The sequence below is a fragment of the Tiliqua scincoides genome, chromosome 4 (genome assembly GCF_035046505.1).
Source record: "Tiliqua scincoides isolate rTilSci1 chromosome 4, rTilSci1.hap2, whole genome shotgun sequence".
Taxonomy (NCBI): Eukaryota; Metazoa; Chordata; class Lepidosauria; order Squamata; family Scincidae; genus Tiliqua; species Tiliqua scincoides.
The window spans coordinates 198,947,046-199,019,134 of NC_089824.1; the positions used below are offsets into that span (position 1 = coordinate 198,947,046).

A 72,089-nucleotide genomic window follows, 5' to 3' on the forward strand; every position below is an offset into this window, starting at 1 on the left:
GAATGATCAACTGAAAGGGGGAGGAGCTAAGCAGCCCCATATAAGGCCACTTCCAAGCCATTCAGTGTGGGAAGTTGGCGCTGAATTACAGAGATAAAATCATGGGCAGCCCAATCCTAACTTGCACTGGAACGGGGAGGCCGGCTTGCCTGCCCCATATCCAATGCAGGGTTGGGGCCGAATGTGGCTCAGCCTGGGGCAAAGGGAATGCAGTCCCCTTACCCCGGGTAATGCCACAGCAGCCCCAATAGGGCTACTCAGATCTATGCCACCTCAAGAACTGCTTCAAGCTTCCCAGGACCGGGGTTAGAATCCGGTACAAGTGCCAGATCCTGACTACACCCCTGCTTACCCGTGGCCCGCCCATGGGCCTGCCCATTGCCCACCCTCCCTGTCCAAAACACCTCCTTCCTTTCCTCCCTATGGCCCCCCCCCCCCAAGATCCCCGCACCAGCCTGACTCAGCTGGAGTGGGCTTGCCTTCCATTCATGTGCCAGCCTCTCTTCTCCAGTGTCATTGCAGAAGTGTCTTATGGCACTTTTGTCACACTCTTCAGCTAGTGCAAAGGACTTGTTCCACCCAAGGGCACCTTCTGGATTGCGCCCTTGGTGATATAACTGCTGAAAAGTGGTACGTAAATATTCTTGACAACAACAACTACATGAGAGAAAGATTGGCACAAATGTGTCCTTGGTAGATCAACCCAGTTTTGTTTGCAGAGCTGCGTTTTCTCTACTTGAACCCTGCCCTAAGTTCTGGAGGAGCACATTACCAAAAGGTAAACCAGGGGTTGAGTATCTGGGAGTTTCCCTATTCCCTCCAGGCCTTTTGGCAAGTCAGACCCTGGCAAGCTAGGGACAGGTGGTAATGGAAGAATGGCCGGATGGGTGAACATAGGGTGTCTTGGGGGCCCACGACAGGAAACGATGGAACCACACTTTCAAATAAAACAAATGTTACAGGAGGGCAATAGTTGGCTGTATTTGGGTGACACTGCTGTGGCTTTTCTGTCGTGGATTACCATTTAACTTTTACTGTTTTGGCTTCATGCTTGACTGTGGTTTTTATTGACTGTGAACCTCCTTTAATTTACCAGAAGCAAGAAAGGCAGGGTGTAGTTGTTTTAAATAAATAAATAACATTTGAAAAACAGTAGCTAAGGGGGCCAACGTGAAAGGTATAAGACCGGCCCTCAAGCACTGGTAAATAGAAAGTGAAGTAGAAATATACCTTGCAGTGTGTTTCCAAAGTGTACTTAAGGTGACAAACTGGGAGCCAATGAGCCTGGTACAACGGTGGAGTCACATGATTTGAAAAACCTTGGTCACAAGCCTTGCTGCCACAGTTTGCAGCTGATGAAGTTTCTAAACACTTTTCAAAGGCCGTTCCGTGTACAGCATGTTACAACGATCAAGTCTGGATTAACTTAATCATATCTAATAACTTTTTAAACAAACCTGCTTCCCACCCTATCATCATGTTTTTCAGAACAACCAGTTTTATTTTAATCCTTCTTTACAATAGTATAGAAGGTGGAAACTTTTCAGAAGCTGAAGAGTTATCAACTACTGTCAGAATTAGGAGACTCTAGGAGGGTCATTGCGTCGTCTGAGGACAGTGAACACAACATGTGTTGCTAAGGTTTTATAATTTATACCATATACTTTTCAACAAAAAGTAGATCACAAAGCGGTTTACACAGCAAAATAAATCAACACATGGCTCCCAACCCGAAAGGGTTCACAGTAAAAAAAAAGTGATGGAGGAGAGACAGCAGCAATAGCCACCTGCAAAAATGCCATGCTGGGGTGAAGATATTAAGACAAAGATGACTTAGAATGGGCCAAGCATCCAGCCACCTCGTGAACTCAGATGTTGACATTCTCCAGAGCCATGAATTAACTTTTGTGCTTCTTCAGACCTATTTTGCAACCTCAATATTAGGCCATTTTTGGCCTTTACATAATCGGAACTCCTCTTCAAAAGCCTTCTCTAGGTTTATTGGTGGTTTTTATCTTAATGTTTTTGTAGGAAGCTGATGAGTTTTTTTGGATTTGTTTGGATTCTTTTGCAAACCAGTGTGTTTTACTACCGAATGGTATCCTGGAGCATTTTGGATACAAAGTTTTTGAGAAATCCCCTTTCTTCCCTACTTGAGCTGACTCATCACTTCAACAAAAATTTGAGCGGACAAAACTTTCTCATATAGAAGCATCTCAGATGACTGCTTCAGTACAGGCACACCTATTATATGAGAAAACTAAAAGAAGAGACTGCCAGACACATATAAGTTTCAGATGCCCAAAGTATGTTGAGCAGCTTGGCACATAACTTCACCATGCATCCAATGATTGGGTCCTTCGATACACTTTTTTTTTTTAACATGTCAGTTTAGTTGTCTGAATGTACTCCAGCTGGGAAGGGTGAGGATCCTTTCTAGTTTGTTTAGTAGAGATCAGCTTGGGCTGCTATGACCATCTCAGTTAAATTCTGATCTATGTGACTATATGAACATCCTCCAAACAGAGAGAAGCGCATGTGTTTTCACGGTCCTTTGTTACCTCCTTCACCCAGCATTTATGAAGTGGAGCTCCAGCATATCCAGGAAATTGAACTGGAGCTTTAAGGATACAAACCATAAAAGTTCTGTTCTCCACGTCTTTGCAATTACCTGGCTAAAGCAAACAACATTCTTTGCTGAGCCAGGTGCAACGTGGGGCAGGTTCTTACACAAACCTACTCTCTGTTCGGCATCGCCAGCCAAAGCATTTCTGTAAAATGTTAGAACTGAGGAGTGGCTGCCTTCCAGAAGGAAAATATTATGTCATCGGTTACAGAAATCATTCAGTTGTTTCCACACCATTTAAATAGCTCAATCCCATCTCAGCACCTTGCACTTCAAACACGTCTTTTCATTTCTCTTGTGCTAAAGGTTCTGTTTACAGATTGTGTCACTAGAACAGGAAATGAAGTTTCAGTAGTAAGACTGACTTTTGGGAAGGGGGAACCCTGCAATCTCCCGGGGGATTTCCCTTAACTTCCTCTATGTTTGACCAATCCCTTTGCAAAATGGAAGATTATATGAAATTGTAATGCTCTTGTGTTCTTTTTCCTCAGTGGGGCTTTATGTAAACAGATAAAACAATAAGATTCATTTTCAGGGACTTACTGTGGTGATTGGAAGTCTTCACCTTAATGGGAAGTCTCTGTTCATATGTGACATGGAACTGGTTTTCCTTAACTCCGACAGCCATGCCATCACAACTTTTGCAACTTGCACATTGACTGGAAAGGCTCAAACTAGGATGTGTAGACAGCATCAATGTGGCTGACACCTGGAAAACATCAGCACCACATTGAATTTTGCCCACATCTACCTCATTGGTGAAGTCCATCCTTCAGACCACGGCCAAGGAGAGGTTCAGGACGCTGAGCTAGGATTTTCTGCCATCGAATTTGCTAATGGGAAAGCAGAATCTCAGTTCCCAGGAAAGCAGAATCTCAGTAAATCATTAAAATCATTTTTACTTACCTTCCTGTAAGCCACTTGATGGCCAATGTGTCTCCTCAGACCTAAGCCAGTTGATTCAGCATTGGGGCACGGAAAGGATATCCAGAAATTGTAAAATGACACCGGGGGAAAATAAGATATTCCATGGGTGATACTCATTGGCATCCTTCAGTCTCGGAAGACTATGGTATCGCGCTCTGAAAAGTGGTTCTGGAACAGAGTCTAGTGTGGCTGAAGACACCAATTCGAGAGTGACAATCCCTTCCACACTGGGAGCAAATGTAGTCTGTTCCTGGTGTGTCTCCCTGACTGTGGGCCTTCCTTCTTTGCCTCTTTGCCTCAGTCTGTTGGGCAAGTGTCTCTTCAAACTAGGAAAGGCCATGCTGCACAGCCTGCCTCCAAGCAGGCTACTCAGAGGCCAAGGTTTCCCACCTGTTGAGGTCCATTCCTTAGGCCTTCAGATCCCTCTTGCAGATGTCCTTGTATCGCAGCTGTGGTCTACCTGTAGGGTGCTTTCCCTGCACGAGTTCTCCATAGAGGAGATCCTTTGGGATCTGGCCATTGCCCATTCTCACGACATGACCAAGCCAACGCAGGCGTCTCTGTTTCAGCAGTGCATGCATGCTAGGGATTCCAGCACATTCCAGGACTGTGTTGTTTGGAACTTTGTCCTGCCAGGTGATACCGAGGATGCGTCGGAGGCAGTGCATGTGGAAAGTGTTCAGTTTCCTCTCCTGTTGTGAGCGCAGAGTCCGTGATTCACTGCAGTACAGAAGTGTACTCAAGACGCAAGCTCTGTAGACCTGGATCTTGGTATGTTCCGTCAGCTTCTTGTTGGACCAGACTCTCTTTGTGAGTCTAGAAAACATGGTAGCTGCTTTACCGATGCGTTTGTTTAGCTCGGTATCGAGAGAAAGAGTGTCGGAGATCTTTGAGCCAAGGTATACAAAGTCACGCACAACCTCCAGTTCATGTGCAGAGATCGTAATGCAGGGAGGTGAGTCCACATCCTGAACCATGAGCTGTGTTTTCTTCAGGCTGATTGTCAGTCCAAAGTCTTGGCAGGCCTTGCTAAAACGATCCATGAGCTGCTGGAGATCTTTGGCAGAGTGGGCGGTGACAGCTGCATCGTCAGCAAAGAGGAAGTCACGCAGACATTTCAGCTGGACTTTGCTCTCAGTCTGGAGAGGTTGAGGAGCTTTCCGTCTGATCTGGTCCGGAAATAGATGCCTTCTGTTGCAGTTCCAAAGGCATGCTTCAGCAGGACAGTGAAGAAAATTCCAAACAAGGTCGGCGCCAGAACACAGCCCTGCTTCACGCCGCTTCAGATGTCAAAGGGGTCTGATGTGGAGCCATCAAAGACTACAGTGCCCTTCATGTCCTCATGGAAAGACTTGATGATGCTGAGGAGCCTGGGTGACATCCAATCTTGGGGAGAATCTTGAAGAGGCCATCCTTGCTGACCAGGTCGAAAGCCTTCATGAGATCTATGAAGGCTGTAAAGAGTGGCTGTTGTCGTTCCCTGCATTTCTCCTGCAGCTGTCTAAGGGAGAATAACATATCATTGGTGAACCTGTTGGCTCAGAATCCACACTGCAATTTTGGATAGATGCTCTCTGCAAGTACCTGGAGCCTCTTTAGTGCAACTCGGGCAAACAGCTTTCCTACAATGCTGAGAGAGATGCCGCAGTAGTTATTGCAGTTGCCCCTGTCACCTTTGTTCTTGTACAGCGTGACGATGTTTGCATCCCTCATGTCCTGGGGTACTCCACCTTCTCTCCAGCAGAGACAGAGGATTTCATGCAGCTCAGTGGCGATGATCTCTTTGCAGTACTTTAGGACTTCAGCAGGATGCTGTCTTTCCCAGGTGCCTTGCCAGAGGCAAGGGAGTCCAGAGCCACGTTAAGTTCTTCTAGGGTTGGTTCACTGTCAAGCTCCTCCAACACAGGCAGGCACTCAGTGTCATTCAGCACTTCTTTGGTAACTACATTTTTCACTGGAATACAGCTCAGAGTAGTGCTGCACCCAGCGTTCCATCTGCTGCGCCCGGTGCTGGATGACTTCGCCTGTGGCAGACTTCAGAGGGGTAATTCTCTTCTGGGTTGGACCTAGGGCCTGCTTGATACCATTGTACATCCCCTTGATGTTGCCTGTGTCAGCTGCTATCTGTATCTGGAAACAGAGTTGGAGCCAGTAGTCATTAGCACATCTCGGAGGACCTGCAGGTTGTGCTCACCGGAACAGGCTTTGTATGCTGCTTGAACTCTCCTCTTTTCCTCAATGACTGGTGTCAACTCCTCAGAGTGGAATTCAAACCAGTCTACCATCTTGTTGGTCTTCTTGCCAAATATGGACAAGGCGGTATTGTAAACAGCATTCTTGAAATGTTCCCATCTGTTGGATGCATTTGCATCGGCCGGGTCAGGAATGGGTGATACTACTCCCCAAAATAGCTCAGTAAGCATTCTGATGGTTCTTGGCTTACTAGTGGTGGTGGGCAGTGGTGGCAGCAGCAGTAGACAATGATTCTAGGCAGGCTACATGGAAGAAAAGCGGACTGGGGAGTGATGCAGAGAAGGGAGGTCCTGAAGAATCAAGAGTTCACTTCGTTCTTTTATTTCTTCCTCAACATACCTGCCTCCAAAAACAACCTTGCACTTCTTTGTTGAAGAGTTGAATTTGAGTATGCCCTTAAAGACTACTTGATAGATTTATTTTTCCCTGCAAGCAGTGCATCTGTTTTTGGCCTTTGTTTTTGCTTCTCTGATTCCATTTTCCTCCTGCCTAGAAATGCATTCTCTCTGTAGTGCAACCGACCAACATACCAAAGAAAGAAAATGAGAAGTTGATATTTCCCTCAACACAATAACTCACTTTGAGTCTTGGAGACATTCCCAATTTTCAAGGAATTTCCTGGTCTTAGGAATCTGCTAAACTTAGGCCCTGCCTCATGTTGTCCATAAATAAGAACATAAGAACAGCCCCACTGGATCAGGCCATGGGTCCATCTAGTCCAGCTTCTTGTATCTCTCAGCAGCCCATCAAATGCCCCAGAGAGCACACCAGATAACAAGAGACCTCATCCTGGTGCCCTCCCTTGCATCTGGCATCTTGACATAGCCCATTTCTAAAATCAGGAGGTTGAACATGCACATCATGGCTTGTAACCCGTAATGGATTTTTCCTCCAGAAACTTGTCCAATCCCCTCTTAAAGGCATCCAGGCCTGATGCCATCACCACTTCCTGTGGCAAGGAGTTCCACAGACCAACCACACGCTGAGTAAAGAAATATTTTCTTTTGTCTGTTCTAACTCTCCCAACACTCAATTTTAGTGGATGTCCCCTGGTTCTGGTGTTATGTGAGAGTGTAAAGAGCATCTCTCTATCCACTATCTGTCCATCCCCTGCATAATTTTGTATGTCTCAATCATGTCCCTCCTCAGGCGCCTCTTTTCTAGGCTGAAGAGCCCCAAACGCCGTAGCCTTTCCTCATAAGGAAGGTGCCCCAGCCCAGTAATCATCTTAGTCACTTTCTTTTGTACCTTTTCCATTTCCACTATGTCCTTTTTGAGATGTGGCGGCCAGAAGTGGACACAATACTCCAGGTGTGGCCTTACCATCGATTTGTACAACAGCATTATATATTAGCCGTTTTGTTCTCAATAGCTTTTCTAATAATCCCAAGCATAGAATTGGCCTTCTTCACTGCCGCCGCACATTGGGTCGACACTTTCATCGACCTGTCCACCACCAAATATCTCTGTAACAGCACAAATCAGGCCACAGAGGAGAAAACATTTGGATTGAGATTGAACCTTCTGTGCTCAGTAGTGACAATATGTTTAGATGATCTAATGTGGCATTTTGTTGCACACTAAATGTGCAGCCCATATCTGCAATATACGTGGTGTCATCAGTTGGTCACATATCTAGGGCTCAAGTGACCTAGGATATCTAAACAGTGACAGCTTCCATCACTGGTTTGGTTTTGGTGGAGAGGTTACACAGTGACAAGAGGACCAGGACTGATGTTAGCTATAGGCTTATTGGGTGGCCATAGGTTTCCAGATTTTTCATTATGTAAAATGGGAAGACTAAGGTCCTATATCAAAGGGCTCTAGGACTTGAGTTTGCAGCTGAGCCTGAAACTGAGGAATGAAAGGTGGTAATTCACCTTGTATATTGCACCTGTTACCCTGCGCATGCCCGATCTCATCTGATCTCGGAAGCTAAGCAGGGTCAGGCCTTGTTAGTACTTGGATGGGAGACCGCTTGGGAATACCGGCTGCTGTAGGCTTATACCATAGTCTTTCGAGACTGAAGGTTGCCAACCAACCAACCATAATTCACCTTGAGTACCAATTCCCAGATGTGGCCAATACAGTGAACGACAGAGAAACCAGCCAAGCCAGCAAGGAATCTTTTTAGCAACAGTAGGTCAATGTAGTGCAGGTGGCATTCTCTGAGCTCTATAAACATTTCCTGACCCAGTAGATGATAGGAAAAGTGCTTTCATCTTCACAGCTTGACTGGAGCTGGGTCTCCCATCAGGTTGTTAGAACGAACATGCTAAAGGCTGCACATCGCACTGAAAATAGTATGTAAAGCAAGGAGAAGAAACAGAAGCATGTAGATTCCCTAACAAAAGCTTACAGCCTGAATCCTAGAGAGGGGAAAAAGAATACAGGTCAGTTGCTCATGTGACAACTTGGGAGGGGTTTCTTTTCAATCTGAGGTGGTGGTAGTGTCGGCGGCAGTTGTTTTGGTCACTTTGATTGAAAATATTGGAGCTAAAGCAGTTCTCCCAAAGATTCACTGCAGAGATGAAAATACGGCAATAATTTCTAAGCACTCTGGGAAGTTGTGGGCCGTTTAAAAAATTCCCTGTCAATGTAGTGACTGCTTAGCATTCCCTGCAAGTTCACAGAATTCCCCCTTTCTTTCCTGGGGACACCATAAGTGCTTTTAGTCTTTGAGAGATTGAGAGGAGCAGGAGAAGGGGGAGGATGAGAGAGAGAGAGGAAAAAAGAAAGAAAAACAGCACGAACACATGTGGCAGGCAGGGGAAATTGCTGCTTTAAAGAAGTGTTTGTCTCTGGTTTGTTTAGTTATCCTCTAGGTAATTTTGAAGCTGATGAGGCCATGGCTGCTTGGGCCGAGAACCAAACAATATCCCCACTGTTTCAGCCCCTCTTGCTCACTTCCAGGCTGCTGAACTGCAGGGAGGAGGCAGAGAAGGCCCTTTTATATAAAGAGCTGAGAACGTCCCCAGAAAGCATGGCAGAGGATGTGCTGTAATTAAGACGTTGCTTCGAAATGCCAGGTCAGCCAGCTGCCACTTAAAATAAATGCTCAGGCCCTGGTGTGAGTCTTTTGCCGTCAAAGGAAAAACTTTTATTTGGAACAGTCCCCATTCCTTGAGCTGGATTTTTTTTCTCCCTGTAGGTAGCCAAAATTTTTTTTGGAAGGGGGGCACTTGACACAAGTATTTTTTGATGGTGATATATGGGTTGAATGAATACGCTCCTTCAAAAGTGGAGAAAATGTTTGGGCTCTGAGGCTGGTATTGTGATGTGGTGGCACAATTGTTTAATTACCCAGGCCACCAGTTCTTGATTTAGTTGGGCAATGAGAAGTGGACTGGAGTAGTAAAAATCCTTCACTGAACAGTTGTGAACAGTTGCAAATCAGTTGCCTGACCGAAGCTGCCACCACATACCCACAGTAGGAAACCCTCAAGTTGCATTAATGTGCACCACATATCATCACCGAAAGGCTGCAACCCAGCACAGATTGAAGTGTAGTTAATCTCAATGGGCTTTCAGCACTGTGTGTTGGATTGTGGCCAACATGGACAAGGGAATTAGCAATGAGAAACAAGTCAGGGAGTGCAGGAGTCTGTAGCCTGGAGAGAATGAAATGATGACAATTATGTAATCCAAAAATGAGTATGGGAATAGATTGCATTATTCTGCATTGAAATTATCTTAAGTGTGGGCATCCTTCAGGAGCCTTTGGGAGTAAAGGCAACCAAACAATTTATTTCAGAGATCATCCTCCCTATTCAAACATCATCTTGATAGGAACCAATACTCAAACAGACAGGATATTCCTTCTAATACGTATATTATTTGGGGAACTACCTATCATTCTGGAGGTTGTCCATGACTTTGTGTACCTTGGCTCAACGATCTCCGACACTCATTCTCTCGATGCCGAGCTAAACAGGCGCATCGGTAAAGCAGCTACCACGTTTTCCAGACTCACAAAGAGAGTCTGGTCCAACAAGAAGCTGACGGAACATACCAAGATCCAGGTCTACAGAGCTTGCGTCCTGAGTACACTTCTGTACTGCAGCGAGTCATGGACTCTTCGCCCACAACAGGAGAGGAAACTGAGCGCTTTCCACATGCGCTGCCTCCGACGCATCCTCGGCATCACCTGGCAGGACAAAGTTCCAAACAACACAGTCCTGGAACGTGCTGGAATCCCTAGCATGTATTCACTGCTGAAACAGAGACGCCTACGTTGGCTTGGTCATGTCGTGAGAATGGATGATGGCCGAATCCCAAAGGATCTCCTCTATGGAGAACTCGTGCAAGGAAAGCGCCCTACAGGTAGACCACAGCTGCGATACAAGGACATCTGCAAGAGGGATCTGAAGGCCTTAGGGATGGACCTCAACAAGTGGGAAACCCTGGCCTCTGAGCGGCCCGCTTGGAGGCAGGCTGTGCAGCATGGCCTTTCCCAGTTTGAAGAGACACTTTGCCAACAGTCTGAGGCTAAGAGGCAAAGAAGGAAGGCCCATAGCCAGGGAGACAGACCAGGGACAGACTGCACTTGCTCCCGGTGTGGAAGGGATTGTCACTCCCGGATTGGCCTTTTCAGCCACACTAGACGCTGTGCCAGAACCACCTTTCAGAGCGCGATACCATAGTCTTTCGAGACTGAAGGTTGCCAATATATATGACCTATCATTCATACAGATTGTATCAATATCAAGCCTGTGGTCATGTATGATGTTGTGCAAAATTCCTAGCACTAACATGCAATGTTATCAATAATGTACTAGATATTTATAAGATGTGAGATTCACATTTTTCCTGTTTACTTTTCGGTTGAATTCCTTGCTCATGAAAAATGGGAGATGGACCGCGATGGCTAGACACAACCATTGTACAAGGAGAACGCACTATACAAACTGTCCCAGAAAGCCTTGCCAAGTGCCAAGGCACATCACTTCTGGTCTATGCCCCATACTGGCCCCCCTTTGCTTCCCCTACAGATTCACTGGCCATTTTGGATCCATAGGAAGTGTTAAATATGACATTAGGAAATGCTGTTTCTGGGTTATGCAAAAAATGAATGAAAGGCTATTGTGGATTTCTGCCAGAGTGGAACTGAAAGATATGGGAATATCTGTTGTTGTTTCATATTCTGGTACCTTATACATTTCAGACGCATAAATCAAGCGTTCTGTTCTTTCAGTATTTACGCATATTAAACTGCAAGGATATGCAGGTTTGGGATCCTCCCAACCCCCAGAGGATCATTAAATATGAGCATTCCATATATTTATGTGCATTCCATATATTTGTATAATAAAAGGTATTTAAATGCGCATTTTGCAAGCTGGATGGAAAGTATGTGAATATGCATAAAATATGTTTAAAAGCATATTATAATATTTATATTTTTCAGTACTGGAAAAAGATCTGGAGATTTTTTTGAAGAAAAAAAATGGAGATTTAAAGAAAGCTGTGCAACTCTGGGCAGAATGGAAACAGAAAGATCCATCTAATGCTAATCCTAATGCCCTTGCATTCATGCCCAAATGCAGTGATTGTCAACCTTTTTCATCTCATGGCACACTGACAAGGCACTAAAATTGTAAAGGCACACCATCAGGTTTTTGACAATTGGCAAGGCACACCCTGCTATCAGTGGGAGGCTCACATCTCCCATTGGCCCTACTAATAAATGACCTTCCCCCAAATTCCTGTAGCACATCTGTGAACCACTCGCGGCACACCAATGTGCCATGGTACAGTGGTTGAAAATGACTGCCCAAATGCATCCTGATTTGCTCCTAAAATTGTCTGCACTGCAGACAGCATTTTGTTGCTCACCATGCTGCCAGTCTACCCCCACCTCAGAATACAGCCTCTGTCTAAGGGTCAAACAACACATGGACATTTCTTGATTAGAACTTCCCATCTGGGTTGCAAAAGGTAGCAGGTATTTTAAATCAAGACTGTGGCATGAGATGATAGAATTCTAACCCTTTGCCCCAATATCAGGTTGGCAACCTTCAGTCTCGAAAGACTATGGTATAAGCCTACAGCACCCGGTATTCCCAGGCGGTCTCCCATCCAAGTACTAACCAGGCCTGACCCTGCTTAGCTTCTGAGATCAGGCATGTGCAGAGTAATATCAGGACCCTGATCCAAATGACCCCCTGGAAATGCTATTAGCTGGGGAGGAGAATGTTTACGGAACCTTTCTAGTTTCTGAATGTAAACACTGTACCAGAAAATGTTAAGGGATTGCGTAGCACAGGCACTACTGTAATGACCAAATAATCCACAATGGGGAACTCTCAGATAGCCTGCATTAACTAGGAACAGTTTCTGTTTTCTGGTAAATTGCTTCTCTTATTTTTCCCCCAGTTTTTTTTTTTTTTAATTTTAAGGGAGAGGCTAGTGTTGCCTTTTTCAGAACATTGTATTGTGCACATACAAGCACCTGCTTCCCTTCCATCCTCAGGTCATCAGAAAAGGCCCTTTTACTACTTAGGGAGGTGCAAGGAGTGGCAGTAAGAAATAGGGCCTTCTGAGTTGTGGCACCAACTCTATGGAACTCTCTCTTGATTTAAGAACTGCTCCCTCGAGGGGGGTGGGGCCAGAGGCGGCTGAATGGCTGTGTTTTTCTGAGCTCTTAAAAGCTCTTGGGAAAGCATGCTATTTCCTCCCAAAAAACCATGAGGAGATCCGAGAATCTGTGATCAGGAGAGATTCGATCCTACAGGTGGTGTACGGTCTCGGAGAAGAAGGGTCCAGCCAGGGGCTGCTTTTCTCCAAGGGAACCCAGCCATCAATGTCGGTGTTGGTGAGGATTCATCTTGAAACTAAGCTGAAGGCCCCAGGCAGGGAAAGATGTTGGAAGAACTAAGAAAGAAGACATAAGAAGGAAGAAAAAGGATGATAGGAAAAAGAGCAAAAGTTAAGGGCTCTCCCTCCCTGGAGTCAAGCTTGGGAAAACTAACACAAGAGGGACCGAAAGGGAAAGATTGGAAGCAGACAATACAAGACGATATAGAAAAATTAGTGGCGATGGGACAGCAGCACACCAGTCAATTTCTGCAGGTTCAAGCTAGTCTGGATGTTTTAACTAATCAACTAAATGATCTCAGTGTGCATCTGAAAGCTGTTAAAGGCCAAGCAGATGAGAATACACAAAAGATTAGAAAATTAGAAGAAAAGAAAACAAAAGATCAATCTAGAATACTGGAGATAGAACAGAACCAATATGATGGAGAGGCATCCTTAATGGAAATTCAGACAGAGAGTGCAGCTGTGAGAGTGGTGAGAATACAAAATGTACCAGAACAGAAAGGGGAAGATACACGACGTCTGATGGGTGATTTAATATCAGAGTAGATCGACATGCCAACAGAGAAGATACTCATGGATCTGGATTCAGTGAGAAGAGTGAGCACTTTTTATCTAAGAAAACATGAACTACCAAGAGCAATCCATGTGAAATCCATCAGAACTTTTTACAGAGATAAAATATTGAAGATCTCACAGGAAAAGGAATGGATGGTAGAGGGTAGCAAAGTGAACATTCTGAGACATGTCCCATGGAGAGTGAGAAAGAAGAGAAAAGAATATGAAGAGCTTGCAAAATTCTTAAGAGGAAAGCCAATACCACATAGATGACTTCTCCCGGAAGGTATGTTTTTTCAGTTCCACTCACAGAGAGATAATATAAATTCAACAATGAAAGCAGAAAATTTTTTGAGTACAGTGATGAAAGATGAGATGAGAAATGAAGAAACTGAGGAAGAGGAACTGAGAAGAAAAGAACTAGAAAGTGTAGAAATGGAGCTGGAAGAAAAGAAATCAGATGATTCAGAGATAACTGAGGAATCAGAAAAGGAAGAAACTAGAGGGGCAAGGAGGCATTCACTGATAGCAACAAGAAGAAGACAAAAAGAGAAGGTGAATAGTAAAAAGAAACATGATGGTTAAGGGAGGATGGAGTATTTACTTTAGCAGCATAAATGGCTTAAATTCACCTCAAAAACGAAAGAAAATCTTCCTTCAATTGTAAAAGTTAAATATGGATAGGTCATAATATTACATTAGAACAATGGGAATAGATCTGGAAATATAATATAAAATTTACTAGAACAACAAATTTTAAAGAAAATATATATAAAATGTTTTATAGATGGTACATGACACCAGTAAAACTGGTAAAAATGAATCAGAACATATCAAAAAATTGTTGGAAGTGTAAATGTGTAGAAGGGACGTTTTATCATATGTGGTGGACATGTAAAAAAATGCAGGTATATTGGAAAATGGTAAGGAATCCAATACAAGAGATTGTTGCATTTACGATATCACTGAAACTAGAGTTATTTTTGCTTAATATTACCTTAAATATTATAAAGAAAATGATGTGTATTTAGTTATTATGATATTAACTGCTGCAAGGATTTTATATGTTGGATACTGGAAAGATATTAAAATTCCAATGAAAGATGAATTAATAGAGAAAATAATGAATGTGGCGGAAATGGACAGGCTTACAGAGATTTTGGATCAATAGCGCAAACCGACACAGATAGAGCCATGGAGACCGTTTTGTGCTTGGTTGAAAATGAAGTTGTAGATGTATAACATAGGGCATTTAGATGAATATATTGTATACATGATGTATACTTGATGTACAGGATATGATATGATAGATAAATGATATTAAGAGGCTAAACTAGAAGAGGAACAAGATTAGAGGATACGTACTGATTGATTAGATATATTGATATATGATTGCTTGCACCCTCCAATGGTGTGTTTTTGTGTTTTTTTGTGTGTTTTTGTTGTGTGTGTTGTGCATTGAGTTTGTGTTTGTTTATATTTGTTGTTTGTTTTTATTTTGGAAAATAATAAAAAAATTTTTAAAAAAGAACTGCTCCCTCCTTGGAGATGTTCTGCCTTTTTAATGATGTCTTGTTTTTATAAGCTTAGAGTCCAATTCTGAGTTGCCCGGGCGCATGGCTGCAGCGGCACAAAAAATGGCTGCAGCTGCATCCTGCACACCCAAAGCTGCCACCAGTGGCACCTCGGGAGAAGGGGACTTTCGTCGCCATCCCCTGGGTAAAGGGAGTAGCCCTGCAATGGGGCTACTCAATTTACCGCCAACCAAAAGGTTGGCGGAGAGGTAAAAGCCTCCAGGTCAGGTGGTGAGCTTGACTTGGAGGCTTTGGATCCAGTGGAGCGAAGCTCCCAACCCACTCCTGCCTCCTTCCCTCCCCGTTTCCCCCCAACACACCCCCGCCTCTTCCCGCCTCCCTGTCATGCCTCCTCCCTGCCCTCCCCCCGCCTCCCCGGAATGCCTCCACCCTGCCTCCCTGCACGTCCCCGCTTTCCTCTCCGCTGCTCAGCAGTCTGTGCAACTGCCGAGCAGCAGAGGCCGGGCGCCCGCCCAGTGTTAGGGCTCGAAAAAGTACCGTAAGAGCTCAGGTTTGGGCTCTTAGTCCTTCTTTTATAAGGTGCTGTCTGCTGCTCTTATGGCTTTTTTTTTTTGTAACAGAGTTTTATTGTTTTTAAGATTATTTTAATTGTTTTACAGGTTTTCATTTATTTTGCAATTAGCTTTTAAATTGTAATTTTATGTTTTCTGTATTTTTTGCTTCTGTTTTTTGTAAGTTGCTTTGGGTCCCTTTGGGGAGAAAGGCAGGATAAACATATTGTAAATAAATAAGTAAATAAATACTGTTCCTCACATTGTCTCATCCACCAGAAATCCTTGCAGAGTATGTCCTCCTTTCACTCACTCTCTGCCCTATATAATAACGAACACTTTGCTAGTAAAATATATATGTGAAGATTGCTTCTGCTTAACCCTCCCCCTGACAATAACATTACTTTCTGGAATGCACATTGATGCCAGAGCTCAACAGCAGATACACGGCAGCATAAACTCATATGCTGATGAATGCACTTATACAATCATGCATAAATAAATACAAGACAGACAAATAAATGCAGGGGACAGGACTAAAAGGAATATACAGAGATAAAAGTTTGAAAATCATGCTGCTCCTGCATTCACTAAGACAGTTGTTCATTGTAATGCAAAAGCTACAATGGGTGAAAAGATCTTGCTCGACATGAGCCAATGGGAATTTTACAGTTACCATAATAGCTTTGGATCAAAAAAGCATATACATTTCTCATGGGAAATGCTCTGTCTTATTCTCTCCATTTCTGAAGGTTCCTATATATGACCAGATGTACAATTCCATGGGTGAATGGTGGAGGAGCGACGGCCATCTGGCCAACCCGGAAGCCAAATCTGTCCACTTCCCTATTAGCAACCCGGTGAAACTTTCCTCAAAATTCCCCCTTCCTTAAGTGTTGAACAGCCCCCAGCACAGGACAATTCAGATTTTGGTTCCCTTTAGCGGTGAGATCTTTGGAAACTGTCATGGTCCCCTGTGTCTCCCAGGCCAATCATATGCACCCCTGGTTCACTGGCCCAAATCTCCCCAGTGAGTCAGAAATATACATTCCCAATTTGTTCTTCTGTATCCTGTATCTCAATAGTCTTAACACTCTGAGAGAAGGCAGGGCACAGTTCCTAGGCAAAAAAGCCTTACATTGATTACAAGTTCTTAAGCACTTCGACCTGACTGATCAAATGTTCCAAACATGTGGGTGTACCTATGGCTTAACCAACTGCACAAGAGGTAAACATTAAGCAGACAATCACCTTCCCTACCACAACATCACCAAAGTAGGCAAAGCCTCACCTGCTGAACATTTGCTTGTCACGCTGATATTTTGTTAAAAGTGCTTGTCAAATGGGTGACAAATGTCTGTTCAGTGTAGCAGACTGCCCAGCCTTACGGCTGACAGACAAACCACCAGACAGCCCAAAAAGCCAGGAGAAAAATGAATGAGAGATCAGACAAACCATCTTCAGTTACGCTCGGCACACACATGATCAGTTTACAAATCAAGGAGCTGTCTTTCTTCCCCCATCCACTCCTTCCCAAATCTACTCCAAAGCTCAGCCCCCTCAAACATGCTCTCCAAGTTGAGGATACTCCATACAAAAATATTTCTTGGCAGTCTCGAGCCTCATCTGCTACAACTTCTGGGAGTAATGCTTTTTATATCTGCTCTGCCCCCTCACTGCTTGAGTCCGCTCATTCCAGCTTGCTAGCCACTCAAGCACAACATATTCTGCCAATAAAAACATCAGGAGAACCTTGCTAGTTCCATCCAAAAATCCATCTAGTTCAGCATTCTGTTCCCACTAGTAGCCAGCCAGATGCTTCTGGAAAGTCCCCCATGCAGGACACAGAGGCAACAGCTCTCCTTTTTGTGCCCAACTTCTAGTACAGAGTGTTGTGTTGGCTCTGTACAAGAGATTCTATTCACTTAACAGAACTGACAGTTGCTGACACTCCATGAATTTACTGAAACCTTTTTAAAAGCCACCCAATGGAACAGCCATTACCACAACTTGTGGCAACTGACATAAAACGGCACAATATAAGGGGCATGTAAGGAAACAGTCCACTGTAGTTTACAAAAGCACACCTTTGTTGAATCTATTAACAGTTTATTTTCTGTCATTTCTACATGTCCCATAAATTCTACTTGTCATTTTATAAAGTTGATTAGCACCAGTGCACATCATATCCTGTCCCCTTTCCAGGGCCTGATCTGTCAACGTGAATCAGCTTGGACTTGCTCCACCAATGTCGCTGGTAAAAGTATGAGTTGACCCATTGCAATTGCTGAAGCTTCTTCTGGGGCAAGGAGACAAATGTTCCCTTATCCCAAAGAGACCTCCAGCAGATGAAATTCCCCCACAGGTTGCATGGGACCATTGCATCAGTGCAGGTGAATTTAGTTAGGATTGGGCTATTTCCACCCAATCCTCTGTACATCTGCTCAGAAGTAAATGCCATTATAGTTAATGAAGCTTATTCCCAAGTAAGTGTGAATTGCAGCTTTATGGAGGGAAGAATGTGTATTCTGGAGTCTATTCTGTCTATTCTGGATGTCTATTCTGGAATGTCTATTCTGGAGTCTTAATAGAGTAATTAAGCAGTAACTAATAGAGTAATTAGCAGTAACTAATGGGCAGGAGGTCTGGTCTAGAGGGTAGAGCCTCCATTTGCCTGAAGATAACATCCACAAGGTCGCCAGTTTGAGGCCACCAGCACTGTGCGACCTTGAAGCAGCTGACAAGCTGAAGCCGAGCTATTCCATCTGCTCTGAGCGTGGGAGGATGGAGGCCAGAATGTGAAACCAGATCAGAAAAAAACATCTGAATTGTTGTGGCTCTTGAAAGATAGAGCCTTCTTCAATTGTAAAAATCCCTACGGGGATTTAAATAAGCCTGCCTATGTAAACCGCCTTGAATAAAGTCTTGAATAAAGACCAAGAAAGGCGGTATATAAATACCTGTATTATTATTATTATTATTATTATTATTATTAGACTCCATTAAATCGATAAACTCCATTAAATCCAAATGCACTAAAATCAATGGAGACATGGATGCATATAACGTATATGACTACTTTTTAATGTGGCCAAAAATGTCCGTAGTTTCCTAAGACTGTTAAATTGAGGGTTAATTGTGCCATGTCATATTTATGGTACTTCCTTCCATTAACATGATTTCAAATTATCAAAGTTGGCAATAGCACAAGGCAACTTGGGGCACCTGTTGAGGGTCCAGTGCAACAGCAAGGCCCACTGCTGACACCCGCCCTGGCCCTGGAGAAGTTTGGGTCTATATAGAAACCAGCAGGGTGGCTGGGTGGCTGGGTGAGCCACCCTCCCCTTACTGTGGTGGCAACTCGGGTTTCTTTCATTCTTGGCAGGCCAACAGAGAGCCTCCCTGATGGGAAGGAGCAATGTGGGATATACAGCTTTCAATAAATAAATCATAGCTTTAAATTCTTCTCATCATGTTTTTTCCATAACGATGCTATATGAAGTATTGTGGGAGGAAAACATAGCAGGCAGCAAATGCTGACTAAAATAATGTGGTTGCTACTGCCAGTTCACCCACATCCCCCCTGATAGATGGGGAGGGAGTAAAGGGGAGAGGCCCAACCTGCTTAGCGGGGGCCCACTAGAAATCTAGGGCCTCCTCCAACCTAGAGCTGTCCCTGTGCGGAACATCACGTCACATGTTTTCCAAAGATTTCATTTCATTCACAATATTGTTAGTACATGCCTTGCAATCTGCAACACACATTAGGAGAGAACTTTATGACTGAATAAGCACTGAGGATAACAACAGCTACAACAAATGACATAAACCTTGGCATCTTCACTTGAAACCCATCAAAATAACTTTTAAGCCCTTCAAAGCTCTAGGGGTAAAGCCATCCAGGGGTAAAACCTTGATCTCAGCTGGAAACTTTTACTGAGGCTAGAATGCAAATACGGAATAATTAGACTATATCCAAATAATTATCTGTTGATTCCTTCCACCAAGAAAAATATTTTTTTTTTATTTTTATTTTTTGTTTTAAAAAAAATTCATTTGAAATATGGCCAGGAGTTGTCAACTTATCATATGAATAAGAAACCCAACATTTTCTGCCTAAAGGAAAAATGTTCATATGACTAAATTTTTTTTTTTTTTTTACTGATTTCTGGTATATTTTAATGAACCTGTTTTGTTTCTTTCAACATATCACGCATAAGGTATTTTATAGCCTGCTGCAAAAACTGCAGACATAATTATCGGAGTATTTTCTAAGGCAAATCTAATTGGTTACCCAGCATTGTGATGTCATCCATTAACGATGTGATCTCTGATTGACTGGGATCGCTCAAGTAACTAACGGCCCAATTCTATGCATGTCTATTCTGAAGTAAGTCTATTCTGAAGTAATATTAGAATCAATGAGGCTTACTCTCATGAAAGTGTGGATAGGATTGGGCTGTAACTGAAGAAAAAAAATCTGGGAACAGGACGGAAAATAATGGCAGTAACTCTCCAGCAGACGGGAGGGGGGGGGAGAAATAGTAGCTAATGAAATAAAAAAAGATAAACATTTAAACAATGTGGGTTCCCCCCCAAAAACAGTTTCATCCCTGAAAGCACTGCATATTCAAAAATTGAAATGGGAGAACATTTGACACAATTGTACAAGTTAATGATAAGCTTGACATGCACCGTCCCATCACCCTTTTCTTACATCGCATTACTGAACTATAGCTGACCCTAATTCAGTTTGCTTGTGTCCTCATTCAAATGATACCCACAACTATAACACCACAGAAAGGCTTAACCAACGGCAACTTCAGTTGTGCTCTTGTATTAATTTCCATGGCTAAAATGCCATGCTTCTTATTCTTGCAGCCAAAAGGGCTTCTTCACACTCTTGGTTTACATTCAGCTTCCTAATCCACAGCACTGAATTCATATATTCCATTTTAATTTGTTTCTGCAATTCTGCCTTCATTTAACTCTTCTCAACAACTGTGATTAAGGTTGTGATTAAAGCTGTGTCTGTCTAAAACAGACACGTGTTCTACTGCCAGGACATACCTATTAAACCCTTCAACAATCACAAGTCATACAAGCATGTTACATAAACCTATTCTTGACAGTGCCAAACGGCAATGTAAAATTTCATTTAACAACATTATGATTTTATGACGAAGCAAGTGCCAAGTAGTTAGGCTACATGCTTGAAGTCATGAAGAATTAAGCTGCATAACTCACAGTCAAGGCTGTTCTTGGAAAGCCTGGTACTTTGCTTGTGCAGTCATCCATGCCAGTGCAAAATACATGCAGAATCAAAGTAAAACCACAGCAGGTTGGAGGTTTAGTTAAATGAAATTTGATCTGGCACAAATAAACACAGAAGGTGCAGAACAATAAGGCATCAGGCCTGGCTGTCTTCCAAACATACAAAATGTTTAATGGTGTTTTTGTAAGAGTCCTCATCAATGGATGACATCCTGGACTCTCCTAGGAAATAATCTGGAACGGTTTAATCTGAAACAAGGATCCATCTAGTGAATGTCTGCTGGATATCAGAAACATGATGCAAATCCAGTTTAATTTATAATTAGATGAAGCCTTTACCTATAGTTTCCACGATGGCAGATGCGCCAGACATAGGTGTGTCCAAGGCCTCCGTAAAATCTACGCCTTTCTAAAACTTGACGGGACCCTCACCACTGCCCCTATTCCAGTAATACAACATGGAGAGGTTCCCATTTAGAATAGGAAGCAATCAGGGAATCTTCTAAGTTCCACTAGGCTCTTGAAAACATCATCAGAACTGCAAAAGGACCTAGAGGTCCCAGGCACTGGATTCACTATGGTTTGTGTCACCTGATGCAGGAGGCCAGCATGTCACCCCTATGATGGACCTCCTCCCATACAGTGGGTGGGGCAATGCCCCAGACAGTGGGCATGGTGATGTATCATCACCCTGCACCTGCTGGTTTTTTTTGGCTGTAACCTTTGATGGAATAGAGATATTGCAACACAGTTTGTTTCATTGAATTCTCCATGAAATTATGCATCAAGTGATATAAGTTATATATGATAGAATTATTTGAAAATACCAAGATTTAAAAAAATTTGTTGAGTAGTGGTGTCACCCCACCCCCACCCCGGGTGAACGTCACCTGGTGCTGCCTGCACCCCCCTAGCAACACCACTGCTCCCAGGACTTGCTGAATATATCCCAGCATGGATTAAACCAGGGGTCTTTAAACTTTTTGGCTGAAGGGCCACATCAAATATCTGGCATGGTGTCGAAGGCCGGGGAAAAAAATTAAATATAAAATTTAAATAAATACATTAGAGATGGAACTTAGACGAATGACTGGAATGAATGAATGAATGAATGGGCTCAAATGTCCAAGATTTCTCCAAGCACCAACACAGTCCAAGATATAAAGCACACACTTAAATGGACCCCCATTCCCCCACCCCACAAACACAACTCTGGTTGCGTTTGGTCAACTGGGCCAGAGGCTCTCAGGGAATCAGAGGCTGGCTGCAGACCGGATAGAGGCACACCGCAGGCCACATCTGGCCCCCAGGCCAGGGTTTGGAGGCCCCTGGATTAGACCTACTGTACAATATGCATCATCCTGTAGAGAGTAACTGAAGCAATCAGATCTGGGTATTTGTTATGAGAATATTATACAGAACTCTGGTTCTTTTGATGCAGAATTGCAAGTAAGGTTCCTAGTCACAGCAACACGTTGAGATCACAAACTTTAGCCAAATGTGTCAAGGTCTGGTTGAGACCTGCAAGTCAATTAGAAGGTATGCATAAAGAGAAACCACTCTGGAGAGGAAAACAGGCACAAAGGAGCATCATCCCAGCTATTGTGTCACTGCCAGGGAACAAGCAATTAAGCAAAGAATCAGTGGATTCTAGACACAGTCATCTCTCTTCTTGCCAAAAAGACTAAAAAGAATGTGAAACAGACAGAAAGAAAATTGTAATTGAGCATTTTTCTTAATCCTTTTCTCACCTCCTGAATAAGAGCAGAGAGAGAGAGAGAGAGAGAGAGAGAGACTGTCAGACTGGAACAGATCACTGGTCCATCAATTCCATCCTCCCTTCACTTATGGTAAACTCCCCAGAATGCAACTCATTGGGTATTCCACACCCTCCTCTGCGTGGATGATGTCTACAATCTGTTGTGAGCTGGGTATTTCTATGGAAACCTGGGGGGACAATAGTTGATAGAATAGTTGATACAACAAACAAGGTGGGAAAATTCAAAGCGAGGGGATCCCTTTCGAGGGACGGGGACAATGGTTCGAAAACGGGACCTTGTCACAGGGCCTTGTGCTTATGACTTTGCTATGGAATTTCATGTGTGGCTTTGTCCAAGTGATTCTACTCTGCCTGTCTCAGAAGCTCAGTGTTATCCCATCGGATGTTTTGCTTGATATCATTTAATCATGTATATAGGGGATCAGACAGGGAGACATGAATGATTCAGTGCTCTTGTATTTTCTTTGCCACTTATTTTGTGATTTTTAAAATGATGCAGCCAGAACGACTCATCCATCCTAGGCAGGGTCGCACGAACTTCATTGCAACAGACTTCCCCCCCCCCTCCCAAAAAACAAACCCCTCTGATGGAAACTTAAGGATTAGCAGATGCATTGTGGAATAGGCCTTCAAGACAGCTGGCACAAACAGGGGTTCCTCAAGATTCGTGGCTGTAATAGAGGCGCCCTCTTAACCATAGCATTGTGTACCCACTTAGAATTTCAGCTATAAACAAAGAAGAACCGCTTTGTTCAAAAAGTGGTTTGGCAGAAAAACTAAAGGCTAAACAAATTGCTCATGCCTTATTATTCTTATTCTTATTAAAAGTGTTTATATACCGCTTCTCAACGGAAAGTTCACAAAGCGGTTTACAGAGAAAATCAAACAAGCCACTAATGGCTCCCTGTCCCAAAAGTGCTCACAATCTAAAAAGATGCAAAAGAAGACCAGCAGAGAACCACTAGGAAAGACAGTGCTGGGGTGAGGAGGGCCAGTTACTCTCCTCCTGCTAAAGAAAAGAAGAGCACCCACTGAAAAAGTGCCTCTTACCCAGTTAGCATGCTTTTTGTTTCATGCTTTTTGGATACTGTACAAAGAGGCAACTTGTGCATTCCCCCACTTTGCACAATAGCAACACAATAGTGAGAGTAAAGCATGAAAAGATGTGTGAATGAGTTCTATGTTCTTTATCCTTGTTTAATATTAATGAGAGAAACTATCCTCAGTGGCTGTCTTCTAGCAGTGGAAGTCTTTTGACTTGCCATAGTCAAAGCCCATTTACAGACACATGTCAGATTCCTCCAAGCCAAGATAAGGAAGCGAGAATGCCTGGCTACAAAGGAGAACAAATAGTGGATATTCATTTATTTAAAAGACTGCCTTTCCTGTGCTCAGTGAGGTGTACAGCATAATAAAATAACAGAGAAAAACTTGAATCAAAGCATTAAAACAATTTTAGAGCTGATTAAAAATATAAAACTGCAACAACATAAAAGCAGCAACAGACGGTATGAGGGAACCCTGGTAGAATGAAGGGAACCACTGGGATACAGTTATTCCAGAATACTAAGGGCGCAATCCTGCCTTTGACTTGGGCCTGTGCAAGGGACTTTGCAAGTTTGTGACAGGAGGGTCACAAACTTACCGTAAGACATGTTTGCACCTCCCCAGAACGAAGCCAGGCCGCTACTCAAAGAAGCACTGACCTGCAGAAGCTGACGGAAGCCTCCGCTCCAACTTCCTCTGAGTGCCTTGCATCAGCTTGGATTGCCGACGCAAGAACCAAAGGTGGGGGGAGACAGGGAGGAGGTGGGAGGGAGATGTTCCTGGGCAGGCAGGGAGCAGGAGGCGGGGCTGGGATCCGGCAGTTATGCCAGATCTCAACCCCCATTCCCGGGGAAAATGGAGCGACTTTAAGCTGCTCCACTCTCCTCAAACCTGCGCCACTTCAAAAGGTGGCACAAGTCCAAGGAGACCCATAGGGGCCAGCGGCCCTTACCCAGAGGTAAGGGGAAATGTTTCCCCTTGCCTCTGGCTGAGCCATTTATGGCCATTATCCTGCACTAGATACAGTGCGAATCTCCTGGCTTGCCTGTGCCAGCGCAGGATAGGATTGCGCCCCCAACTCTATAGAAAGGACAGTGAGTGTCATATTAGGGGTGGTGTAGCTCTGTTTGTCAGAGAAGGTATAGAATCCAACAAACTAGTTAATTTAGGACCAGAGTCCAGCACAGAACTGGAAATAATAAATTGGTACTGGGGACATGCTATCATTCCCTTGATCAAAATGCCGAGGGTGATCTTGAAATCAAGGAGGCATCCAAAGGAGAAAGTGTTGTAATAATAGATTATTTCAAATTCACATCCAACCAAAGAAAGGATGGAAGGCTTCAGAAGAGGGTTCATATCATAGTTATCACAATGGCTCTTAGTTGTGATAACTATGCGCGATGTCTGTTTCAGCAGCAGTATGCCTCTAAATCGTCACTAGAGCTCCTAGGCAGTGTAACCAGGCCAGAGCCTGAGAAGCACCTTTCCCCAGTGCTATGCCAAGGGATTGCACCACACAAGGCAGTCACTTCCAGGTTCTCCCCAGAGGAGGAGGTGCTGGTGGCTTCAAGCCTCCTTTCCTTCTCCCATGGAGGCTCCCCTTTGAAGAGGTGTCCCCTCTTCCTCAAGTGCCTCAGGTGCCAGGACTTCTAGTTACACCTCTGGCTAGAGGGGAGGAATGGTGGGGGAGGAGTATTCCTTCTGCTTGTGGGCTTCCCAGAGGCAACTAGGGAGCCGTTGTGGGAAATTGGATGGTGAACTAGACAGGCCTTTTGACTAATTCAGAAGGGCTTTTCCTATGTTGTTATGTTCTGTAACATTATGGACTACTATAAAATATATTTCGTTTAGGGTTGCCAACTCTGACTGAAGTTATTACTGGAAATGTTTTTTCCAAATATGATGTAATGTTGTTGAACTTTCCTGGAGGCTCCATTAAAGACTCCAGGACTGCTTTCAGTAGTCACCTGGAAACCGATGCTGATTCCTGGAGACTCCAGGCCAATTCTAGAGGGTTGGCAAACCTAGTTTAGTACCATTTTCCATGATTGTTCTGGGATCCATTTTTCTTCATATAATGCAGCCAGAAGTGGAAGATCAACAGAGAGAGAGAGAGAGAGAGAGAGAGAGAGAGAGAGAGAGAGAGGATTCAACCATTTCCCCTTGTGATATTTTTCTGCACAGGGCCTACTATGACTGCATCTGTCATAGCCATTTTCAACCACTGTGCTGTGGCATAATAGTGTGCCACAAACGGTGTGCTCTAGGTGTGCCACAGGAATTTGGGAGAGGGTCATTTATTAGTTTGGCTGTACTTGTCATAAGAGGCGACTAAACAGCCACTGGGTAGATGGGACTCGTTAGCCTGGGAAGGCAGCTCATCTAAGAGAAGGACAACTCTGATCCTAAACCTCCATTGCCTTGTGGCTACATCCAGTTATGGAAAAGGCTTCAGGAGTCAACCTCGAGGCAAAATCCGGAGCCAGAGTCCCTGAGGCAGTTCATGGCTGAACACAGTCACGTTCTGGCAACTCCTGCGACGCTGCTGGAACCAATTGTATTAGCCTCTGCCTTTCCATTGCACCATTTCAGCAACATAGAGAGGGGATTTGCTGCATGGGTAACAGCCTATCCTCCATACCTACTTTACCCAGGCTTCGCGCACTGGAGAGGACACTCTGTTCCAGAACCACCATTCAGAGCACGATACCATAGTCTTCCAAGACTGAAGGATGCCAACAGCTCATTTATTAGTAAGGCCATTGGGTGATGTGAGCTCCTCACATGGTGCGCCTTGTCAATTGTCAAAAAACTGATTGTGTGTCTTGACAATTTTAGTGCCTTGCCAATGTGCCATGAAATGAAAAAAGCTTGAAAATCACTGGTATAAATATAAGCACAACCCACAGTGAATCTTCATGTATGAAGATGAGACATACAGCCAAATCAGCTACGTATGTCAGTAGGGCACCCACGCCTGAGTTGGTGGCAGGCCTTTCTTATATCGTTAATATCTGAAAGGTGGGCATGAAAGTTTCAGAGTACCACATAAAATGCCTCCCTTCCCCTGGCTGCGCTGACCTGAGGCTGGCATCATTTTTGGTTTCTCTAATGGAGACCGTCTGGTAAAATTGGCGGGATGTCAAGAGTTTGTAGCTTGACGTGCACGATTGAAAATTTGTTGGCACTAGCTAGAACAGGCCAATTTTAACAATGTGGTGTACCTCACACACCACCTCACGGCTTCTGTCAGCTGGAGTAGTGGCCTCAAGAAATGCTGTGGTCAAAAGAAGTAAGCCCACCCAGCCCTAATGAAACTCAAGGAAGCCTGTATGAAAGATGAGATTGTGCCTGCCTCTCTCACCAGCATTTCAGAATAAGCCATCCAAAGACTCAGAATACAGCAAATCAGGTTTGTAACTTCCAAACTTATAGTCTGGTTTTACTGGTTAATTTTTTAAATTATTATTTTGCTGTTTTAGGGCATTTATGGCTGAGGTGGCACTAGGCTCAAAGGAGGAGGTGGGACACATGATGCCCCCACCATATTCCACAAATACTTTTTATGAGACAGATTTGGGAATGCCTTATGCTTGAAAAAGATCTCATTCACCTTTAGCTCACCTGGGGTCAAAACAGGTGCCATGGGGCTGTCATGCCTGCATCTGCCTGGCCAGTGTCATATATAATGAGAAATGGGTCTTTTTTAATAGGAAAAAAGAACGGTGTGTGTGTCTAGGAGGGGAGGCATTGAATCTCCCTCCCTCCTCACAGCTGGTTACTTTGGCCCCCTCTTTCCCCCCTTTCCCCTTTTCCTTTCCAATACAGGACATGGGGAAGATGGACATTTTGCCATTCCCATATTACGAAGACATTATGCCTTTAACTGTCTTTGATTTGTGTTACATGCTTTTTTCAAACCTGAAGAAAGAAAATGAATGTCTGAAAAGGCCTTCAAGGAGGGTCAAATATTTTTAAATAAAAAGAAACCAGTGGCAATTGGAATGTGGATTGCCCTTCCCCGGTGTGAAACTGGATCTATCCCTGGGATTACACATGGAGACTAAAAGAAAATATTTACAGAATTGCAATTCACATCCCGTAGGACTTTTTCTCTCTATCTTGATTCTACTCTCCTCCCATCTCATACAATATGCTCCTTGGCTGAAGGAACAATGTTTACTCTTGATCAGTCTGTGGAAGAGAAATTTCAATGAAAAGGTCATCTCCTTTCTCCCTTTCCCCCTCCATACACCCTGGAAAAAATACGGTTCTTCTTGAAGGTCAGTCAAATGTGTAGGAATCCTGTCTGAAAGATCAGAGAGATGGAGAAATGGAAGGCTTAGACGGTGGTATGAAGATTCAGATCTTAAAAAGAACCATCTCTAATAGCAACCTTTGGGAAACAATGTTGTTCTAAATGAACATAAGCATGGTGGCTCTTGACCCTTTTTAGTAAATGGGGGATGACGTAGTTAGGTATGCTTTTTTTCTAGCATGATATTATATTGGCTGTTCTTATGGCATGAAGTCATACTACAACAAGATACTGTGACTTTAACTAAAAAACATCCAAACTCTTAAATTAGTTATGTAAAAAGCAACAGTTTAAAAATCTTCTGTTCTTTATTTGTTTTGTTTACTAGAGTTGTAAAAATGAGTTTATAATTGTGTTTTAATGTTTTTTACAAAGACATGTACATACATGGAATTTATCGATTGATGCATACAATCTCACACTTCACATATGTTTTAGAAGTAGGCTACCTCAGAATGCCAGATGCAAGGGAGGGCACCAGGATGCAGGTCTCTTGTCATCTGTGTGCTCCCTGAGGCATCTGGTGGGCCACTGTGAGATACAGGAAGCTGGACAAGATGGCCGTATGTCCTGATCCAGTAAGGGCGCAGTCCAAACATGCTCTGGAGCAGGCAAACCAGGAGGCTTGCACTGCATCCAATGCAGTTTTTTTGGCTGCAGCGGGTCAGCCAGGGGCAAGGGGAAACTCTACCTCTTACCTCTGGGTGAGGGCTGCTGGCCCCAATGGGTCTCCTCGGACCTGTGCCACCTCTGGAGGTAGCGCAAGTCCGAGGAGAGCAGAGTGGCTTGCAGCCGCTCTGTTCTCCACTAGGACGGGGGTTGGGATAACTGCCGGTCCCAGCCCCACCCTCAGCTCCCCGTGTGCCTGCCCCTGGGGCCGCCCATCACCTGCCCTCCCCTGCCCAGAAACACCCCCTCCCGCCTCCTCCCTGCCCCCACCACACCTACTGTTGCTGCTTGTGTTGGCGTGGGTGCACCGACACAAGCGGTGGTGAAGAAGCCACCACAGAGGCTTCTGCCGGCCTCCTCACGTCCACGCATCTAGTGTGCCGACGCAGCTTCCTCCCACGGAGGTGCAAACGTGCTTTACGGTAGTTAGGATTGTGCCCTAAGGCACTTATGTTGTTATGTTAGTAGGGTTTTTTTGTTTGTTTTCTTCTGCTGCTAAAGGCTTTTGCCTTGAATGGTTGTATTTGAAAAAGAATTTCAGTACATATAGTTGTCCTTATCTTTTCATGATAAGTTGATGATCAAAAGCACAGGAGCTCTGTGTCCCTTTGCATCTGATCACCTGTGCGGAGCTACACCACTCAAGTACGCATCATAAGTGAGTCCCGGTAACAAAACATTGACTCAACCACAACCAGTTTAGAGAAATACAGCCAGCTGCTTCTCCAGACCACATTTATCTGAATGCCTTGGAGAACATGACTATATTTGGGGCAAGAGGGTTTTGGATGTGTGAGGGTTAGATAAACAGGATCATCAAGGCCCTCCCCTATCTGTTTGGATGGGCTACTTTACAGGTCCCTGGCAGCACATCAGAGCAAGCCTCCTGTTAGTCAGAGAGTATAAATAGCCCTTTACACAGGCTGCATCGTGCTATTGTGTAACAGAGCCAATGGCTGCACGTGTTGCTTTTGAGTTAATCGGACTTCTGGAATAGGTGCCTGGACCTCGTCCTCAATTGCATTTTCTCATATGGTTTCTTGCTGTACAGCGAATCACTCAGGAATGTTTTTTCCCCTCTGAGAAAATATATTAAAATGACAGACACAGCAAGCTTCCCTTTGAGCCTATCTCGTATATTTTGAGCAATTGCATAGGCAAGAGGTTTGCTATGTTATTTTTTTTTCACAATGGCATTCCTGGATAGTCAACATTACAGAGTCGAACAACTTATGGTTTTCAGAGTTGGGATTCAGAATCAGAATTGGACTGATATTTTGGGCATGATGAGAACTGTTGGCAACATGAACTTGGGAATGTTAGAACCAACCTCTAGTAAGGAAGACGAAGCAACCCAGATTTGAATACCCAGAAGCCAGTTCTAAATTCACAGACTTTGTCTTTACTCTGACTTTCTCTGCTTTTTTTCTTTTCCCCTTGCATCTCTGCTGTTTCTACCAGAGCCTTCTACAGACGAACTCACAGAAAACAAATTGGGGAGAGGCTGCAGATATAAAGACACAAAAGGAATCGAACCCTACAATTCAGGAAGAAAGAGCCTCTCTGCATTTGATTAAAATGCCCCAGGTTTTTTGTGTGTGTTTTTTTCACACTTACAGCTTGGTTGGACTGATTTATTAAGGATCCCCTAATTTGATTAGATATTGATGGCATTCCACTATGCTTAAACTCTTTCTTTCAACTGCTTAGTTAACTTGTGACTTGTGGGTTGTTTCAGTTTTGTTTTTGTTATTTGGAGGGAAGTGATATATGAGTGGTACATTTTAAAGGAGGGCTTTTAACCTTTTGTTGTTGAAAGTACACTACCACTCTTCCCAGTGACAATTTTGCAGGTGCCACTTTTGTGAATGCCACCACCACCAGAGATAGGTGCTGTGCTCCGAAGTCGGCTGTTTGCGTGGTAGTGACTTCTTTCTGCAGCACTGCTTCCTGCTGATCCCTCTTTCACTATGCACTCTCCTTGCCCAAGCCATGTCTCTTTTGAAGGGCGGTCTGCCACGCAGCCATATCTTGCTGGTGTGCTCCACTTCTCCAGCCATGATTACATTTGGCAGCATCAAGCAGGGCAAGCAGTGTTGCGCAGCCCCCATGGCGGTGAGACCAAGTACCACTTGCAGGGTACTTGGCCGTGAAGCCAAGTACCACTGAAGCTTGGACCATCGGTGTTATTGCACCACAGCAGGGGTGGGCAAGCATTTTGGCAGGATGGCCGCATTATCTCTCTAACACTGTGTCAGGGCCAGGAAAAAAAAAATTTACATTTCAAATTTGAATAAATTTACATAAACATATACATTAGAGATGGAACTTGCATGAATGAGTGAATTTTACTGAGCTTATTTATAATACATATGAGAATTATAATACAGGCATGTAAAACCACATGAGAACTATGAACTGTTTGCCACACACCTCTTGCACAGTGAAAACATACAGACCAAGCCAGAAACACATGGAGACAAAAGCAATCGTGGGCCAGCATGGGCTCCAACAGTCGCTGATGGTCCAGAGGCTCATTGGAGACTGGGGGCTCCCTGTGGGCCGGATTGGGGGTCCCTGAGGGCCACAAATCGCCCCCATGCCGGGGTTTGCCCACCTTTGCACCACAGGATGAAATGCAAGGCTTATGTATATGGGTGGTGCTGCAGAGAGAGAGAGAGAGAGAGAGAGAGAGAACATCCCAGTTAGATGTCTGTAGCTTTAACCTGCTTAAAAAATATGCCAGATACAGCCCATCTAGAAGGATGTCAAAACTGCAAGTTAGAAAGTGGAAAGAATTCCCAGGATCCTATTGTGGCCTGGTGGAGAGGAGGAGGATTAAATGCTCTGGGCTCTATATTGCTTTTCCAATCCCCCCCTTTTGTGTGGTATTATTCGAAGGCTATAAAAAAGATCTGGAAACATAACTGAATAAATTGCTGTTATATCCGCCTATTCCTTCAGAGAGGCCTGGCGTCCTCCTCTCCAGATGGACTGGCTTATAGGCACTGCTGCTCCCGTGGGGCCCTCCTGGGGCAGGACTGGGGAAGCAGTTCCTGCCCCTGATTTCATTTGATGGGCTGCCGTCTGTTCAGTTTGCAAGAGCTCTGTGCTGAGACGCTATTGCAGTTATTAAAAAAGGTAATCGTCATCTCAACTCAGCAAAACTATAGCTGAGGAGATGCCATTCCTTGCTTATTTGCTGTGAAATGAAAACCATACATCTCAATAAGCGGGATGATACAGAAACAACCTAAGCAGACTTTGCTGAGAGATGGATGTGGGCTTGGAGCCATTCAGCTCCAAGATGGCTTCAAATTGGAAAACTCTTGCCTCTTGGAAGGAACACATAAAACAGCTTCAAAGTGGTGCAGGGAAGTCTTGGTAGTGAAACTGTAAGAGCCGCACCAACATCCACCAGTTAAAACAAACTACAGTAAAAACCTCACTGAATGAATCACATTCCCCTGAAATCTCTCAAATGATTTCCATTCACCGTGTGCTTCCCATGTCAGCCAAACCATATGATAGCATGCGCCTTATAAAAACAATTATCTAAGTACACTTTGCGTCTTTCCACAGAAAACCAAAACTGTCCACTGACTTGCATGCAACTGTATTGTCCTTTTCAATGTTTAAAAATGAAATACATACATACAAAATACAGGTGGTGCCTTTGTATCCATTCCTGGACCCCCTGTGGATACCAAAAATCGTGGATAATCAAATCTGTGATTTGTAAGAACCTGGGCTCCAAACACAACCAGAGCCTTGCTCTGGTCATGTTTGGAGCCCTTCTGAGCTTTGAAGAGGCTGTGCGCCACTATGTGTGGCCTCTCTGAGGCTCAGAATGCTGCTCGGAGCCTTTCTAATGCTACTTATGGTTTTCAGTGAAAAGTGTAAGTTGTATTAGAAAGGCTCTGGGAGGCACTCTAAGCTTCGGCTGCACACAGCGGTACACAGCGTCTCTGAGTCTCAGAAAATCTCTCAGTCATGGCTGGAATGAGGTTCTGGTCCCGTTTGGGAGATCTGGGGGGGGTGAGATCTGTGGGTCCAGCATGCACGGTAAGGCAAATCCGTGGATGCCGGATCGGCGGACAAAGAAGCCCTTGTAGGGGTAAAATTTGCATAATACAAATTAATGAACAAAAAACCACGTTTCTGTTTACCATCACCAATCTTATCTAGCTACATAAGAACATAATCCCTGCTGGATCAGGCCAAAGGCCCATCTAGTCCAGCTTCCTGTATCTCACAGTGACCCACCTGTATAGTGATGCAGCAGTGCCAATGCAGCGCCTGCTGTATCCTACACAGGATAGGGCCTCTTGAGGCTTCCTCTGGCTAAGCTAGTGGTGGACCGCTGGGTCTTCTCCAAGCTCCATAGCTTGCACTTATATTTTGAAACAAGGTTTGTCAGCCAGGTTTCATTGAACTTCGCAATGAAGGGGTTTCAGTTAGACTGCAGCTCTCTCTCTCTCTCATTTGTTGCTTACATCACCGGGTTGTTGTGGTGATAAAATGGGGAGATAACAGAACCATGTATGGTGCCCTGAACACCTTGGAGGAAGAATAGGATTTTTAAAATGTTGCAAATAAATAATTTGCTTTGGGTGGTTACCTTGAGTAAGAGCCTGCAAGAAGACTGCTGAGCTCCCCGCACGGAGGGAAGGTCTTTCCCATAAGAATCCCAAGCAAAGATCTTGCTAAAAGAGTATTGTACGATTACTAGTTATAAAAGCTTTTTATTGTAACTTTTGATGGCAACATTGCTGACTTAAAGTTTTCATAGCAAGTTTTGTCATTTCTGGATTCTCATAAAAACCTGAAACTACCAGACTTGTAAGAGGGTTATAAGATTTTCAGTTTTTACTGAAAATATAAGTTGAGTTTAGTCATCCTGTGCCACTGTAAACAGCCATAAATACTGGTAGAGGAAGCAGGGGGTCATTCAAAGGACACCCCACTTGTCCCAAGAGTAACTGTGTAGTACAGCTTAACGAGGGATACATTTCATCCAAGAGTTTTCTGGGTGTGAGTCCAAATTAGAATCCATTATTCTAAATGTCCATGTGAACATTATCCCTCATCCCTTTGAATTCATAGAAATCCAATCACTCTTGAGAAGTCTTCTCTGCCATAATGTTTCCATGGTAGTTTCTAGCAAGAAGGGCAAGTGACACGTTGTAGTCTCCCACTGGCTCCCCTCTGACCACAGCCCTTGGAATTCAAATGAAGGCCTTATTGAAACCATTTTTCACAATGACATTCCAGTCCTTTCTCTGATAAACTACCAAGTCGTTCAGCAAAGTTATTTTGTGGCTGAATTTGTCACTGGTTGACTGCGATCTATTCTAGCTCATCAATCAAGATATTTTCCCTTCACAGGAAACAAGAGAGAAAAGAAAGTTCCTCAACAATCCTTGCAAAGAAGGAGTGGTGGGTAAAGCCAAGGCTGGGAGGCACAGACAGCAGCGTAGACTGAGGACATGATGCTGGCCCGGCCCATCTTTCTTTCTCTTGGCCCTGAATTGTTCTTTGCAGGGGTAGGTGTATGTGCTTGTGTGTGAGTGAAAAACATATGGTTAGTGTGTTGGAAGCGCTCTGTGTCTTTGATTAATAGTAAGTTGACAAGCTTGTGTGGAGAAGCAACACTGACTCAAATGTACTGTTGCATATATCCCATAGTGGTTTGAGAGTGAAATCCAAAGGGCAACATGGTTGGAGTTGGGAAAAGAACCATGCATCAACATAAACTCTAGGAATTTGCTTGAGATCCCGTTTTGAATTCAGTCGCTAGATTTTTGTAGGGTTTATGGGCCATAATGTCAGCTACTCCACGTTTGATTGCTATGGATAATCTGTGTGTGTGTTTAAATTTGTATGTCTGTATTGGTAGTAGTAGCAAAAGCAGATTTGTTAACCATTCTGTCAGGCTAATGAAGAGAAGCTGAGGGCGGAGTAGATATTCTGTAGGTATTGCCACACATGGAGAATTGTAGAAGCACAATGCATCCTTTGCCTTGTGAAAAGGTCCTGATGGTTTCCATTCTTCCCCTCTCTGACCCTGAGATCCATTATCTGAAGTTCTCTCAGGGGAAAATGAATAGATTGTATTTCCAGGATGCCTGCCAATCATTGCTGAGCTTCTGCTTGAGGACTCCCCAAGAAGCTTCCTAGAAAATGCCCAGCATTCCTAGGAATGCAATTTGAAAACCCAAGTCCTGGCCCAATAATAATGGCTGATCCTCCACTATTGTTTCATTGACTGTAAAAACCAGCTGAACAAAGGAAAAGAAGGAACGGTGGTCAGGAGATTCAGGCATATATACCAAAAGAGTTCTTATCCTCTCAGACTCAGAATAATGGCCTGATCCTATGCAGTTGCCAACATGCCATAAAGCACTTTGTGGCTGTTCGGAGGCCTGTGCCACTAGCTGCGAGGCCTGCACTGGCAGACCTCCTCTGGCGTTGGAGCTGCATCCACCAACTGGGGTAAGTGAACCACCAGGTAGTGGGGAGGCAGGAGGAGGGCTGAATGGGATCAGGGAGGAGATGCAACTGGGCAGGGAGGAGGGTGGCCTGAGGGGGCCGTTCAGGACCAGGGGTATGGATGGCAGCAGAGGCCTGATCTGCCAACATGGGTCATTGCAGACTTGGGCCAGGGATATAGCTGGTGCAGGTCCAAGTTGACCCATTGTGCCTGCTGAGGCTTAACCCAGGGTAAGAGGACAAATGTCCTTTTACCCTGAGGAGAGCCTCAGCATGCAAAATTCCTCCACAAGATGCAGCAGAAGCCATGCTGGAACCACTGCATCGGCACAGGGAACTTAGGTAGGATCAGGTTGTTTCTCTACTACACCTATTTTAATAAACTTTCTTTTTCAGTTTTTTAAACCTATCTGGCTAAGTTGACTCAACAGAGAACATGTAGTCTTGCTCCCTTGGCCATGCTATTGTATTAATTTTCAGGGAAGCCCTACGAATCTGGGGCTCCCCTCATGCAGCTACAGAGGAGGATTTCCAACCCTCTGTCTGGACATAGCTGTGACAGCAAAGGGAATGGCTGGGATTTTTTTTTTTAAATAAATGAAGTAAGGGGATGGAGAAAGGTGCTAAGTTTAGCAACCTCTCCTTCAACCATCATACCCACAACGATCGCACCCTCTTTAGCATTTCCATCACTTCCCAATATCTCCATCCCCGCCATGCCTCCCCCTCAATAGCCCCATTACTTCTCCTCAGCTTGTGCTGCCATAATCACATCTTCCTTTTCTCTCCAACAGCCTGTAGGAATATTCTCCATCTATTAAAATTCTCCTTGCCAGAGCCACTGTTTTGATAAAAATCCCTCCAGCAGCTTTAAAGTGTTTAAAAAAAAAAAAAAAAAGACAGGAAATGTGATCTCAGATTTCCTGTGCTATGTCTGTTTCATCCCTCATATACTATTCCAGACTGATATCTGAGATGCCCCACATTCATCTCTAGTCCCATCTAGAATGAAACCAACATTTTGATGTTTTGTTTCCTTGCAGGAGCCAGAGGCTCAGGGAGAACTCCAGTAATTCAGTCTAAAATGTCAAGAATCGTATTTCTCTTCCCCCTTGTTCACCTGCTGAACTTTGTCTATGAAATTCACAGAAGGATGAACTATCTCTCGGAAATATTTTTATGTGACTTAATCCCAAAGGTTCTGGCTTGATTTTCTGCTCCACCAAGAATAGGAGCTTTACAATCACTGAACTGGAGGCATTTTGATTGCTTCCAGGATTACTGCCCACCATGTTTATTCCTTAAGCAAGGATGACTCCATAACTCATGGAATCTCTGCAGTTCTTGACAGCGTGTGTGTATATTATATACATATCGGACAAGAATGATTACTCTATCCAGTGATACTTTACACTCATCTCTCTAATATAAACAAGTGGCTGGACTTAACTAAAGTGCTCTGGTTGAGCCTGAATAACTGGACTTGCATGTTCCATTTAGTAGCTTAAAAAGTCATTCCTGTTGTTATTTTTTAAGTTTTTTTTTTCTTTAAAAGAACCCTGCAAAATGTTTAAATGAAAACCAGATATGCTTCGGAGGAATTTGAAATATGAGGCTGAGTATATGAGCAGCAAAGAGATCTCAGATTAATAGGAAAAGCTGGAGCTATTCCAGGGTCGTGTAATAAATGAAGGTCAGAAAGCAGTTGCCCCATGTGGCTTAGCTTGGGATGAATCCCAGCAGGCAGCCTCACACTTAAGGAAATGGTCAAGTAACTAGATAGACAGAGAGTTCTTCATAGTAATGCCCCCAAAACAATTGCTAAGAAATGGGTTCTGTTAGGGCTTAACTAGATGCTGTTATTATGAACGTCGTGTTGTACATTTCCCCTCCCATGGGCAGTAGCTAAAGGTGGGAGGCAGGGGTGGGGCATTGCAGCAACTGTTACCCTGCACATGCCTGATCTCATCTGATCTCGGAAGCTAAGCAGGGTCAGGCCTGGTTAGTACTTGGATGGGAGACTGCCTGGGAATACTGGGTGCTGTAGGCTTATACCATAGGCTTTCGAGACTGAAGGTTGCCAACCAACCGTTTACATAGTGCTCATGGTAGTTTATCTAAATATTGTGAGGAAGAGGGGGTAAAGTGGAGAGGCAGAGGCTCCATGCCACTCATGTCTAATGGAGTCAATTCATTAAAACATTTCTTGTATTCTGCATCCCTTTCCTGTTTCACCCTACACCTTTGCAATCTATTGCACAATCTTTTGCAATCTTACTGGGCGCAAGAGTAAATCATTTGTCTTCTGATCGCGTTATTTGAGGTCTGTCATAGACTCTCCTGGTGCAGAAATATCTAAGGGCCCAATCCTGAAGAATGCACACTGCTCACCGCTGATGTGCACTGTCGCAAATGTGCTGTAAGGGGTGAGTGTTAGTGCTGAACTCGCACGGAGTGCTGGGTGGCAGAGAAGTGAGTGGGGGTATGGGTGAGGTGTTCTGGGGGGGGGGCCGAGGAGAAGGCATGGCAGGGGGAAGGGTGGGGTGGGAGGGGGCGGCACTAGTGGAGCTCAGCTCCACTGAATCCATAGCCCCCTGTCAGGCCTTGGGGCCCAACATGAAGCGTCTTTACTCTGCGGCAGCTAAATAATTGGCCCAAATAGCCAGCGCAGAGTCGAGTAGCTCCAATGCCCCTTTCCCCCGAGGAGCTGCTGGCAGCTGCCTGGCACACACAGGATGCTGTGGTAGCCATTTTGGCACTGTGGCAGCCCTGCACGCCGGGCAGCTCAGGACTGGGCTGTAAGTGGGGAACAGATGCATCTTGCTTCTTACATATATGCATGTACATGCTTACATGTAGATAATAAGATGCCTTACATGTAAGATAATAAGATGTTTGTGCAGATCCTGACATTTCACACACTGTAGCTGCTGAGTTGTGTTATGGACCATTACATGAATGTCTGTGTCTTCCTGTGTGGAATGTTAGAGGGTGTGCTACTCATCCTGTGTTATGATGGGGCTGGATTATCATGACTAGTAAATGCAAATGAGCTCAAGCTTTAGGACCAAAAGTCCAGGAAGGAGAACAAACTACTTCTAGAAATACGGGTCATATAACAGTGTCAGTCATAAAGCTGGCCAGTGTATTGGATTGAGAAAACGAGGTTGGATGAATGTTCTTGGCAGAAAGGCATGAATGATTCAAATATTCTGCTACAAAATAAACAGCTTGGTGAAGGGACTTGAAAAGGCTGTTTGAAGCAGCTGGTACTCAGGTGGCCCAGAGCTGGAAAGACATAAGAAAGAAGCCTTATTTGCCACACAGCTTAAGTGGAGGGGGACCCTCTAAAAGCAGCCATTCCAAATCTTGAGAAAGAATCTAATGGTCTGCACAAATTGGTTTTGACTGTGAAGCTATTTGATCTATGCTGCTGTGCCACAGGGCAAGATAATCATGAGTTTTTCTACCCTCTGCTGCCCTCCAAGTTCTGTCAATGTTCTTGCAAGCTGCTGATTTTCTGTTCATCCTCCTCCTCCCACTTTTTTTTTTAAGCTCAAGTGCACTTTTCTTATTGTCTTGCTTTCCATTTTAACACATCTTATCCTTTGTAATCCTAACCCTGGCCCCTTGGATACAAGCTAGATGTGAAGAGAAGTGGGGAGCAATGAACTTCAAGCAAGAAGTACAATCTAACATAGGAAGCTAATGCTACCCTGGCTGGTACTTCGCAATCATTTTTGTACATCAATGTTGAGTGGCTTTCTCATGGACCAGCAGCTGTCCACACAGGGGTTGAGACAACATCCAAATAGTTTAAGGTTGTTCAGTGCATTGAATTCAGCATACCTGACTCCTGCTAATGTCTCTTGGCGGAAATGCTCTTCTAAGTTACAGCTGAGGAGCCTTGAAAAGTTGATTTTCTGAATGAGGGTGGCTCAACTTGGTAAAACTTGAGAATAAATTTTCTAGGGTGCATTCCACAATGTGTGATGTGGCAAAGAGGGAAAGGAAAACATTAACTCAAATGTATCCCTTACTGCAGCAGTTCCCAAACTTACCCTGGTCATGGCACACTCCTTTTGTGGCAGCCTCTTCTCAGCTCTCCTGGGTGCTGCTATCCTGGATCACATGAAATGTTGTGCGAGATCTCATGCGATCCAAGATGGTGGTGCCTGGGAAAGCTGAGAAAAAGCTGGGGACTTCCTGCTGCACCCTTGTGAGTTTACCATAGCACCCCAAGGTGCCACCATGCACAGTTTGGGAACTACTACCGGGCAACCCAATCCTAAGCTGCCCGGCGTGTGGGACTGCAGCGACACCAAAAATGGCTGCTGCAGCATCCAGCATGTCCCAGGCAGCTGCCACCGCAGCCTCCTCAGGAGAAGGGGACTTTCATCCCCTTCCCCTGGGTGATGTGAGAAGCCCTGCAATGGGACTATGGCTATCCAAGGGTCGGCATAGAATGAAGAGCCTCTGTGTGTTGGCGGTCAGTCCAACATGAGCTCAAGATCCAGTGGAGCTTTGCTCCACTGGTCCCACCTCTAACCCACCCCATTCCCCCCTGGCATGCGTCCTCCCCGCCATCTCCCCGCCCTCCCTCCACCCCTCCCACCCCATAACACCTCCTCCCCACTTCTCCTCACGCCCCCACCTACGTCTCCACTGCCCAGTGGTCCACGTGACTGCCGAGTGGCAGAGCTGCAGTCATCAGCTGGCGTTAGCTCAGCACTGGCCAGTGCTGGGCTAGGACTGGCACTCCACTGGTGCTGAGGGCTGCAAACATGCCTTATGGCATGTTTGTGACAGTGTGAGCCAGTGATAAGCCAGCATGCACTGAGTAGGATTGGGCCTAAGTGAATGCCAGTCACAGAACAAGCATGCTACAGTGAGTGCCACATAGGGCTGACTTGGTTGTTGGCTGCCTGACATTGTATAATCCTCTTCCAGACTGTACCACATTTCACGTCATGAGAAATAAATGGTGAAATGGTCCTCATGGTGAAAAGAATGCCTTAGATCACAACGTCACATTTCAAAGACAGGGCATGTTTTCAGCCATTCTTTCTGATGTGTTCAATTTGGATAAAGGTTGCAATTTTCACATGGAAGTGCTTCTTCAAACAATCAACTCCCCATGTGAATATGGTGGTAGTGCAGTCCTGTGAGTGGACTGTACCACCTGAGAAAGTGCATGCTTCAATCAGCTGGTTGCAACTGCAAAGCATTTGTAGGCAGTGGCGGACTTCCCCAGCCCTTCACCCAGGGCAAAGATCTGCGACGGTGCCCCACCCACGAGCTGCCACCATGCCCCCACACACGAATCCACTCTCCCCCTCACCAAAATGTTGCGTAGCCTCACACAACTCCAGGACACATCAGAGAAGCCTCCTGAGGCTTCCCCAGTGTCTTAAACTGTGCTTCCCGCAAACTGGAAGCACAGTTTTTGACCACGTTGGGAGCCTCAGAGGGTCTTCTGTGTGGTCTGAGAGGGGCTCCCAAGGCCCCTCATTTAGTTAAGGGCAGGTCCGCTACTGTTTGTAGGGCCTCCTATCTGGATCAAAACTGTGGCTATGGGATAACATTAAACTCCCTGACCCTGCTGTGCTCCCAATGTGTATTAGATCTCCTGCAGGCTCTAGAAAATATAGCAAACACACCAGTGACAATGATGTGATTAAATTGTCTTATTGGCAACCTTCAGTCTCGAAAGACTATGGTATCGCACTCTTAAAGGTGGTTCTGGCACAGCGTCTAGTGTGGCTGAAAAGATCAATCCGGAAGTGACAATCCCTTCCACACCGGGAGCAAGTGCAGTCTGTCCCTGGTCTGTCTCCCTGGCTATGGGCCTTCCTTCTTTGCTTCTTAGCCTCAGACTGTTGGCAAAGTGTCTCTTCAAACTGGGAAAGGCCATGCTGCACAGCCTGCCTCCAAGCGGGCCACTCAGAGGCCAGGGTTTCCCACTTGTTGAGGTCCATCCCTAAGGCCTTCAGATCCCTCTTGCAGATGTCCTTGTATCACAGCTGTGGTCTACCTGTAGGACGCTTTCCTTGCACGAGTTCTCCATAGAGGAGATCCTTTGGGATCCGGCCATCATCCATTCTCACAACATGACTGAGCCAACGCAGGCATCTCTGTTTCAGCAGTGCATACATGCTAGGAATTCCAGCTCATTCCAGGACTGTGTTGTTTGGAACTTTGTCCTGCCAGGTGATGCCGAGAATATGTCGGAGGCAGCGCATGTGGAAAGCATTCAGTTTCCTCTCCTGTTGTGAGCGAAGAGTCCATGACTCGCTGCAGTACAGAAGTGTACTCAGGACGCAAGCTCTGTAGACCTGGATCTTGGTATGTTCCGTCAGCTTCTTGTTGGACCAGACTCTCTTTGTGAGTCTTATATTTTGTCTTATAGTTTCTTGGTTTTAAAAGGATGTCTCAATGAGACATTCTGCAGATGAAGCTTTTGCTATCACTGCATCTGCCAGAAAAAAAAAGTTGGCAGCCTTTGTTGCATGGGCTCTCAGTCCCCCCTCCCCAAGTGTTTGGGAGCTCCTGATCGAAGCCTCACACCTGTATTAAAGACATCCTGGGTTGAGTCAAAGTTGCAGCGCAGAAGACCTCTTTGCGGGTCCTGCCTGGTCTTGAGCAGCAGGAGGGTATTTCAGGTCACGTCGGAGGTATGTCGGCGAGGTTTCCTGTGGGAAGTTTTGTGCTGAGCCTGCCTGCTCCCACCATGATTCCAGGCACCTCGCTTAGCCCTTCACTTGCATGAGCACTGAAAATAAAGACAAAATGACATTCATTAGAAGTTTTAAGGAGTGCTCAGGCATGTAATCCTGTTGGAATGAGGCAGCCATAACAAGTTACTGTAGTTATTGATGCCTGTGTCAGTTAGTCTTTTCCAAGGATTAATCATGTTCAAGAAAGATCAAGAGCTGGTGGATGTTTTGGGACCAGGCTTCTGTTCTCTGCTGTGCCAAATTCCTCTGGCTTCAAATTTACACTGATGTCAATTATCTATCTATCTATCTATCTATCTATCTATCTATCTATCTATCTATCTATCTATCTATCTATCTATCTATCTATCTATCTATTCTCTGTTTGCAACTGGGTTCACTGTGTCCCAGTTGGAAAATGAGTGTAAAAATATTGTTTTACTAAAGGAAACTAAAATCCTAAACCTATCTCTTATGCTAGAGCATGCATCCACACCAAAAAGCCACATGCTGCATGCTAAGGGGGGGGGGGGTGGCGACCTGAAAGTAAATGGGAGATAAGTAAAAAATATTTTCACTTACCTCCGCATAAGCCCACAGGTCACCTATGGGTCTCCTCAGACATATGCCAGCCATTTTGGTGGTTTTGGAAAGAGGAGATAAGATCTGGTGTGAGCAACTGTCACCAGATCCACCCCCTTCTTCGCCCTCAACAGGTCCTCGCCCCAAATGTCCTGTTACTCCCCCTCCTCACCCACAATGCACCCCCTCGTCCATTTTGACTTACCTGCACCAGAGCAGGTCACCAGCAGTAGCAGCAACCTGCTGATGTAGCGCTCAAAAATGGTCCTCATTGACAAGCTCTGTGTCTAATTGGAGGCCTCTTTATGACAGCAGGACAATGTCCAGCTGCAAAGTCAGGGGACAGAGTTGGGCTGTAAAATGCTTGTGTTCCCCCTTCCCTTTCCCTAGGAAATAAAACAACATGAACCTCATTTCTCTGATCAGTTTTCTGTAAGCATGCGCATTTGTGTCTTGCATGCACGCACACACAGCGTCTTGCTTGCTGAAAGTCAGGACAGATATAAGCACATTTCACAGAGATGATCCTTCCAGGGGCTTAATGGATAAAAGTAAAACCTGTTCCACCTTTTAAGCAAATATCTGAGTTTGTGTTGGCACCAGCGTCCACCAACCTTTGGGCATGGCCTATTTCCGGGCCGTCATACTTGTGCACATCCTCCACCTCATCTCACTTGCCTCCCCCCCAGCTTGTCCTTTCCCCCCCTTCCTTCCCTGTTTTCCCATCCTTGCCTCATCATCATTCACCCCTTCCTGCCCCTGCTCATATTTTCCCTCCACAGCTCAATTGACCCTTCCCTTCCCCCAGCTTACCTGGAGGCTATCAAATGGTGGGCTCTCTGTGGGCAGGAGCAGTCCCTCACCTTCCTGCCCTGCAACACTCTCAGACTGTGAGATGGCTGCCTGGAATTGCAGTGCACAGGTGTGAAAAAGGAACACCTTATAAGCAGTAGGGAAACTTAAAAGGAAAATTCAGGCTTCCCAAGATGCTATCCTTCAATCTGGAAAGGGAGTAGGACTGTAGGTTTGTAGATTTTGAGGTCTGAAGATTTAGGTCTATGGTGAATCCATGAATCCATTACTTATGATATGCACATATGAACATTAGTGGCCAGCAGCAGTAGCGGTGACGTGAAAGCAGTGAATGAGTCAGGAAAACTGGGTCATGCTTAGAGTAGCAGATGCTCCAAGGCCACCCTGGGATTTGGCATGCTGCCTTTTGGGCCAACTGAGGAACTCACTGAAGAGGGGAGTCAGGAAGCAGGGCACACCTCCCTTGGCCTGTTTTATGCTTGCTCTTTTCCTACCACAATGAAACTGACTAGGTGCAACTGACGATTGAGGGGTCCCATAAGATGAGTTCCAGGAAAATCAGATTATTACTGTTTTAAAAATGGAAACAGTCCGGCGTGGAGGAATCTGGCTTTTTGTGATGGATGGGAAGCTGTATCAAGGGCTTTCCACGGGCCTGGTTCCTGCATCTCTGCTGTAACAAGTCAAGGCTTCTGCACTCATTAGCGAACGCAGAATACAGTGTTCTAGAATTAGCGAGGACAGCTTTCAGCTCACCGGGTCTCGACCCAAATGTTTTGCTGTTTGTTCATACTGAGGTATTGCTGCTTGTATCTGAAAACATTTCATGACCCAGCAGTATTGACACTGGTTACTATAAAGCAGGCCTTTTAGGCCTTTTTAAAAATTCAAATGTTATGTATGTAATGGACATTTCAGTACAATTTATACTTTTGTCTTTTTATATGCCAAGCAGATACATAAGATAAATCAGATCATTCATATATGCCAAGATTAATTTCAAGATCCAGGTTCTTTTTTATCTGCTTTCATGGATAAGAAAGATACAAGAATGGGCATGAACTTCAAGTCTTCTTACTTTATCATCTCAAGTAAGTAGGCACATCAAATATGTTCTTGTTTACATGCATGTCAGTGTTGTAAAGTTTCCTTATCAAGTTGAGTAAGGTAAGGAAGATTGCAGGTTTGATACTTGATGGTTCCCAGAAAGACTATTTTATTGATGCCTGTTTTAATATCATACATTCATTCTTTCACTCCCAAGTGTTGTTTTTGCAAGACTCCTGTTCATCACCCTGGCCTTTGAACCATGGTGTACCGCAGGGTTTAGTTTTGTCCTCCATGTTATTTAATAATCTATATGAAATCAATGAGGATTTTGAGTTGGCTGTCACCAGTATGTGAATGACACCCAGCTCTGTCTCTCTATGGCTGCAATCCCAACCACACTTCCCTGAGAGTAATCCCCATTGAACAAAATAGGACTTACTTCTGAGTAGACCTAGTTAGGATTGTGCCCTATATTAGTGATTCCCAAATTGGTGGGTCACCAGCTCACCAGCTCACCAGCTAGGGAAGTACTCATCACTGGCTCCTTAAGGCGCAGGTTGGGGGATGGCAGGAACGTGATCCCCAGGCTCGCACTGCTGCCAGGGCCAGCCGGGGGTTGTTTATACTCATGGGAGCAAACGCCCACCTCCAGGGAGTGCAGGGAGTCCCACAGGTGCCTCCTCGGGGCTCCCCAAGCCCCAAGGCTAAAAAGTGTGATCAGAAACCACTTCCAGTTTTGTGATTGCAAACCACTTCCAGTTTGCACTTTTTAGAAATTTACAGGCTTAGGGAGCTCTGCAGAAGTATCTGCAAGGCTCCCTGCACCCTCAGAAGGCTGGTGTTTGCAGAGGATAACCAACCCTTCAGGCCCTAGCAACAGTGCGATCCTAGGGATTTCATTGCTGCCACTCCCCCTGACCCCCTCCCCGCAAAGACTTATGCAGTCCCAAAGTCTGAGTGGGTTTTGGGGAACCGCTGGTCTATATCATCCAATAATGGAGAAGTGGTGGAAATCCTTAGCTGGTTTCTGGAGTCATGGGGGAACTCAATGAAAGCGAACAAGAAGGACTGCATCCCATCCTGCCTTGCTCAAGTTGAAAGATACTTCTGTACATTACAACTTCCTGATTTCCACTGAGTCCCTCCTGTTGCATTCCCCAAGCCCCATCCTACACGTCTGGAGGTTCATTAACCATCAAGAGCAAATGTTCAGGAGGGAAGGCACAGGAGACTGCAGTAGGGAAGAGGGGGGAGGAAAGCTCTGTCATGCAAGCAGAGTTCCACTCGTGCTACTTAGGATACAACCTGGGTGGGATTAGACAATGCCTTGCTTGCATTATGAACACTGGGAAAACGCAAATGCTTTAGGGCCCAATCCTAGCTAGTTTTCCAGGGCTGGTGCAGCCACGTCAATGGGGCGTGCACTGCATCTTGCAGTTGGGGGGCAGTCACAGAGGCCTCCTCAAGATATGGGGATATTTGTTCCCTTTCTTCGGAGCTGCACTACAGCTGCACCGGTGCTGGAAAGTTGGATAGGATTGGGCCCTTAGTTTGCTCTCATTTTTTGTAAAAAGATTGCTGGGATATATAGAATTTCGCCATATAAATTTATGAGCTATATGTATATGTTTTCATATTCTCCTTTAGCAACATAGATTTTTTTAAAATACGTATCTGTATAAAATTATCCTCCTTCCTTCCAACCCACTAGCAGGCTGGAGTTTCAGGAGGAGATCAATTAGGCTGCTTCCCCTTTCCGTGCCAAACTGCCTGGAACTGAGAGTGAAGGATAAATCCTGGTCCAACCCAGTTATGACTGGCAATGACTCTCTCCAATGTCTTCCCCGGTCCTGCAACTGAAGATGCTGGAGATTGAACCTAATACAGGTACCCTCTGCAATCAAAACATGTGCTTGACTCCTCAGCTGACACCTTCCTCTATAGCAGGGGTGTCCAAACTTTTTGGCAGGAGGGCCACATCATCTCTCTGACACTGTGTCAGGGGCTGGGGAAAAAAATAATTAATTTACATTTCAAATGTGAATAAATTTACATAAATGAATATATTAGAGATGGAACTTATATGAATGAATAAAGGTCTTGCAATAGCTCAAGGCCTATAAAAGACCTTCCTTCACTGCCACTACTGAATCACAGATGTAAAACAGCAAGCAGTGGAGGGAGCCCTCATCCCACAGCTCACGAAAGAGGCTGAACAGTCGCCATGATGCTGAGAGCAGTTGCGTCAGGACAGTATGGGCTCCAGCTAGTCTCTGGAGGGCCAGAGGCAACTTGGAGACTAGGGGCACCCCCGCGGGCCGGATTGGGAGTCCCCAAGGGCCACAAGTGGCCCCCGGGCCGGGGTTTCAGCACCCCTACTCTATCGCATTACAACATGTTACCTTACACAGCAAATTACAGAGGGAGAATTATGATCTCTTTGTCAGTAGGAATTTGAGAAATTGTGATGAACCTCTAATGGTCTTTTTACAGTATTGCTAGTGTGTGATTATTAGTATCTGTGTGGAGAGTGGCCAACTTTTTAACTGGCCTCATTAGCAGGTGAAACTGTTAACTACATGCTGTGGTGCCCTCTCTTGCATCTGACATAGTCCATTTTTAAAATCAGGAGGTTGCACATACACATCATGGCTTGTAACCCGTAATGCATTTTTCCTCCAGAAACTTGCCCAATCCCCTTTTAAAGGCATCCAGGTCAGATGCCGTCACCACATCCTGCAGCAAGGAGTTCCACAGACCAACTACACGCTGAGTAAAGAAATATTTTCTTTTGTCTGTCCTAACTCTCCCAACACTCAATTTTAGTGGATGCCCCCTGGTTCTGGTGTTATGCGAGAGTGTAAAAAGCATCACTCTATCCACTCTATCCTTCCCATGCATAGTTTTGCTTGTCTCAATCATGTCCCCCATTAGGCGTCTCTTTTCTAGGCTGAAAAGGCCCAAATGCTGTAGCCTTTCCTCATAAGGAAGGTGCCCCAGCCCCGTAATCATCTAGTTGCTCACTTTTGCACCTTTTTCATTTCCACTATGTCCTTTTTGAGATGCGGCGACCAGAACTGGACACAATACTCCAGTTGTGGCCTTACCATCGATGTTTACAATGGCATTTATAATATTAGCCATTTTGTTCTCAATACCTTTTCTAATGATCCCAAGCATAGAATTGGCTTTCCTCACTGCCGCCATACATTGGGTCGACACTTTCATCGACCTGTCCACCACCACCCCAAGATCTCTCTCCTGATCTGTCACAGACAGCTCAGAACCCATCATCCTATATGTGAAGTTTTGATTTTATGCCCCAATGTGCATGACTTGACACTTACTGAATTGAAACGCATCTGCCATTTTGCCAGAAACGCATTCTGCCAGTTTGGAGAGTTCCTTCTGGAGCTCCTCACAATCACTTCTGGTCTTCACCACTCAGAAAAGTTTGGTGTCATCTGCAAACTTTGCCACCTCACTGCTCAACCCTGTCTCCAGGTTGTTTATGAAGAGGTTGAAAAGCACCAGTCCCAGGACAGATCCTTGGGCTTTTCACATCTCTCCATTGTGAAAATTGCCCATTGACACCCACTCTCTGTTTCCTGGTCTTCAACCAGTTCTCAATCCAGGAGAATACTTGCCCTCTAATTCCCTGACTGTGGAGTTTTTTCAGTAGCCTTTGGTGAGGGACTGTGTCGAATGCCTTCTGAAAGTCCAGATATATAATGTCCATGGGTTCTCCCACATCCACATGCCTGTTGACCCTTTCAAAGAATTCTATAAGGTTTGTGAGGCAAGACTTACCCGTACAGAAGCCATGCTGATTCTCCCTCAGCAAGGCCTGTTCGTCTATGTGTTTTGAGATTCTATCTTTGATGAGACATTCCACCATTTTACCTGGTATAGAAGTTAGGCTGACCGGCCTATAGTTTCCCGGGTCCCCCCTCTTTCCGTTTTTAAAGATCAGTGTGACATTTGCTATCCTTCAATCCTCTGGCACTGTGGCTGTTCTGAGGGACAAGTTGTATATCTTAGTCAAGAGATCAGCAACTTCATTCTTTAATTCCTTAATAACTCTTGGGTGGATGCCATCAGGGCCCGGTGACTTTTTGATCTTTAATTTATCAATTGGGTCTGAAACACCTTCTCTTTTAACCTCTATCTGATTTAATTCCTTGGTCAGGAGGGGCCGTTCGGGCAGCGGTATGTGCCTGAGGTCTTCTGCAGTGAAGGCAGATGCAAAGAACTCATTTAATTGCCATCTCTAAGGGCCCAATCCTATGGTCTGCACCCCGCCTCCGCAGCATGGACCACAGTGTGCCATAAGACACATTTGCGGGGCTTACCACCAGGCTCCCACCGGAGGTGGCTCAGCTCTGGCCGGCGCTGAGCCACCGCCGGGCAGACACCTGCATTCCGCAGCTTGGCAGTGCCTGCAACCGCCGGGCTGCGGAACTGCAAATGGGGTGGAGACGGGGGCGTTCTGAGGAGGGGGGAGGCCAGCGTGATACAGGGAGGGGGCTGGGAGGCTGGCATGATGTGGGGAGGGGGGTGTGCCAGAAGCGTGCCTGGGTACAGGTGGGAGGAGGATCCACGGAACTCCACTCTGCAGGATCCTAGGTGCTCATGGAGGCTGCGTGCCTTACATGAGCGCTTTTACTTTAGCGGTGCCCTTTGGGCACCGCTAAATAGAGTAGCTCACTGCAGGGCTGCCTCCCTTAACTGGGGGAAGGGGACAAATGTCCCCTACTCCTGAGGTGCCTCCCGCAGTAGCGCGGGAGGTGCTGGATTCGGCGGCAGCCCTCGTGGTGCCGCCGAGTGGGGGCGCCCCAGGCAGCTCAGGATTGGGCTGCCCGTTAGGATTGGGCTGCCCATCTCCTTTTATCTCTCCTTTCCCTTCCTCACCATCCAGAGAGCCAACTGCTTCTCTGGCGGGTTTCCTGCTTCTAACATATTTGAAGAAGCTTTTATTGTTCCCCTTAATGCTGCTGGCCATGTGTTCCTCATAGTCTCTCTTGGCCTCCCATATCACCTTCTTACATTTCTTTTGCCACAGTTTATGTTCCTTTTTATCCTCATTAGGGCAAGACTTCCATTTATGGAAGGAAGCTTCCTTGCCCTTTACATCCTCTCTAACTTGGTTCGTTAGCCAGGCGGGGACCCTCCTGGAATTAGTTGAGCCCTTCTTCATTTGTGGTATACACTTCCACTGGGCCTCTATTACTGTTGATTTGAGCAACCTCCATGCACTCTGTAGAGATTGGACTCTTTTTACCTTCTCTTTCAAACTCCTTCTAACCAGCCTCCTCATTTGAGGGAAGTCCACTCGTCAGAAGTCAAGGGTTTTTGTGAGAGATTTGCCTGGTATTCTTCCCCCGACGTGCATGTCGAAACGGATCACAGCATGATCACTGTTCCCCAATGGCTCAGTAACATTGACATCTCTAACCTGGTCATGAGTACCGCACAATATTAAAACCAGAGTCACCTGTTCTCTGGTGGACTCCATGACTAGCTGCTCTAAGGCACAGTCATTTAGCATGTCAAGAAATCCGGTCTCCTTTTTGTGACCAGAACACAAATTGACCCAGTCAATGTGAGGATAATTGAAGTCCCCCATGATTACAATCCTCCTTGTCACCTCCCTGATCTGTTTCCTCATTTCAAGGTCCCCTTCCGGTTTCTGGTCTGGAGGATGATAGTATGCCCCCAGTATTACATCACTCTTCAGGCCTGTTAATTTAACCCACAGAGATTCTATGGTGGAGTCGGACCCGCCTTCAGTCTCTACTTTGCTGGATTCTATCCCTTCCTTAACATAAAGGGCCACCCCATCTCCAACACACCCCTCCCTGTCCCTCCTGTAGAGTTTATAGCCCGGGATTGCGGTATCCCACTGATTTTCTGCATTCCACCAGGTTTCTGTTATGCCCACTGTCAGTGTTTTCCCTTGTCACCAGACATTCCAGTTCTCCCATCTTTGCTTGGAGACTTCGGGCATTTGCATAAAAGCATTTGTACATGGAATGCCCCAGGATGGGCTTCTTATTAGCTCCTTTGTCCCCGCATCCTCTCATTGTGCCAAACCGTCTATCACATCCCATCATGCCACCATTCCCAATTTCTTCTCCTACTCTGACTTTACCTTGTTGTTCTCTAACCTCCCCATCCTCGTGCCATAGGGATGAGGAGTCCCAAACCAGATGCCCTGCGGCTCCTGTTGGCCTTCCCCCAGGGATCAGTTTAAAAGCCACCTTTTAATGTTATGCGCCAGCAGTCTGGTTCCATTCTGGTTCAAGTGAAGCCCATCCCTTTTGTACAGGCTAGTCAGCTGGCAACCTGTGTGCCTAAGCTTAGTTTGCCGATGGAAAACAGGGTTTTACTTTTTGTTGTCATTATATTGATGTGCAAAAAGTGCATGTGAATGCAACTTTGCAAATGAAATGCATTCAAATAAAGATATATCTAGGTGTTTTAGGGTTGGCTTTTTCTATTCTGGATAGCCACCCTTTGCTTTCTGGCCCAGAGAGACATGAGAGATCAGTCTTATCCACCCTCAGTCCAAAGCCACATGAATAAAGTCATTTTGTTTAATGCCCAACACATTTGGAAAAGGTGGGTTGGAAAATTGACCAAGATTCATTGTTGGATTTCAGGCCAGATCAAGGAACAAATGGCATCCTATGAATTTTAACAAAAGTGTTGCCAGTTGTTTTGATATGACAGTGGATTTAATATACCTCTGTGTGTGTGTGTGTGTGTGTGTGTGTGTGTGTGTGTGTGTGTGTGAGAGAGAGAGAGAGAGAGAGAGAGAGAGAGAGAGAGAGAGAGAGAGGCATAACATTGGATGAGTCTCCTGTCAGGTATCCCAGTGGGAAGAAGATGGAAAAACGGATCAGGGAAAGTATCACAGAAGATATGGGAGAAACTAAGAGAAATATGATGTTAGCATCTGTATCATGTTGGTTGCTAAGTATTCTGCGGATAAAGGCAGACTGAGAGCCTGGCTGGATCATTTATGGCTTTGACTTATGGAACTGCATTGTTATAGGACAGCTGGTTACCAGCTGCTGCTTCACACTGCTGGGCAAGGAACCAGTGGATACCCGGAATGGAACTCTCACACACTCTGTATGCAAAGCCAACAATGAAGCATGGAAATTGGATCCATAGGCTGGATCCTGACACAGATTTGGGACTAGATTTCCAGAAACTGCAAGGAACAGACATAAATAGAGGCAAAAAATGCAATTACAATAAAAACAAACTTTCCTATCCTCTGTTTATAGGAAATTCACCACCATCTAGTTTCTAGAAGGTTCTTCAGAAATAAATATAATTTTTTTTATTTGTAAGAAAATTATGTTTATAGCAACACTGCGAGATCATTTATCTGAATGCTGCTAGGGGCATTTTTCAATAACTAGAAGCCTGGATAGTCAGGAGTGCTAGTTCCATAGGTTTACAAACATATGGGTGTAGAAGAACATATCAAATGACCAGAGTTTAAGGTTTTATAAACAAGCATTCTACTATATTCAAAACACATTCTTCCTACTTTCACCATGGTTGCAATTGTGCATATGAATTCTTAGGACCAGATTTTAATGAAACATTTTACTTAGTTGGATTTCATCCTTAGGGTGTTCAGAATGGCAGGATTTTCTCAAGCCCTGAGATGCAGAGTTATGCATTGAAAGAGAAAAAGAATTTAGTAGTATTTCTGAATATGGTGTTCAGTGGTATGGTATTCCGAATATGGTATGATATTCTGGTATTTAAACCACCAGTTGGTTTACTGCCAAGCTTCTCCCTGCTTGGCCAGTTTTGAAGGCACCATGGGAAGGGAGAGAGGGGTGGTGGTTGATGCGCATATGCACAAAGAGGGGGGAGGTGAAATCTGGTATTGCTTCAAGAGTCACCTTGGCTCAGCCTGCATTACACACAATGGCTGTGTTATAATGAGTTGGTATTTTATTCTTTGACTACTAGTATAAAGGAAAAAAATATTCTAGAAGCCTAAAAAGGGGGTAACTGGCTCCCCTGTGATGTGAAATCCAGCTGCAGCCACAAATTGGTTACCTTGGCCTTCATAGAGGCTCTGTTCCTCCATCAACTCATCAAGTGATCTTAGTTATGAACGCCAATAAATGAAAGTTTCTGTGATTCTTGGGGATGCTCCAGTTCCTTACAAAGTCTCAGGCCAACACGGTCCTCATTTTTCACCTACCTTGTGCTACTGTTGGGGTGTCTGACCGTGGCATAGACAGGAGGTGGTACACACTGGACCTACCAATAAAGCCATTGCTTGTTATTGCTGGGTCTTTCAGCATGCATTAAACTTGGAATGCCAGAGAGGCTGGAAAAATTCCCACAATGGAGGGATTCTTTAGTATTTGTCAAGTCTAATTTGCCTATGCAAGCACTTGGTTCCTTCCCAGCCTTATCTCTACATACTGCATAACAGGCTTACAAGAGACCCTGAGGGACAGGCATGTCAATTGGATGCCTTGAGCCAAAGGACCCCAGTGACTTCCTGGTGTTGCCTCCACAAGGCGCTGACCTCTAACGTGAGTTCTTTGGTTAGAGGCAGCAGGAAGAATATGAAAATAAAAATAATTGTGCTTGGGATTATTTTTTACAGCTCTCCCCCTACCTAGTTTTCCCAGAGATTTTTCTTGGGGGCTCATTAACATTCCTGCTCAACACAGGACCAAGTCAAACAGAATTAGGCAAGGCATGCATTGGCATGGGGGCTTTGCTTCTTGGCTGGGTGGCCTGCCGTGAGGGGCCCAGGGGAATTCTTGGGCCTATCACTTGGTCGAGAGGGGTCCGGCATCGACTGGTGAATATTGCAAAGCTAAGGCAAAAGAGAAAGAAACCTCTGAAATGATGGTAGCTGAAACAACACTTTTACAATGTTTTCATCCGCTAAGTCAGGGGTGTCCAAACATTTTGACAGGAGGGCCACATCATCTCTCTGACACTGTGTTGGGGGTCGGGAAAAAAAGAATTAATTTACCATTCAAAATTTGAATAAATTTACATAAATGAATATATTAGAGATGGAATTTATATGATTGAATGAAGGTCTTGCAGTAGCTTAATTAATTAATTAATTAATTAATTAACAGTATTTATATACCGCTTTTCAACTGAACGTTCACAAAGCGGTTTAAAGAGAAAAATCAAATAACTAAATGGCTCCCTGTCCCAAAAGGGCTCACAATCTAAAAAGATGCCAAGGAATACCAGCAGACAGCCACTAGAACAGACAGTGCTGGGTTTAAGGCCTCTAAAAGGCCTTGCACAAAGCAAGGTCAGCCTTTCCTTAGCTGCCACTGCTGCATCACAGACGCAAACAGTAAGTAGTGGAGGGAGCCCTTGTCCCACAGCTTAGGTGAGAGGTTGAACAGTCGTCCTCTTGCTGAGAGCAGTTACGTTGGGCCAGCACGGGCTCCAGCAAGTCTCTGGAGGGCCAGAGGCTCATTGGAAACTGGGGGCTCCCCAAGGGCCTGATTGGGAGCCCCCGAGGCCCGCAATTGGCCCCCAGGCTAGAGTTTGAGCACCCCTGCACTAAGTGAGGAAAGGACTGCAAACTTATACACAGTTTCCTGGGAGTAAGCTCCACTGAACACAGTGAGGCTCACTTCTCAGTAGACATACACTGGGTTGTGTTATAAGGGAACTGCCCAAATTCATGGAGGTCTGTCAATGGTGATCACTCACAATAGCAAAATGAAGCTTCCCTGTTCAGAGACAGCGTGCTTATGGACACTAGGTGCTTATTTATTTAAAAGATTTGTATCCTGCCTTTTCCATGCCAAAGTTAATGCCCAAGGTGGCAGCGGCAGACCTCCCCAACCCTGTGCCTTGGGGCAAAGGTCTGTGATGGTGTCCCCCCCCCGTGGGCTGTCACCGCCCGCCCCCAGCAAATTCGCCCACCTCCCACTCACCTGAGACTCACAGAGCCTCGTGTGACTGCAGGCTACCTTGGGGAAGCTTCCCCGAGGTTTTAAACTGTGCTTCCGCTTTTCTGGAAGCACAGTTTCTGACCCCAGAATCTCAGACCCCAGAACCTCAGTGAGGCTTCCTCTGGGTCCTAAAGGCTTACCTGGAGCATTTCTCCCATCAAATACAATGGAAGGTTCGCCCCTGAAAGGTGGCTTACAAGTAAGCACCAAAGGGGGAGCTTGAAACTCTTCTTATAATATTCCCAGAGACAATTGGATGGGAAGCAGAACCAGAAGCACTTTTGGATGAGACCCAGCATAGCTCTTATGCCACATCTCTGAAGTAGAGAGTTCGATTGAAATGTTTCTGAACTTGCTGCAATGCTAAGAACATACCATGACATTCCTACTCTGAGAATGGGGAGAGTTTTGATCCTATAACTGTATCCACCCTGCTGCTGATTGCTTTGAAAGATGGCTTGGCAGGATGACTCCCTTTCAGCCTGATCCCCCTATCAACCACCATGTCTGTGGCTTCTGGTTCCATGATGGAGTCAATAAAACTTTTGTTAAGTCTCATTTTCTCCTAGGAAAACTAGATGGGAGATGCCGACTTCTGAGTTTTACAGCTCTCTGAGTTTTCGTCCAAAAGCAAAGGGAAAATGTATTTAAATAGAACTTTCCATGCTGGATGTGTCAGTGGAAAAATAGCGGGGGAAGGGGGCAACCAAGCAAAATAGGGAAGTGAAACACTGGGGTCTTGTCAGCCACAAAGGAGGCAACAAAGCCTAGTGGATCTGGACCAAGAGCTTCATAGTTTGATGACTGGCTCCATTATTAATTTGCTGCGTGGCTTCAGACAAGCATTTTGGCAAGCAGCATTCCAAACCAACTGCTCGGACAAGAGGTTTAGTTAATATTTGTACCATATTCTAAACAGAATGGTGTTTCTGACTGCAGCAGAATTTGGTATCTTGATGGTGATTTGTACATAAATGTGTGTTACCAAATATTTACAGTTTATATCGAAAGTTACAAAAAATTATTTCAGTGTTATGCATCGCTTGGTTATACACAGCTGAACATGTTCATTCACAGCACCAAAGTGGCGCTGCCTTTGGGATGATGTATTGCCACAAAAGCCGATTCAAGCATGCAAGTTATGATAAGGATACAGCCAGTGAGTGATGAACCTTCAAGTGAGAATTCACCCCAGTGGCATCACTAGGGCTGTGTGGGGGTGTGGGCCGCACCGGGTGACGCGCGGGGGGGGGGGATGCCGCGCACTGCGGGTGATGCCCTAAAATCGCGGTGGTGAGGAGTAACACCATCATATTATATACCGTTGGATGTGGAATTTCAAGCGAAATGCAATGCAAAAAACCAGAGTGAAATATCTCCTTTCTATCAAAAGTTATGGCCAAAAAGCTGGAGAACAAAAAATTCATGGCTCCCTATGGAAAGTGAAAGTGAGCCGTATCACGCATTTACTCACGAGTAGGCAAACATGCCTTAGTCCTTCGGAAAGGGCAGGCTGAGAGGAATCCAGCGACACCAGAAGGGTCCTGATCCAATGAATGCCGCCCTCAAAAACACCAGAGAAGGAAGTCCCTCCCTCCAAGCAGATGAATGTCTGCTTGGGTGCCCTTCGGGGAGAAAGGCGGAATACAAATCCAATAAATAAATAAATAAATAAAATGTATTGAGCCCTATGGAAAGCTAAACTAAGCCTCACAGTCGAGTTTACTTGCGAGTAAGCAAACGTGCCTTGGCTGGTATGGAAGATCAGGTGAAGGAGTGTGCAAGGCTACCAGAATGGTCCTGATCCTATGCACCTGCAGCTAAACAAGTGCTCCAGAAAGCAGCCCCCCCCCCACTAAAAAGGATCAAAACAGAGGCTTCAGCTGAAAAGGTGAACATTTCTGAGACTTGCAAAGCCAGGTGGATCCTGACAGTGATCTGGTTTAAACAGAAGTTCTTAAATTGAACTGGGCACTGGGTAGGGCTGAAAACCTTACTAGTTTCGGAGGGGGGTGTTATTGCAGGTAGACTACAGAGGAAATTCACTTGGTGAACCAGGGCTGGCTTCTGCTTATTTATTTGTTTTACTTTAATTCTTTATACTTTTTATTTTAATTTGCCTGATGATGTCACTTCCACCATGACATCACTTCTGGTGGGTCTTGGACAGATCATCATTCTAAAAAGTGGGTCCCAGTGCTAAAAGTTTGAGAACTGCTGCAATAAAGTGTTACTAAGTTGACACCCTTGGGGGTGTGTGTGACACCACTAGTGACCAAAATCACTAAAATCACAGTTTGGAGGAAAAATACCATCATGTTATATACTGATCAATGCGTAATTTCATGCAGAATGTGTTCTATCTTTGTTCTATCAAAAGGTACAGCCAAAAAACCAGTGGGGGCGGAGTGATGGTACATCACCATGCCCACCACCTAGGGTGTTGCCCCGCCCACTGCATGGAGGGTGACGTGCTGGCATCCCGCACCAGGTGACATGAACCCTAGTGACGCCACTGATTCATCCTCCTCTGTTTTCATTTCCACCTATTTATAGCAGTATATATTTTTAACCTTTTTAGAGTACGTCATCCTGTTTGCATTGAAGTAAAGACAAAGTCTCCCAGTGTGACCATTTCAACTATTCTCGTAAAAGCTCTACAGAACAGCTTTCAAAGGTGTGACTGAGTACTACAGTTTGTTGTTACTTCTCACAATTACGAGTAGAATTTATCACCACTGCCACTGCCACCTCCTTTCTTATGTAATAGAAAACTATTAGAAAAATAGAATAGGGGAGGAAAGCAAAATGCATTTCTCAGCTACAAATTTATACTAGTTTTATACCAGTGTTAACCATCATGGCCTTCCTTCTGAAAGAATCCTGAGAATAATGGTTTGCTGGGGATGCTGAGACCTAGATGGTATGGTTTCTGTTATGTTTGCAAGTTTAATGTATAAGTTATGCAGGATCGAAATCCTGCATAACCGATTGGCCCAGTCTTATGGATGGCCAATTGGGAGATGGATCGAGATCCTACCCGTCCGATTGGCCCTCTACTTTAGCCTGCCAATCCAGTGGACTGAGACTGATTCAACAGCACCAATCATGGGGAATCTGTGTGGAGCTAAGGGGTATAAAGCAAGGGGTGTTTGCCTTGTATTTTCATTGCCAGGTTCTGTTCTGACAATGAAATAAATGTTTTGAGCTATTATCTCTTGGCCTTCATTTATTTGCATGGACTCACTATGTAACAGTTACTATGTGATTGTCTGCTCCCAGTATTTGTTTATTAAATAGACATTGGAGATGTGGGGCAGGGGGATAAGACTTTAACCCTTTCTCTCTGCAACTGAAATCATGGCAGAGGTAAAATGTGAAGTGGGGAGGGAACTTCTCTGATTCATAGCTCTTAGCCACTGTGCTATATCAGCTCTTACATGTGATGCTTTCTCCATGCTGGAGGCATATCATGAATCACATCATGTGGAAATCCTTAACTGCATGGAGAATATCCTGTGGGAGGATCCTGGTAGCCTCTAGCACTGAAATTGTGACTCTCCAGATAACACTGGGAATCTGTAGAGTGAGTCCACTTTTAGGCCATAAAAGTGCCATAAAGTGCTTTGTGACAACGCTAGCTAGTCTAGCTAGCTAGGAAAGTTCATTTATCCATGCTTTAGGGCTCAATCCATACTTGCCTTCCTTGTGCCAGCCCGGACATGTCGTGAAAGTGCCATAAGACATTTATGTGCCACCTCAGGAGACTGGTGCATGGATGCTGACCCCAGCACTATTGTGCAGGTGCACTGGTAAGTACGTGCCAGCCAAGTCAGGCTGGTGCGGGGCTCTGGGGAGCGTGGGAGGGTAGAATGGGGGGTTCTGGGGCAAGGGGAGGGTGAGCAATGGGTGGGCCCATGGGCGGGCCTGGGAGGGAGTTGGAGCCAGGAGCCAGCACTTAGGCTGGATCCTAACCCCACTCCCAGGCAACCTGGTGCAGTGCCAGGCTGCTCAGATCTGCATCACCTCTTTAAGTGGTCCCAGGGCCTCTGAGATAAATTTTATCAGGGGGTACAAAGTTTCTTTTGCGCCCCTTCCCAAAGTGGGAAGGGGTGAATCAGAGTAGGGGGAGGGTGGCAATGGGCGTGGGCAGAATGGGGGCAAAACAGGCAGAAGGAAAATGGCAACAGACAGAATAGTCTTTGGAGCCCAGGTCTACCAGACTTTCCAATGCAGAGCTCAGGTCTACCTGTCTGCCCTGCGTTGGCAGCTAGATACAGTAATATGGAAAACCAAACTCACTCCTAAGTCCCTCTAAAATATTTCAAATATAGAAAATCATTACAAGAGATTAGCATCGTTGTATTTAGGCTTACACTAGAATGGAAAAAAAATGTCCTGTGTACACCAAACCTGACTTCTGCAGTAGCTGCAGTCCCGCAGCTGTGTCACTAAGCTCCTATACACTCCATGGTTAGCAGATCTCCAAGCCAAAGAGCTACTGTATCAGGTCAGTTTCCTCCCAGATGTCACACTGTTAAGGAATGTATGCATTCCTGGGCCTGGTGTGTATGATTTGTGGCAACAGTCGCCATCATGTGCCCACGGTAATGCCCCCAGCATCCCATATGGACAGTGAGTTTGGGTGAGATTGGAAAATGTCAGATCCCAGGAAATTTCTGGGCTCCCTCCTTTGGCTCCTGGGTGCTCTGTCTGACCCTGGGCCCGGGTACAAATTACCTCCTTTACCCCCCTCTCCTATGCTCTGGGTGGTGCAGATCTGAGTAGACCCATTGGGGATGCTGCTGTGTTACTCAGGGTAAAGGGAACCAATGCCCATTGCCCTGGGCTGAGCTGCAGCCAGTCCCCACGCCGCACTGGATATGGGGCAGGGCGGCTAGCCTGCCTGTTCCAGCACAGGTTAGGATTGGGCTGCTCATGACTAAAGTTTAGCCAAATCTGGGATGGATCCATTTAAAATGGCTGATATCAAACCACGCCAGTAGTAGAGATCAGTAAATAATCACTTTAAGCATGTTGAGCAGCTAATCTAGCAGATTAGCTAGAGGGGAATTTGTAATACATATTAGTTTAGATTAGATTAGATTAGAGGGGAATTTGTAATACAAATAAGCATTTTGAGTGGTGGGATGCACATTCCATTACAAAGAGAACACAAACCGAAGATGGAAGCATAGGGATGTGTCTTTTTCATGCAAAGCATCTTGATTCAGGGTGGCAATGTGAATGGAGGGTGACTGGACAACTCACAGTGTACAGTGGCTGGTATTGGTTTTTTTTTTTTTAATGTATTCACTCTGTGTGTGTGTGTGTGTGTGTGTGTGTGTGTGTGTGTGTGTGTGTGTATGAAAGAGAGTGTGAATTATGGCTGTAATCATTTGCCAGGCAACCAGCAAATGCTCAAACCACTTAGTTCAAAAGGAGGACAAGCCTAGCTCTAAGCAATTTAATTTCCTACATTCAAGCACATCTTATGGAAAAAGTGCTCCATAATTTGCCTGGTTCCCTCAATACATTTTAACTTGTTGACAGTTCATCTTTAAGATGCCCTGAGAACATTAACCAGGCGATTAAAGCAAAACAAAACGTGTCTTTCATCATTGTAATGAAATCCACTCTTACTCTTCAGATCTGCATTTCAAAACAAAACAAAACAAAAAAATGGCACTGCGAGGCTCTCGCCTGGTGCCATGTCATTCCTGGAAAAAGACAGACTGTCCCTTTAAGGCAAGAATGACGAACGTATTCTGGAAGCTCTGGAAAAGGAGTCAAGGCAATTGGCTTCTGCATCCCTGAAGCTGGCCATCAATTCACTGTAAATGTTTCATACTGGGCCAACCTGGCTATTGATGGAATAGTTTCTGATTTAACACTCCTGACTGCAGCCGAGATCCAGATGGGTCTCATTAACTTTGCAGAAACCGTCATTTTAACTGGCTGTCAAAGAAATACTTTCAAAAATTGCCCTACTCCCCTTAATTTCTAAACGTAAATATGTTTACCTCCAATGAAATTATCATTTCAACTTGAAATGAGTTCCCCACCCCCAATCCTGTCCTTCCAGCTTCTTCATCTCAGTCGGCTATTTAGTAAATGCCATACAGTAGCCTTTGTACTCCGTCCTTTGAGCTTCTCCAATGAATCATCCGAATTTTGCCTGGATTTCCCAATTCCCTTCCCTTTTCAAGAACAAACCAAGTCATTTTTGTAATTCTCTTCTTCCTTTCCATCAATTACTTTTCTCCTCTCTCTTCTCTCCTTCTTGAATATTTCCATCCCTTTGTTTCCTGTTTCTGTGAATACAACTCATCACAAAAACTCTGAGCACTGGGCTGAAACCCAAACAGTGAAGTATGTTTATATGTTGGTTAGCTTCCATGTGTGTGGATTAATATTACACACACACACACATGCATGGTGGAGAAGGCGGGGAAAGAATCGCTGGCTCCTTGTTACATTTGTTAGCCAAGTGAAGCGAGCCAAACTTAAGGCATCTGGGCTCTTCTGAAACACCAAGAAAAGAAGCAGAGGCTAGGAATCAAAATAAAAGAACTCAGGGATTTGGAAACTAAAACCCTTTGGGTTTAAAGAGAGTCTGAGGAGTGCTTGGTGAACTTTAATTTGTTTGGCAGGAAGTGCCTTCTCATTCTCAAACCAGTGTAATACAGTGTTTCTGCAGGCACGATGCCCTTGTTCTATTGCAGGGAACTAGGAAAGGCGGAGGAAGAGATCCTCCAGGAACGTTCCATGGCCCAACCTTAGGAACTTCACTTCTTGTTGCGCTGCTGTGGCAGCCAAGGTCTTAAAATGTCAACTGTTGGGAACAACTGCACACTCCTGCTCTATCTTGCCCTGGTAAAAGCAGGGGGCTAAAAAAAAACTACAAATCCAGGATTGCCTAGCTTAGGACAGCCTCCAGAGGGCATTTGGAAGTGAACAATTTCTCAAATGCACACAACATTTGGTATTCAATAAGCACAAAGTTGTGAAGGTTAGTGTGGAAGAGTCTGTGATTACATAGTCCCTGTCTTCTTACAGGCTATCCCATGGTGGGCCGATCAGTTGTGAGAGTGCAGGCTTGGGAGACCTGGGTTCAAGTCCTCAGTCTCCCATGGAGTTCACTGGTGACTTTGGGTCAGTCACTATCATCTGATGCACCCCATAAGATTGTTGTGCAGATGAAGGGCAGATCTGAGTCTAAGGGAATGGCGCCATCCCTTTGATGTATGGATCAACTCATGGAACCAAATAAGCACACTGAAAATGCAACTATAATAGCTGTAGTTCCAAGCTGTAGTTCACCACTGCTGGAAACTTAATCCCCGTTTACTGCTCCACCCATTTCTGCTAGTGGTAAATGTGGGTTGAATTGCAGCTGCGTGCAAGATGAAGTAATCAAATCTGGTTCAGCATGTAAGAAAAATATATCCATGACTGCTCTAATCCTTAAACCAGTCTGATTGTGAGAAGGACCAGTCACACAAGTTCTGAGTACCACCCACACACTGGGCTACTATATTGATTCCCAGTCTTTGGTAAGCTAGATGTGTGTAGCAGTCCACCATCCTTTGAGCTACAGCATAGCTGTAACAAGTGAGTGATACTGGGTCATGCTTTGTTGGGCCATGAATGTGATCCTGCTGAGCCCATACACTCCCTCCTCCCCTTCCCCCCCCCGAATATCTTACTTTTTTAAACCAGAGTTTCATGTGCTACCTGATCCTAGAAGCTGTGGTTTAACTATGGTTTGAAAACTAGGATCTGAAATTGTGGTCTCAGAGTATGAAACTAAGGGTGCAATCCTAACCCCTTGTGTCAGTGCTTTCCAGCACGGACATAAGGGCAATGCAGCTCTGAGGTAACGGAGTAAACATTCCCTTGGAGTCAATTTCCTAGAGACTCCAAGCTAATCCTGCAGGATTGGCAACCCTACAAGAAACTAGGATCCCAGTTTCATATCATTTCAAAACCATAATTACAGCACAGACCTGTGCTTTTCCTTGGAAATAAGTCCTGTTGTGTTCAGTGAGACTCCCAGGAAAGTAGTAGTGCATAGGACTACAGTGTTAAACTGAAGCTCTTGGGTTCAGATGACACAAAGTTATGTTTTGAAGAACAAGTGTTGATTTCTTTGGTGCATGATGGGAGGAAGGAAGGCCAGGGGAGGTGCCAGTAGGTGGACATAGCAGGTTTCAGATCACTTTTGCAAGCTGACAAACCATGGTTTGTTGGGTTGTCTGAATCAACTATAATACATCTAAGTAGTACTGCAATTCACAAAGTCTTCATTAGTGAATTGCAGTACTTTTACAAAACTTTTACAAAGAATCTTTTACAAAACGATTCTTCTGCTCATTGACAATTCCTGACATGACCCAGAATGCTGTATTATGGAATGCTGCCCCCCCCCCCAAAAAAAATGTGTTTCCTACACATAACCTCCAGCATCAGGGAAAAGTCTCAGCAAGAATCCTCATTCCAGACATGTGGGCCTGATCTACACCAGAATGGCAGAATGGTTACAGAATGGCAGAACAGTGGCAGAAAGCTGAGATGGTGAATGGACTGCACCACTTCAGACTAAGCGTAAAAGAGCAAGTTTAGCCCAGGCCTTAGTTTTCTATTTGCAGATAACTTTCTTGTCCTTTTTTCTTTTTTAAATGTAGATGAGCATTCAGTTATGTGAGCCCCCACCCATGGTCTGCAGTCAAGACACAGCTTTCCCACCATAGAGAGAAGTCTGTGATCTTTCTGTAACACTCTGAAGATTCAGCGAGATCAGTAGTGTTTTGGAATGTGACTCTTTCCCATTCATGATGGGAGATTATAGCTGCTCTCTGAGCTAGCCGCCAGGAACCTGGACCCTTCCATATATTGCCTTGCTCTTTGCAATTAAGAGCTGCTCTGGGATCTGGACCTATGAAGTGGGTTTGGTGCAAAAAAAAAAAAAAAAAAAAAGAAGGCAGCAAAACTTTCTTATTTTAGTTGGGAAACCACATTGGTTTCTATGTGGCGAAAAGGGCTCTCCACACTCTTGCATTAGGACCCATTAGGCAATGATTGGTTTTTTTCTTCTCAAGAGATGGAAAGTGCAGAACAGCTTTATGGTTAGGTGGAATATAGAGATGAACAACAGAAATACTAGATTCCCCATTAGCCAAGGGGGGGATGTTGTCCCACTGCCAGACAGCAATTGCTCATCATTACAAATCCCTGTTAACACCTCTGGGAGCTCACTTTAGGAACCCTGTAATTGGGAACAGAACAGATGCAGCAGGAATGGAGTTGTATCCTTTTTCTTCCTGTTAATCAGAAACAATGTCACATGAGAGCCTTAATGTGTCTCATGAATCCCTGGGCAATGGAGTTGGCTGATGTAGTGCAACTCTAAGATACTGGCAGGGAAAATCTACACCCCTCCCTGCCTCCCACTCACACAGAGTCATTGTCTTTCTGTTCTGAGTAGTGAGATTCCTACACTGGAAAATTTGGGGCAATTCACACAACTTTAATGTTTGTGACATGCCCACTAAACAGGTCTGCTAGTTTTTTGTCTGAGCTCAGAAACTGCTAGTGGGGAGTCAGTCATCTGAGGGCTCATTCACACACACACACGCATGCTTATCAGTTGCTGATCAGGTGTCTGTAGGGAGGATGAAGGATGACAAGTGCTGTGGTATCCAAGAAGCCTCGCCAGCCATGGTGTCCAGGGAGGAAGTTACCCAGTGGCACTGCAATTGTTACTCTCAAGTTCTATCTGGATCAATTTGCACAGCCAGAACATTGCTTTGAGAACCAAATGAAAACAACCCACATGGTTGCCAAGGCAATCGGGATGCTTCATTCAGGGATGGCAGGGTGGCCGGGGGCTTGGAGGAGAGGGCTGTTTGTCCGCTGGCCCCCACTTCAAGTGTTGTGGAGGAAATGGAGAAGAGAGACCCACAGCGCCCACCTAACCTCCTTGTGGCCATGTTCTCATCTCTGATGTGGTACCCTGTTTATGAAATATTCTCTCCAGGGAGGCCTGGCACCCACACGAATACCCTTTTGGGATCAGGCAAAGACATTTTCTTTTTTCAGCCTTTTAACTGGATATATTTTTATGTTGTGGTTTTTAAAATTGATTTCATTGTTTTTTATAATGTATGCATTGTTTATATTTTGTTATGCTGTGCTCTGGAAATATCTACTGAAGGGTAGTATATCCATTAGGCTCAGACCCTGGGAGGCACATCATGTTGGCATCCTTCAGTCTCGGAAGACCATGGTGTCACGCTCTGAATGGTGGCTCTGGAACAGAGTGTCCTCTCCAGTGCGTGAAGCCTGGGTAAAGTAGGTATGGAGGATAGGCTGTTACCCATGCAGCAAATCCCCCCTCTCCACGTCGCTGAAATGGTCCAATGGAAAGGCAGAAGCCAATACAGCGGTTCCAGCATTGCAGGAGTTGCCAGAACGTGACTGTGTTCAGCCATGAACTGCCTCAGGGACTCCGGCTCCGGATTTTGCCTCGAGGTTGACTCCTGAAGCCTTTTCCACAACTGGATGTAGCCACAAGGCAGTGGAGGTTTGGGATCAGAGTTTTCCTTCTCTCAGATGAGCTGCCTTCCCAGGCTGACGAGTCCCATCTACCCGGTGGCTGTTCAGTCGCCTCTTACGACAAGTACAGCCAAACTGAGGGCCTATTCTTATCCCCAGCCCCCAGGGGAAAGCACAACCACATGAATACTCTCTCCCTCCCTTCTTCTCCTCTCACCTCTTAAGTTCAGTGCCTCTCAGTGGATCTTTCTTGAAACGCTCTCTCTCTCTCCAACTGGCATTCCAAGAGGGGAGCACAGTGCTAGGGTTTGCAGGGTGCCTGAACATGCTGTGTAAGCTGCCCCTCTCCCCTCGTAATCAGAGCCATTCCAGGCAGTGAGAGCAATACAGAGGAGATACCTCCGTGTTGGTCTCGCTATCTCATATGGCTCTGACAGTGAGGAGGAGGGGCAGCATGGCGCATTGAGGCATCCTGCAAAACCTAGCACTGTGCCCCCCATTGGGAATGCTACTGTTATCTCTCCCCCCTCCCTTTTCTTTTTAGAAATAAATTTTAAAAAACTTCCCCCAAACAGAGCTAAGGGGAGCTTCTTAGCCTCCTCTAGTGCTTCAGATAACTGGTCCCTTAGTATAGACTCCCTGCTTTTATCTTGTCTCTCTTAGAGGCAACTCTGCCTGCTATCACCCCAGGGATTATTGATGCAGGTGCGCTGCCTGTTTTTCATTGGAAGCCAGCTGCCCTGGCTGTTTTTCATTGGAAGCCAGCCATGACTGCGGCTCAAGTGAATCATGTTAAGCCTAACTGAATGAGGCAGTTCTGTCTGCTGCCTCCCCAGTCATTGCTGGCACAGACATCCTTCCTATTTTCATTGGAAGCCAGCCATAATAGCAGTGAATCATGCAATCTGCTTCCCTGTGTATTGTAATGTGTCTTGCAATGTGTATGTGTGTTGCTTAAATCACTGACTGTGCTGGAGAAGAAAGGAGTGGCATGGAAATGCAAGATATTTTTTTTATTTTCCTTGTTGGGTCCTTGTGCTTTGTTTTTGTTCTTGTTGGGTCTGGGGAGGCTCTGCCTTCCCTGCCTCCCATGACTGCGTGTCCCTGATGCACGTATCAGACAAATAAATGAGTAAACAAGCAAACCTGACCTTTAATTAAGTGTGGCAATTTTAAAATTTGCAATATGTATTTTGTTCATGTTCAGAAGCTGCTCAACTAGTTTCACAATGTTTCCCAGTGATGCATTAGCACCCTAGGAAGTGCCTCACCCTTGTGGTGATCTACTTGACTAGACCAGGACTCCAGTGGCAGGAACCAGAAGCACCCCCACTGTTCAGATGGTCAACCTAACTAAGGACTGGTGAACTTGTTACTGATGCCAAGAGGAAGCTGCTGTGAAGAGTTGCACGTCACAAGCTGTTTGTGTGCTGTGGTGAACTAGTACGTGGATTGGGTGATGTGCTCTATGCTGTTGCAAATAGACAGAAAAAAATGCCTCTGATGCTGTCAAAAGAATTCCCACACCATGTGGGAAGCCAGCTAAACATGAACTACTCACCACAAAGTGACAGCTCCCATATGGACTGATTTAAAGTAATATCTACATGTTAATCATTTGCATCTGTTCCAATACTACCAGTGTTATTCAAACTGTGCAGCGCGGCTCTTTAGGGAGGCGCCAGGAACTCAAAGGAGAGGTGCAGGATGTCCTCCCACAGCAATACAGTCACACCCCTGGGCAGAATACGAGCCCGTCTTCTGCCCGTAGTCTGCGCTTTTTTTTAAAGCAGAAGAAACGGGAGTTGCTCAGCTGCGAGAGTGGCTGCTGCCACCCCACCCTCTTCTCCCTCCACTCCGAGGTTGCTGCCTTCTGTGTTCGCTCTTCAACTTCAACCCCCATCTGGCAAGTACCGAGCATGCTCAGCTTGCAGTCCTTAACCCTCGCTGATCCTTGTCTGGTTGGTTCCTAGTTCCCAGCCTGGGATCGCTTCTCATCGAAGTGAAATCTCTTTTTTCAACCCCCTCCCTCTTCCACTCCCCCCTTTTGATCTCCAAACCTTCCCGCTTTCCTCCCCCTCCCCAAATAAAATGCTTCCTATTTTACCACTCACCAGGGCTCTTAAAGTTGCTTCCATGCAGTTGGCAAAGGGGGGGGGGGAGAGAGAGAGAGAGAGAAGCACACACTTTACTTGGCCAGGAGCAGAAAAAGGGTATTGTTTTTAAAGTTATTTATTAATCTTGTTTGACTGAAGAGGAAAGGCTGCATTTTTAAAGTGATGAATCTTGCTATTTGAAGGGAATACTTATCAGCCATTGATGAAGTGATTCCCAGCCCAATCCTATCCACACTTTCCTGGGAGTAAGCCCCATTGACTCTAATGGGACTTACTTCTGAGCAGACATGCATAGGCTTGAGCTGTGCATCTCCTAGTATAGGAGACAAATCAGCTTCCTAACCAAACCCTTATCAGCTCTGATGTATTTTCATGGTCTATTTTTGTTTTCCCCACCAGCTGCTGGAAAAATTTAATTTCATTAAATTAATAAAGGGTTCAATCCTATCCAAGGAGAATGGGAGAAATGACTAGTTGGATTGGGGTCCACAGGGGTGTATGTGTGTAATGTTGGTCAGACTGGTTGTTCACAAAGTTCATTTGATAAAGCAATTCTATTGGTATGTGTACAAAGTTAAAAAAAAATGAGTCCTCCTGGACCAGACACTACTCCAGCAGTGATCAGCAGCCGATCATTTATAAAGCTTGTATAATGCTGTGTATTAATAATATTTTTTTAAGATCTGCATTTAATTAATGATATGATTAATATAATTAATATTAATATAGTTTATATGTATTTAATATTTGATATTATATTATAATTAATATAATATAGTTAATATAGTTAATATTTCTGGCCACTTCCTGTTTAATGATGTCACTTCCAACCCTCAGGAACATGGGGAGTCATGGCCAACAGCCACGGGGGTCAAGGGAGCCATTGGCCGGAAAAGGTTGAGTACCACTGCAATACTACTATGAGGAGATACTCCTGTGTCCCCCCCCCATTAACTTCCAAGCAGTTCTGTCTTGCCAAAATACCTCTATTCAGTCAGAAGTCCCTTTTTAAAGAACTGTCAGAAAGTAGGCATGGTGAGAGGAGTCAGGGTTGGCCCTCCATGGGGCTTGATGAGGTAGTCATCACAGGCAGCAGAATTGCAGGAGGGTGCCTACCTGCCCAGTCACCTCCACTGCTCTCCGTCCTCCTCTCACTCTCCGCATTGCCAGAGGAAGAGGGGGATGAGGTGGGAGAACAAGTATAGAGGCTGGGAAGAGCAGAAGTTGGCACATCACCAGGCAAGGGGGGGCAGCATTTGACACACTGCTTCAGGTGCCAGGAGGTCTTGGATTGGCTCTGGGAGGAGCACGGGGACAGCTGACGAAGCACCTCAAGAGTTAGTGACATCCAACTATGAACCAAGCCATGCCTGCCATTTGGCTACTAACAGCACAAGAAGAGCTCTGCTGGGTCAGTCCGAAGGTTTGGTGTCCTGTTGCCCACAGTGGCCAAGCAAATATTTCCATGAAGTCTATTATTCTCAGTACGGTGGGTATTCTCATTATTGTCACCTGTGAACTGAGGTTGCAGTCCTATACACGCTTACCTGGGAGTCAACCCCATTGAGTTCAATGAGACTTAGACATGCATAGAATTGTGCACTAAGGGAGGGTACTGGGAAACAAAACTGGAAGCAAATTAAGCTTTTCTTGATACAGGTGAGATGAACCCACTGAAGTTCTGAATTGTATTCCAGGACATTCCTATGTACAATTCATGACAACTCATGCCAAGCACACGTTAGGTCACATACTATGAGTAAAGGCAAATAAATAAATGGAGCACTGAAGAAATATAATCTTGAAACTTTGACAGGCCAACTGTGCAACATGGTGACACAAGTGGCTTTGGTTATGTTAAGTGACTTACAGAAGTATACCATTTGTTCTTTATTAACTGTAATTGTTTCATTACTTTCTGTTGAGGACTGGCAACACCAATACTCAAGAAAAACCTTAAAAAACGCCAGTTGGAAAACAAAATCACCTAGTTTAGGAACATGAATGGAACTGTATTGTCTTGACTCGATCCAGAATATGCATTGGCTTGAAAATCCTTTTGGCTATTATATTACGAGAGTCCATAAGGAAATCATTGTGTAATTAGTAGAACTATTTCAGTACCCAGCCATGTAGGGTTTTGTGTGTGATTATGTTTTGTTATCTCCAGCAACCATGCACTGTTTACTGGATTTAGTTAATACGTTTTCTTGAAGAAAATTGCAGTGTGCCGTCACAAAACATGCTATCTAATCTTTCAGCAGGCAGTCATCTGAAAGACTAGGCAACTGGCTTGGCATAAAGGGGTTTCTTTCCCATCAAGCCATGGGAAATGCAGAAACATCATCCTGGACAAAAAAAAAAATCACTGGGAAGTTAGGACTTCCCAATGCGTACAGCAGGGTGGAAAAAGGAAGAAAAATGGTGAAGCAGAAAAACTCCTAAGCAACACTGAAGCTGTTCAATACCCTTCTCTTCAATTTTTGAATACATGCACTTCTTAATGGGTTATTCTTCATCGTCATGTTCTGTCACATGGTGTCATGTTCTTGCACATGGCATCTTGTTTAACAGTGCACACAGGCTCCCTCCTTCTGTAGTAACTGGTCTATTTATTGAATTTGGGTGGGGTAGGATGGGTGGCTTTACTCATTTTTACTCATTTACTCATGTGCACACACACCTATTTCATTCACTGCTAAATTTGAGAGATGTTGTACACAGTCTGCAAAAGGGTAAACAGCTTAAAAAGAGGCCTCCAGGAGATTGCAGCCTAAACAAGTGTCTACATTAGGATGGACAGAGAAAAGAGGGGGCTCTTATTTTTGCAGGGATGAATAGGTGAGCAGGCTTGCAAGGGGTTAAAAATGCATTTTGCTAGATGTGAAGGCAGAGGAAGCAAGCAGGAGGTGGCAGGCAGGAACTGAAAGTCAAGAAATATTTGTTCTAGCAACCACCACAAGCCCTAAATGACAATGAGTCCTAATAAGGGCCAAGCTAGATGAGATGATGGAGATCCAAGACAGGATTTCCTATCTCTCTAAATGTTGGCAAATAGTAACTATGGGGGTGCTTGTGATCTCGATCAAGATTTGACCCTTTCCCCTTTGCACTGCTTCTCCAATGAAAATAACCCCCCCCCCCCAGCTGCTATTAGGGAAAACCTATTGTGTGCTCGCCAGTTTTCCTTCCTGGGGAGAGTAGCCATTGGGAGAGGTTGCTTTCCATTAGGAAAATGGCCCAATTGGAGGAATTAACCTTCTTCCCAGTGCCATGTTGCCAATCCAGATAATTCTTCCCCACTGCTTTTTGCAGAACATTGAAAACTGGTTGTTTGGTTGGCAACCTTCAGTCTGAAAATACTATGGTATAAGTCTACAGCACCCGGTATTCCCAGGCGGTCTCCCATCCAAGTACTAATCAGGCCTGACCCTGCTTAGCTTCCAAGATCAGACGAGATTGGGCATGTGCAAGGTAAGTATCAAGTCATCAAATTTGACCCTAAGATCCAGGAGCCCCTTTATAAGGCACATAAGTAAAGCATAGAACAGGATACTGTATCATGTACTGACTGTGCAGACTAGTGGTATAAGGTGCACACACACACAAAAATGGCTGATGTGGGCATACACTGGAAAGTATTGAGGAAACCTAACACATAAAGCCCAAACTTGCACATGTTCACCCAGAAATAGGTCTGAGGCTGCAATCTCATACCCACTTACCTGGGAGTAAGTCCCACTGAAATAGTAAGACTTGCTTCTGAGTAGAGAGGCATAGGATTGTGCTGTCAGTCATGCATCCTTTCATGTCAATCATAAGAACAGCACCACCAAGTTCTATTGTTGATGGAATGTTATTAGTGGTGCATTATAGTTACTGATGAAATCCAGAAACAGCTTTCATGTGCACAGAGAAACTGTGGTTTAGGCATGCTGTGCGCAATCCCATCATGGCTGTGCAATGGTTAGTCTCTTTACTCAGAAGTAAATCCCACTAAATTTGATGGGACTTACTCCCAGGTAAGCATGCCGTGGCCTGCAGCCTTAGTATTTCCTTTAACAGGCTGCTATAATTCATGGAGACTCTTGTCTGCAAAGAAGAGAATTAGCCACATGCTGAATAGATTGCAGCAGCTATTTCATGAGCATAATAGTTCAATAACTGGAAATCTGGCCTGTGCCCAAGCACCGTAATTGCATTCCATGGCAATCCCCCAACCCCAAATTTAGAGCATTTCAAACATGGTTGAGGCTGCCAAGGATCCAGCAATAGCCAAGGCATTGCCACCTTTCGAGGAAGAAATAATACAGCCCAGAGCTGATATTGTATACATGCTTAGAAGTTGGTGTCAAGGTGACCCAAAAAGCTTGTGCATCTGTTTTGCTCCACATGGTATGGTGCTCTCTAAATAACCTTGCTTACTTCAAAGACCACAGCATTGAAATGGCACTAAGATATAGCGTACACTAATCTTAGATGCAACATGAAGAACTTCCCAGATGGAATTCCTCATGTGCCTGTCATCTGTGTGGCCAGTTGCCCAAACATCACTGCCATGATATTGCCTTTTTAAATTACCAACAGCAAAAAAGCCCTGCTGTCTTCTGTTTTAACCACGTATACAGTTTTGCAGTTCTAAGACGAGCTGGGAAAAAGAATGCAAGTGAACGCCCACAGCTTGTTCCATGTTCTTCTCCAACTCCTCCAATTTTCTTCTCCAACTATCAAGGAAAGCTGATGATATCTGGAGAATCCACATTATTTACAGGGGTAAGCTAGCAAAAATAAATCCCCATTGGATACTTACAGGGCTATACAGCTACTAAACCTAAGTTAGCACCAACATGATCTAATGCTCAACCAGCAACAAAGTCCAAAGTACAAGTACAGTCACAAAAATAAGTGCTAACATAGCAACACGAATAGACTCCCGGATGCTCCAGCATCTGTTACCATCATCAATGCATAGAAGGCACCAATCGAGGCATAGTGGTGGTGGACCAAATCTGATGACTTAGTGCACACAGAACCAGGTAGGAAGAAAGAGACAAAAATGTTCTTCCTTGTGCAGTGGTCAGAACAGCACCCAGTAACATTTATTATCAAAAACACCAAAGGTTCAGATCTTCTGGGATCACAAACGCAGCTTGCAAGCCACTACCTTTGTTAGACAAGCCACTAGGGCTGGTTATTGACTCTTCCAGCCAGCTCTGTATCCCAATGGATAGGACATAAGAACATAAGAACAGCCCCACTGGATCAGGCCATAGGCCCATCTAGGCATATACAGGACAGGCATATATCCATCTAGGAGGCATATACAGGACAGGCATATATCCATCTAGGACAGGCATATACAGAGACCCTAAGGCAGGATCAGTAACCCTCTCCTGCCTAGGGACCAGACATCAGGTCTTTCAGT

The 72,089-nt window shown here is 44.9% G+C and overlaps 3 pseudogenes; 2 read left to right on the forward strand and 1 right to left on the reverse strand.

Annotated features, from left to right (window-relative positions):
* Positions 1-7,690: 7,690 nt before the first annotated feature.
* Positions 7,691-7,808, forward strand: LOC136650291 (5S ribosomal RNA; annotated as a pseudogene).
* Positions 7,809-36,779: 28,971 nt separating this feature from the next.
* LOC136649854 (5S ribosomal RNA) lies at positions 36,780-36,899 on the forward strand (annotated as a pseudogene).
* A 33,137-nt stretch (positions 36,900-70,036) lies between these two features.
* Positions 70,037-70,158, reverse strand: LOC136649789 (5S ribosomal RNA; annotated as a pseudogene).
* Between the last annotated feature and the right edge of the window lie 1,931 nt (positions 70,159-72,089).